Source organism: Homo sapiens, chromosome X (assembly GCF_000001405.40).
Source record: "Homo sapiens chromosome X, GRCh38.p14 Primary Assembly".
NCBI lineage: Eukaryota > Metazoa > Chordata > Mammalia > Primates > Hominidae > Homo > Homo sapiens.
The window spans coordinates 89035649-89107737 of record NC_000023.11 but is presented as its reverse complement, the minus strand read 5'-3'; positions in this window follow the sequence as shown (position 1 = coordinate 89107737).

Sequence of the window (72089 nt, the reverse complement as noted above, 5' to 3'; positions counted from 1 at the left end):
TTAATGACAGACATAAATAAAAATCTATTTAGATTAAGTAAATTTTCTTTTGTACCAAGTGAAGAAAACCAACCACTACATACTTTTTTCTTTTATCTATATTAAAAATATAATTTATGTGTAAATGTAAAATATTGTAGACTAGAGTAATGAGAGAATTCCCCCTCTGCTTCTACAATATAGAAATTCTGGAAACAATATAAATGAAATGTTAAAATACATAAACAAACACCAAATTAATAGAAGAGAATTCCCAGGTTTCAGAGGGTAAAAAGGAAGTGAATGTCAGAATAATGTGTAGGACAGTGAACAGAAACTTGCAAGAAAATAGAGTCTAAAATTAAAAAAAATAAATTAAAGCACTTATTTAAAATTACACCTTAGCAAACATGGAGAATTTTACAATTTCATTGACAGGATTATTTGGTTTTAATGCCCTTACAAGAAAAAAAGTAAGGTCTTGGACTGTGCTATGATAGAAACGGAGCAGTGATTTTTTTAAAACTCAAATCATATATAAAAGATTTATCCACAGTAAAATAGTACAGTAAAAAGTAAACATACCAACACACAGAAACTTGCTTTGTACTGGCTTGTGTTATAATTATAATAAAATTCTCCCCTTAAAATGTTTACATATAGGCACACCTGTATAAAAGTTTGTGTTTTAAATGTTTAATTTCTATGTAGGCAAGGAAATCTCGAGCGGATAATGGCAACTTGGGCCCAGATTGGCAAATCAATGTTGGTGATAAATTGAGGTACATCCCAGGAGCAATAAAAACTCTCTTATGCAGTCAGAACAAAATTATTGCATATGAAATATTAGTTAAGAGTGTTTAAAATCCAACATTTACAGCAAAAATGAGAAAATCTATTATAAAAATAAACTGTCATAATTTTCTATGATAGAACAAGTTGCAGAGATTAAAAATACCTATTTAAGGCCAGGCACAGTAGCTAATGCCTGTAATCCCAATACTTTGGAAGGCTGAGGCGTGTGGAACACGAGGTCAGGAGATCGAGGCCATCCTGGCCAACATGATGAAACCCCGTCTCTACTAAAACACAAAAAAGTAGTCGGGTGTGGTGGTGCACACTTGTAGTCCAAGCTACTTGGGAAGCTGAGGCAAGGGAATCAATTGAACCCGGGAGGTGGAGGTTGCAGTGAGCTGAGATTGTGCCACTGCATTCCAGCCTGGTGACAGAGCAAGACTCCATCAAAACAAACAAACAAAAAAATTTAAAATAATTAAATTCAACGTAATGAATCAAGAACAACCATCTTCAAAAAAAGAGGGAATTAATTTTTAAAACACTTTTTAAGATACAATATAATCTTGTGAAATGAATAATAAAGTAACTAAAAGTAAAAACTCAACAGATGGAGTAAACATCATATCACATTCAATGAAATAACTAGTAAACTGAAAGTTGGATCTGAAAAAAATTACTCAGAAGACATTAAAAGAGATATGAAAGACAACTGAGAGACAAGGGTGGCAGAATGAAAACGTCCAACATATGTTTAATAGTATTTTAATGACAAGAGGAAATACTGGAAAATATTATTTATTTAAAAATGCCAGAATGATAAAAGACATCGATTGTAAGACTCAGAAACATAGTAAAATCTAAACAAGATAAATAGCAAAAAAAAAAAAAAAAATCCACATCTTTGTAGCAAAATTTCAGAACATTATTAATATAGTGAACTTAAAAACAACCAAAGAGAAAAGACAGATATTTACAAGAGATGTTAGATTTACTGTAGACTTCCCAGAGTATCAAAAAAAAAAAAAAAAAGCCAGAAAAGAATGGCATAGTATTTTCTCTATATATAGAAATACAACTGCCAAACTAAAGTTATTTACATGTTTAGTTAAAAGCATGTCAGTTACCTACACAGTATACTTTATACCTTAAATAAGTAACTGGGTCACATTTTTCTTTGTGTTGGCAAAAGATCCAGTGAAAGGGCAATATTTTCCAGCTCTGCATAAAGTGAGATGCAAGCCTGCACACATTTGCACAAACAAAGGGACTATCTAAAATAGGAACTTATACTTCTTAAAAGGGAAGCAGAGTGTAAAAGTTTGGAAAATTTGCAGTCTGACAATGTTGTAGAAAAAAACGAAAAACAACAACAACAACAAAACATTTTTCAGGGAGAAATTCAAGCCAGCTGCAGAAATTCACATAAGTAAAGGAGAGACAAATATTAATAGCCAAGACAATAGGAAAATGCCTCCAAGGTATTTCAGAGACTTTTATGGCAGCCCCTCCCATCACAGGCCCAGAGGACTAGGAGGAAAAAATAGTTTTGTGGGCCAGGCCCAGCGTCTCACTGCTCTGTGCAGCCTCAAGAAATGGCATCCTTCCTCCCAGCCACTGCAGCTCTAGCTGTGGCTAAAATGGACCAAGGTACAGCTTGGGTTGTTGCTTCAGAAAGTGCAAGCTCCAACTTGGCAGCTTCCACATGGTGTTGGGCCTGGAGGTGCATAGAAGGCAGGAGTTGAGGTTTTGGAGCCCTTACCTAGATTTGGAGCCCTTACCTAGAGGGTGTATGAAAATGCTTGGATGTTCAGGCAGATGTGTGTTACAGGGGTGAAGCCCTCATGGAGAACCTCTACTAGGACAGTGCAGAGGGGGAAATGTGGGATTGGAGCTCCCACACAGTGTCCCCACTGAGGCACTTCCTAGTGGAGCCATGAGAAGAGGACCACTATTCTCCAGACCCCAGAATGGTAGATCAACCAACACTTGCACTGTGCACCTGTAAATGCTGCAGGCACTCAACACCAGACCATGAAAGAACCTGTGAGGGCTGCACTGTTCAGAGCCACAGGGGTAGAGCTGCCCAAGGTGATAGGAGCCCACCCCTTGAATCAACATGGCCTGGATGTGGGACATGGAGTTGAAGGATATTATTTTGGAACTTTATGGTTTAATGATGGCTGTGCTGGGTATGGACTTGCATGGGGCTTGTAGCCCCTTTGTTTTGGCCAATTTCTCCCATGTAGAATGGGATCATTTAACGAATTCATTTACCCCCATTGTATCTTGCAAGTAACTAACTTGTTTTTGATTTTACAGGCTCACAGGCAGAAGGGACTTGCCATGTCTCTGATAAGACTTTGGACTTGGGCTTTTGGTTTAATGCTGGAATGAGGCAAGACTTTGGGGGACTGTTGTGAAGGTATGATTGTATATTGAAATATGAGAAGGACATGCGCTTTGGGAAGGGCCAGAGGCAGAACGATATGGTTTGGCTCTGTGTCTCCACACAAATCTCATGTTTAATTGTGATCTCGAGTGTTGGAGGTGGGGCCTGGTGGGAGGTTATTAGATCATGTGGGTGGTTTATAATGGTTTAGCACCATCCCACTAGTGCTGTCTCATAATAGAGTTCTCACAAGACTGGTTGTTTAAAGCTTGTATCACTTCTCCCTTTGTTCTCTTCCTCCTGCTCTGACTATGTAAGACATGCTGGCTTCCTCTTTGCCTTCTGCCATGATTGTAAGTTTTCTGAGGCTTCCCCAGCCATGCCTCCTGTACAGCCTGCAAAACTGTCAATCAATTATACATTTTTTCTTTATAAATTACCCAGTCTCAGATAGTTTTTTTATAGCAATGTGTGAATGGACTAATACAGTCTTTTTTTCATTAGGCTCACAGAATTATTTAAAAAAAATTAACCCACAAAAAGCTCCCAAATCCTAGCTAACTATTCATTGCTTGCCATACATAGGCCATCTCCTATAGTGCCAGCTCTGTAACTCTTTCCCTGAGTGTAACTCAGTTTGTGGCCCTGCATGGCAGCCTTCTCTTTTTTGGAACTTTAAGTAAGAAGGAATTCTGCCTTTCTTCTCTCCAGATGGTCATTGTGTTGTATCCCACCATCATCAGCATGTAACAAATATTTTTAAAAAACCTAAAGCAAGTGCATAATTATGTGTTGTCTTTTCATTCTATATGAATATTATTCTTCTGCTTTTGATCTTTCTTCTTTTGTGGAAGGAAAAGGACATTTGTTTATGCCAGATTAAAAGCTAAATGTCATGTGTCCGTAGCTCTGAGGATCTTCCCTAGTAAATATACATATAACATAGCAGCTGCAAAGGGAATGAATTTCTATTTGAGTTTGTGCTAATTCACTATGATCTGCCAAATTTCATCTAATTTCCATAAGAGCCAAACTGGTAAACTAAATGGGTATATAACAATGAATACAATTTCTATGTTCATAATGTGTTTAAACATGGCACTAACCTATTAACCTCTTTTATGTGATATTGTTTACTATTTATTATTTTGGCTGAGGTAAAGGTTGTTAGAAATTTTCACTTAATCTTTTTATTATAATAGTTCTTACATATATTTCAAAAACCCAAAATAAGGTTTCTGTTAACTACCAAGTATATTCATTCTAATTATGTATTTGAAGACTAAGGAAAATAAACACTAGATTGGACCATGGATCCAGTGAACACAGTATAAACTGGAACTGGTTTAAAACTACACTGCCCAGTCTCCATATGTCCCACACTAATAAGGGGACAATGATGAGGCCTCAGGTATCTACTTTAGATATTATTCGTTTGTAAGAAGCCTGAGGAGGAGAGGTTGATTAGCTAACTGGAAAGTTGCTTCTACAAAATGAGATAATAATTAAAATTTTCAACATTATTATTGTTGGGAACGTGGCACACAGAACAAGTCTTCAATTGACACTTAATGGGATTTTTCTTGTGTTAATGGCAGACTAGAAGTAAAGAAGAATGCACAGTGATTGAGATCCAGAGTAAAATTACCTGAATTCCTGATTGAATAAAGAGACTTTTCTTTAATTATCTTAATCATGCCTGCAAAAATAAAAGTCTAATTTTTTTCTAGAGCTAGATAGTAATATACCAGATCCTCAATTTTTTCAAAATATTATACAATATTCAAATAAAAATGTATGTATATTTCAAGAAACAAGATGGATGATGACAATATAATTGATCCAAAAGTGCCTCAGGTATTAAATTTATTAGATAGAAACTCTAAAATAACTATAATTATTATTTTCAAGAAAATTAATAGCATTAATAATAGAGGAACTGAATGTAAAAACAAGAAGTGAAAAGCATAAAAGAGAAACAAAAACACAACAACTGAAATTCAGATCTCAATGTATGTATTTAGGAGTAGATTTAGTTTATTACCTTGATTGTGTTAGTGGTATCATGGGTGTTTGCATATGTCTAAATCTATCCACATGTATGCATTAAATATGTGCAGTTGTTTATATATTGATTATACTTCAATAAAACTGTTTAAAAGAAGAGTAAAGTGGGTAAAGTTGAAGTGAAGACTATTGAGTTGAAGAAATAGTGGAAACTATAGAGACTAAAGCAGGGAGAGAAAAAAAGAGAACACAGACAAAAGTGTACACGAATATCATGATAGAAAAGACTAACACAAGTATTATTACAAAAATAGTATTTGATGAGATAATATTCCAAAAGTGGCATGAAACATCACACCACATATTTATGAAACCCAAGAAGCTCCAAGCAAAATAACTTCAATAACAATACCCAGTCACAATCAAAGTTATTGTGTTGAAAAACAGTGAGAAAAAGAAACATATATAAAGCATCCTGGAAAAAGATACTTTATATTCACAGAGGTAACAGTGAGACAGACGGTTAATGCTTTAACTGAAATTTGGAACCTGGAAGATAAAGGCATGTAAAATGTTGGAAAATACTGCTAAGTATTAACTATACAGTCAGTATAAATATTCTTAAAAGGTGAAGGGCTATAAAATGGTTTTAGATTCATAAATTGAAAGGAAAAAGAGTTGTAGATTATAGAATCATATTAAAAAGGATATTAATGAGTTTATACAGAAGCAAAATGATGCTAGAGAAAAGGCACACCAATTTAGAAAAAAAAAATTAGGGAAAATTCATGGATAAATTATAACAAATATTAGCATACAGGACAACATTTATCATTTCTTGTAGTATTTTTAATTTACATAGAATTAAAATACATGCAGAGGTGGGGGAAGACGGCAGACAGAAGACAGGGCTAACATGCAGCTCCCATTTGGACTGACAGAACAGTGCGTGAAGACTCACACTGCAAATTTTTGCTGCAAGAACCATTGCAGGACTGTACCAGGAAAACAGAAAGAATTCACAGATCCTTTGAAAGAAGTGGCATGAGATAGGCAAAAAACTGTGAGTTCTCAAAGTGTGAGAGAGGAAAAACCTGCTTCCAAACACACCTTCCCACTGGGGAATCTAAAAATACAGATCACAGGAGAAGGATTTAACCTTACCTAGAGCTGGAATGGATTTAGGGAGCCATGGAAAATATAAAAGTAAAAGCAACAGTGGGAAGAGCCTTATGGGTACTCCCATTCTCCAGCTGGAGCACAGGGAAGCCATCTTTGACTACATCTCACAGAGGCCCTCAGGAAAGGCATCCAGCAAAATTACGGAGGGGTCACAAGGTGTCAGAAGCTTCCAACTGAATTTTGCAATGATTTTGACTGGGAACTAACCTTTTTGAGCAGAATATGGGGGGAAAACAAGAACTGCGACACATACGAGGACAAGAGCCACAGCCAATACTGTGGCCAGGCAGTTAGGGGCAAGACTGGAAAGCTGAGCTTGCTTGATCAGTTCAGTAGCTTAGGCCTGGGAAAAGGTCTGAGTTCTGCATCAGCAAGCTGTCTGGATTTAAACCCAGCAGTTTTAGTGGAGACCAGGGCACTGTGGAAGCCAGACTGGCCCTGCCAACTGCATGGGAGGTGGGTGAAGTCTTTGCTACTGACTAGCTCCCACTTCCCTGACAAACAATATTGCTAAGCAGAGGCAGCCATACTCCCCTCTAGGACATAACTTCATTGGCCTGAGAACCACCCCCATCCCCCACGGTGGGCACAGCAAGCCCCGGCAAAGGAGAGTTTGAGACCAGACCCACTTAATCTTGCCCCAACCTGATGGTATTTTTCTACCAGCCCTGGTAGCCAAACACAAAAGACATACAGTCTTGGTTGCTTTATGACCCTACCCATTGCCTAAGTAACCAGAATACCTCCCCTGGCCAACTTAGGGGAAGCTTATATCCCACCACAGCTGGTGCTCTGTTACAACTGCCACTGTTTGGCTGGAGGCAACCAACTCAGGCCTTTACAGCAACTCATGACAAAACAACCCTGCTCCAAGGAAGGAGAAAATGACCATTAATACCACGCCTGAAACATACTGGCTAACAAGCAGCCCTGAGTCTGTCCATGTGACAACTTCACTGACTGCTAACATAACCAGCATTTGAGAAAGCCAGCACACTAAATGTATCTACAATAAAAAATTCTCATGGAATCTATTTCACTCCCCTGCTACTACCACCAGATCAGGTCCTGGTATTCACAGCTGAGAAACCTGAAGACACACCACATCACAGGACTCTTTGCAGCCATTACCCAACACCTGCTGGAGCCTGGTGGCACTGCTGGGTAGCTAGACTCAGAAGAGCAATAACAACCAATCACAGTAGTCTCGCTCTCAGGAAGCCCCCATAACTAGGGGAAACAGGGGAGTACCATATCAAGGGATTACCCCATGGGACAAAAGAATCTTCATGTCTACAAGCACTAAGAATCAAATTAAGCTAAAATAGACATTAAAACCTGATTCTTAAGAGGGAAAAACAGGGCCGGGCGCGGTGGCTCACGCCTGTAATCCCAGCACTTTGGGAGGCCGAGGTGGGCGGATCATGAGGTCAGGAGATCGAGACCATCCTGGTTAACACTGTGAAACTCTGTCTGTACTAAAAATACAAAAAAATTAGCCGGGCGTGCTGGTGGACGCCTGTAGTCCCAGCTACTGGGAGGCTGAGGCAGGAGAATGGCATGAACCCAGGAGGCAGAGCTTGCAGTGAGCCTAGATGGCGCCATTGCACTCCAGCCTGGGTGACAGAGCCAGACTCCCTCTCAAAATAAAAAAAAAAAAAAAAGAGGAAAAAACAACAACATCACAAAAACCATAGTCTGATCAAAAATAAATTCAAGAACAATTATAAGAAATAGTCTACCCAAATGAGAAGAAACAGAAAAGTAATTCTGGTAATATCACAAAACAGTGTTCTATAACACCTCCAACATATCACACTAGCTCCCCTGCAATTGTTCCAAACCAAGAAGAAATCTGAATTGCCAGATAAAGAATTCAGAAGGTTGGTTATTAAGCTACTCAAGGAGATACCAGAGAAAGGTGAAAACTTAAACAAACAAACAAACAAAAAACAGAATATGGATGAGAACTTCTCCATGGAAATAGATGTTATAAAAAAATCACAATTCTTGGAAATAAAAGATATACTTACAGAAATACAAAATGCAGTAGAAAGTTTAAATCATTGAGTGGAACAAGTAGAAAAAGGAGCTTGAAGACAGGCTTTTGAATTCTCCTAATTCGACAAAGACAAAGAAAAAAGAACAAGAACAATGTCTCCAAGAGGTTTGGGATTATGTTAAATGTCCGAAACTAAGAATAATTGGTGTTCCTGAGGAAAAAGAGGAGAAATCTCAAAGTTTGAAAAACTTATTTGAGGAAATACTTGAGGAAAACTCCCCTGGCCTTCAAGAGGTCTAGACAGCCAAACACAGGAAGCTCAAATAATTCCTGGGAAATTTATCACAAAAATATCATCTCCTAGGCACATAGTCAACAGGTTATCTAAAGTCAAGATGAAGGAAAGAATCTTAAGTGCTGAGAGACAAAAGCAATAATATAAATTAGACTATGTTTGCTACTGAATGACATGAAGAGTTGTAAGATCCATCTAAGACCAGTTTAGAGGAAAATCTTGCAGCTTTAAATACATATAATAAAAAAGAGGGAAATGTGAGAAATTAGTGACCCAGTATCCACTTCAAAAATCAGTTATCTATTATTCTATTTTAGACATTGTAGGAGTGTTGATGTTGTATTTTTTAGATAGAACTTAATTTGCAATGTCCTGAAGATTTGATACTGAGGGCCTATTCTTATGCTCACTGTCCACTTGGACATCTTTGTGAAATATCTGTTCAAGTTTTTGCCATTTATTGAGTTGTCTATGTTTTCCTAATCAATATGCCTATTGTATATTAAAAATGTGAATTCTTTAGTAGATATACGCATTACAATTCCTTCTCCCACCCTATGGCTTCATTATTTATTCTCTTAGTATTTTTTGATGAGCATAAATTCTTAATAAAGTTTAATTGATCAATTAAAAAAATTTACCAAAAGAAGTATTAAACTATATCTAAAGAAATTAAATAAAAAATATGAGAACAAGATATAATAAAATAAAATAAATATACAATGTAATCAATAAATATATATTTACATTATATTTAAGTAAAATTAATACATATATAATCAACATGGTCAGATGAGCAGAAAATTAAAGGAAAAGGATAATCCAATATTCAATAAACTTATGAAAATACAATTATTCTCATCTATTAGAGAATTGCAAATTTAAAGTACCATGAAACATCATTTCAGATACAAATAACCCAATTATTTTTTCTCTTTGGTTTTCTTAGCTAATATTGTGATTTTTCTTTTGAAATATATTTTAGAATTGACTTTTTATGTTTTTTAAAAAACATGGCAGAATTTAAATTTGAATTATACTGAATTATTTCTTTTCATTTTGGGAGAATTGATACATTGACTACATTTAATCTTTCAATCTAGATATATGGTCTTTCCATTTATTTAGGTGTTCTTTTATATACTTAGAACAGTTCTACAGTTCACTATCTACAGACTTTTCATGTGTATTATATTTATTCCAAGATAAGTTGAATTATTCTGTTAGAAAATCTAAGGCAGGTATTGTGAGAATTGGCTTTCATGTGTTCTTTTATATATTTAGAAAAGTTCTACAGTTCACCATATAGAGACTTTTCATGTGTATTATATTTATTCCAAGATAAATTGAATCATTCTGTTAGAAAATCTAAGACAGGTATTGTGAGAATTGGCTTTTCATGAAAAAAAGTAGATATTCTGGCATTCATAAATTTTCCAGTTCCAAATTCATGCAATCCAATCTCCATAAGAGAGAAGAACAAGTTGCTTTAAAGAGAAACAATCAGAGAATTCAAAGAGGACTCTCAGATATTTTAAAAAATGTTTTTGTTTTATAAAAGTTTTAAAATAGTTAGATAGAGTGGATGATGAAATAAGTCTCCCAGAAAGCAGGGAATGGTAATACTTTGCAAATATCCTTTTTGGTCACCCATATTCTCAACTTCTTTGGAGTATGCAGAAACTATATAGGTTCTGGTTCAGAGAATGTAAGTAGAAATGAACTGTCAGTTACAAACTGAAGCATGAAGGAGCCAATTTGTGCTCTCTGTGCCTGCTATAAAGATTATAGGAGACTGCAAATTTAGAAGATAGTGCTATAAGATCACAGCTGCCCCAAATTTTCTGTGACTTCATTGAGGGCAACTGCCCTGGAGAGTATCTAAGAAACTACAGTGGACTTTGCTTGAGAGAAATATGAACAGTAGTTTTGTTAAGCTACTGAGACTTGGACATAGTTTATTACCACAGTGTAAAATAGATTGCTCCACTGTAAGGTAAGTCTTTTAAATGTATGTTCATACACACATACTCTTCCTCAGTAAATCTTGGAAGTTTTAGAACTGTCTTTTTATGCCTTAGTCTTAGACAATTTTATAATTTTACAATTTTATAATTTTACAATTTTATAATTTGTATATGCATTAGTATTTTTGTTTTTCTTTTACCCAACCTGCTTATTTCTCTCCAGTGGTCTTTTTCACTCGGAGCCACCAGGACATCCTTCAAATTAGAGGGCCCACATCTGTTACTGTTTTCATAACTACTTCCATTGTGTTTCCCACTTTCTTTTTCTAAAGCTCAGTTGTCAAATATTGTAATTACTGAAAATATTTTTTAGGCTCTTATCTTCCCTATCATATTTTCTACTTTTTTGTCAAAATGACAGAATTCCGTTTTGGAACTTCATTTTCAAGAACTTCTAATCCATCTGAAAGTTTTAATTTTTTATTATGAATCATTTGTTTTTAAGTTTTCCATAATACCTTATTGTTCTTTTATACAGTATGGAAATATAAAACAAAGCAAAACATTACACGTAAAGTACACTGCCAGTGGATATTTTGTGATCAATGGATGAACTAATCAAGCTCTTTTTCTCTAAAACTATTTAAAATTATTATTCAAAAATACATTGCCCTTTAGTGAAAAAGTTCAAAAAGCACTAGCTAAAATATTTGTATATTTAAAAATGTAAACCTGTCTGCATATAGCACATATAGTCCTAAATGGAACAACCTCAATTGTAGAATGCTGAACAATATTTTTACTTGTTTATTTTATTTTATTTTATTTTTTATTCAGCACAGTGTCTCTCTGTCACCCAGGCTGGAGTGTACTGGTGCAATCATGGCTCACCACAGCCTCAAGTTCCTGGGCTCAAAAGATCCTCCCATTTCAGCCTCCTGAGTGGCAAAACGGCCTCTCCACATACACACAAAAAATTAGTGGCCAGGCGCAGTGACTCTTGCCTGTAGTCCCAGCACTTTGAGAGGTAGAGGCAGGCATATCACTTGAGGTCAGCAGTTTGAGACCAGCCTGGCCAACATGGCGAAACCCTGTCTTTACTAAAAATACAAAAAAAATTAGCTAGGTGTGGTGTCACACACCTATAATCCCAGCTACTCTGGAGGCTGAGGCAGTAAAATCGCTTGAACTTGGGAGGTGGAGGCTGCAGTGAGCCAAGATTGTTCCATTGCACTCCAGCCTGGGTGAGAGAGTGAGACTCCATTTCAAAAAAATTAAAAAAATTAAAAAAATTAAAATTAGGCTTGGTGGTGTGCACCTGAGTAGCTAGGACTACAGGTGCAAATGACCATACCTGCCTAATTTTTACTTATTTATTTACTTTTTGTAGAGAGGCAGTTTTGCCGTATGTTGGCCTGGATGGTCTAGAACTCCTAGGTTCAAGTGATCCTCCCATCTCAGCCTCTCAAAGTGCTGGAATTACAGATATGAGCCACCACACTTCACCTGGTTAATATATTTTAATTGGAATTTACAATATCCTATTCTTATTAGCTATAGATTAGAAAATACAATACAATATTAAGTGACAGACCAAAGATCGAAATATGACCATTAAAGGGTTACATATCTAAATTATTTTTAAAGTAGTAAGAACCAAGTTCAGAAAATTTGATTATTTTCTTGTCACACAGGCAATTTTAAAAATACATACGTTGACAAAAAAGACGTAGATTGACACAGCTATTGAAAGTTTCAATGAGATTTTTTGTCCAAATAACTTCAATATTTGTATTTAATTCTGTTCTCTCAATAAAAAAATCCTCTCTCTTTAATCAAAATCAATAATGTGTACAACATTAATTCAAACCACGACTTGCCCTCTCTTAGAAGCTGCATAAATTTCCAATTTCCTTATGATCTCTTCTGAGCTTTTCCTCTCCCTGTTGTATAACCCTGCCATGAAGCATGCCAGGAAACCGTATTAGTTTTTGTGTACCTTTTCATAACACTAACATGTGCTAAAAGGAATTTTTTAAATACAGGATTATTGTTTCACAAATCTTCAAAGGTTATACCATGGTTTCTTAATGCTACATAACATGCATTAGTCAGTATAAAACGTTTTCAAATACACAATAGAAAAATAAAAAGTTTCCTTACAAATTGAGATGACAATTACGGAAGCCAAAAAATATCCTGGTGATTGAGGAAAACTAATTTATGACAAATACACACTCAAGCACACACATTAACAACAAGAATGCAAAAGATTACCATCCTAGCTGGAAGTAAACTTTCATGAGCAGTGCATTCTTAAAAGGAAGCCACCTACATGCATACATTTATGAATATTCAGTTACTATAGAACAAATTTGGAGAAAAAATTTAGGAATCTTCTTTAATGTGATATCAAACTAAAGAACTGTAAGCAGAATAGGCTATTGTTTTTAAGAGAGGTTGTATATTTTAAATTAGAAGAAATTTTCTCAAATTAAAAAGAGGATAGTTTATGTATGTAATATATTTTCAGCTGGTATTTTGATACCACTCTGCCTGTAATCCAGTTTAAAGCCATTTCCACATTGTTAGGTATTTGTTACACAAGCATCACACTTCCCATTACTAGAATCTATATCAGTTTGCTGGGGCTACCATTGCAAAGTCCTACAGACTGGGTAGCATAAACAATATAAATTTTTTGTCTTACAGATATTAAGGCCGGAAGTCCAAAATCAACTTGTCATTAGGGTTGCTTCCTTACAAGAGCTGAGAGGGAAGTGTCTGCTTCTGGCCTTTCTCATTGGCTTGTGATGGCATCTCCTTATGTCTCTTAACATCGTGTTTTCTCTATGAACAACTGTATACAAATTTCCCCATTTAATAAGGACATCAGTCTCATTGGATTAGGAACTCCCCATGACCTCCCTTTTCCTTGATTAGCCCATTTCCAAATAAGGTCATATTTTAGGTACTAGGAATTAAGACTTCAACATATGAATCTGGGTATCACACAGTTCAACTCATAACAGGATCCATTCTCAAATCATTATCCTCTTCCTATCATCCTACCTCTTTCTCAAACCTCCTTGTCACCAATTCTCCAATCTGTTTTTTACAAGCCTCTTGAAACGCAGACAAACCATAAGACAATGCCAATGAAGTAGTAATATTTCTGAATGTATCTCTCCAGCTCCAAAAATTGAGCAATCAAATGTAATGATCAAAGTTCTGCTTACTATGAAAATTTCTCATCCTCTTTGGCTTTCTGAGTCACCCTCACAAGGCCCATAATACTGCAGCAATCAACTCAGCTGATGCTGGTTTTGCCTGCAGAACTATCTTTAAATCAAGCTTGTATATTTTTATTCTTTCTTAACTGGCTTTAAGGAACTTCCCATGAAGCCATAGGTGTGTGTTAAGGAATATATGACAATGTAGCAAAGATAGGTATTATAATGAGAGTTTGAGCAACTTGTTCATGTAGCTTTCTTGTGCCTTCAGGAGCTTCATTATGAGTAACTTTATGGTTTGGTGTAACAAATGGCATCCAGTTTATTATAGATAGTTCGGTTCTTAGGGTCATATTAAATTCATGGTCAAGAATTTCGTTTCTGTAAGGGTCCAGTAGCAATTGTACACAACACTTGATCAGGTTTGTTATACTATTATAAGATTCAGAGGTCTTGCATACATGTGAAATAATTGAGTTAAAACGGGAATCACTATACCTGCATCTTCCAAGTTTCTTATGAAGATACTAACCTCTGCGATTCACTCAGCAATGTGACATTGTTTTGGTCAACTCTGTTAGTAGGGAGGGTTGGATGCAAGGTCTTGCACTTAGACTTTTCTACCACAATAATGCTCACTAGATTGACCAGGTACCCAATGTAGATTTATTTATTTTTTGACAAGTATTTTTATTTTAACTATGCATTCAGTAGGTGTAGAAATAAATACAGGATCGATCTCTGGAGCCTCTGGTCCCACTCTGAGACAGACATAGACTAACAGTCTATCTTCCAAAACATACAAGTACTGACACTATCCACTACACCAGGGGCTTGTTCTGGATTCTATAGGTTAGCCTGAGTTCAGAGGCAATGCCAAATAAGACCAGTCCCATCAAACCCACTGAAATACTATGGCAGGAGGGAAGAGAAGCAGTAGTAATAAAATTTGTAATAACATAAGTTGCTCAGTACATTATAATTATTAGCAATGTATAATAACCATTAGTCTAAATAAGAGATTATAAGAAATAAGTGCTACATAACAAACCTTAAACAAACCAACAAACAAAAAAAAGAAATCAGTGCTGTCAGGTGTAAACAATGTCAAGGAACATGTACGTAGTTCTCAGCTCCTTCGATTAATGCTAAAGGATATTGAAAAAAATGAATTAAAGAATAGGCTTCATCACTGGGCATGGAAGCCTATACCTGTAATGCCAGCTGCTCAGGAGGCTGAGGTGGGAGGTTCACTTGAGCCCAGGAGGCAGAGACTGCAGTGAGTGAGCTGACATCACTCCACTGCAGTCCAGCCTGGGTGACAAAGTGAGAACCTGTCTCAAATAAATAAATAAATAAAAATAAAAAAAGACCAGGCTTCATCAGGGAAATGAAGATGAATCATTTTTTCATTTTCACAAGGGTTCTCTATAATATATTTTTCCAAAACTTACTAATTTAGTAAGTAGCAGTGACTCATAAAAGCAGTAACTCTAAAGGAATGGGCTAAGGAGAAGTTAGAGGGTATACATTTATTTGTGACCTTATAAATATCACCTGTGAGGAATGATTCTAATAGTTTTTTAAATTTAAATGTATCAGCTAATAAAAAAATCAGCAAATACATGAAAAGCTGCAATGATTGAGATGCAACAGAAAAAATACGACAGAATTAACTACACAATGATATCAGAAATTGAAATCATAAAATATAGGATATAAAAAACTATAACTAAAATACTTATATAAAATTATATTGAAGTGAAGCATTTCTGGGATGGCACTGTAAATGCTTTGAAAGTGTGTTTCTTAATAAAAGTAATTAGAACACTATAAAATTGCCAAAATCAACTTTTTCAGAAATTCGGAAATGGGGAACATTTATTCAAGGAATTAGCTGAACCTTGGTAAGAGTAGTGAGCTTTGTGGCATTTTAACTTACTCTATTTACATTTCTCTCTCCTGAGCTCTCCAGCAGTTTCTAAAATGAACAGCTTTGGTAATTGTGAAAAACAAGAGCATAGCAGCCACAAGAGGAGGCAGAAAGTGTTTGGCACTCCCCAAAAACCCCATCCCTAGAGAACTGTCACTGTTTGACATATCTGGCCGCTCAATGAAAAGCTACATTCTGAAGCATTTTCTTTAGTTTACCTTACTCAGAGAACACTTTGTGAGAACCACCCTGTCACCACAGAATTTTTTGTTTTTAAACCAAACTGTTCAATGTCACAGCTGAATGAAGTGATGTTAAGAACTGGGGCTACTGTGAATGGGAGTTCACTCATGCTTTGGCTCTCTGTCTATTAGTGGTGTATAGGAATACTTGTGATTTTTGCACATTGATTTTGTATCCTGAGACTTTGCTGAAGTTGCTTATCAGCTTAAGGAGATTTGGGGCTGAGACAATGGAGTTTTCTAAATATACAATCATGTCATCTGCAAACAGAGAAAATTTGAATACCCTTTATTTCTTTCTTTTGTCTGATTGCCCTGGCCAGAACTTCCAACACTATGTTGAATAGGAGTGTTGAGAGAGGGCATCCTTGTCTTGTGCCAGTTTTCAAAAGGAATGCTTCCAGCTTTTGCTCATTCAGTATGATATTGTCTGTGGGTTTGTCATGAATAGCTCTTATTATTTTGAGATATGTTCCATCAATACCTAGTTTATTGAGAGTTTTAGTGATCATTAAAAAGTCAGGAAACAACAGATGCTGGAGAGGATGTGGAGAAGTAGGAATGCTTTTACACTGTTGGTGAGAGTATAAATTAGTTCAACCATTGTGGAAGACAGTGTGGCAATTCCTCAAGGATCTAGAAATACCATTTGACCCAGCAATCCCATTACTGGGTATATACCCAAGGAATTATAATCCATTCTACTATAAAGACACATGCACATGTATATTTATTGCAGCTCTGGCAAAGACTTGGAACCAACTCAAATGCCCATTAATGATGGAGTGGATAAAGAAAATGTGGCACATATACACCATGGAATACTATGCAGCCATAAAAAAAGGATGAGTTCATGTCCTTTGCAGGGACATGGATGAAGCTGGAAACCATAATTCTCAGCAAACTAACACAGGAACAGAAAACCAAACACCACATGTTTTCACTCATAAGTGGGAGTTGAACAATGAGAACACATGGACACAGGGAGGGGAACATCACACACCAGGGCCTGTCAGGGGGTGGGGGGCTGGGGGAGAGATAGCATTAAGAGAAAAACCTAATGTAGATTATGGGTTGGTGGATGCAGCAAACCACCATGGCACATGTATACCTATGTAACAAACCTGCACGTTCTGCACATGTATCCCAGAACTTAAACTATGCTAAAATATATAAAAAGAGAGAAAAATTAAATAAATACATAAATAAATAAATAAATAAACTGGGGCTATCTCAAGGCTGACTAAAAATCTAACAGGAAAAAGTTGGGATATAAGTTGCCCATAGAGAACTTTTGAAAGCTCCAACATATTCCTGGGGATGTATAATTCTATGCACATTGAAGAGCTGTGCACATGTCCAGAAAAATACTGAGAAAGTTAACATATTTAACCTATACTTGACCTTGAGGTTTTAGGCAAACCAGAAATGCAGACTAAGGCAGAGTTGTAAACTGCCTGCCAAAGTATTAAAGGCATGTCCTGCCACATGGAGAGAAACTCTCAGCAGTTTGGATGATATATTGGTTCAAGTCATTTAAGGAAACCTCTGTTCAACCATTAGCTGATCAGAAAGCTAAACAGAGAAAAACTTTGGTGGAAACACATAACAAGGAATACAAACTTAACAGAATTGGTACAGGAATGCCACAAAATTAACCGCAACTATATAAAAAATAAAGAAAACAAAAACAACTTCAAAGGAGGTAGGGGAACATAATTTTAATATTTGTCAATTTATATTATTTGAAATATCCAGTTTTCAACAAAAAATATGAGATATACAAATAAATAGGAAAATAAGATATCTATGCAGGAAATATAAAAGTTAATAGAAACTGGTACTGAAAAAGTCCAGATATTGGACTTATTAAATTTAGTTGACCTAATATAAGTATAAAAAATGTAAAAAGAAAATGATGGCAAAAGAGAGTAGATCAATGGTATTATATTAAATAAAGAATATCAATAAGGAAATAATAATTGTATAAAAGCACAAAATAAATATGCTGGTGTTGAATAGTACAAACATTGAAATGAAAAATAAATCACTGAAGTGGCTCAACAATGGATTTCAACTGAAAAAGACAGAATCATCAAACTTGAAAACTAGTCAATTGAGATTATCCAGTCTAAGAAACAGAAAGACAACAAACAAACAAAAAAGAAACAGAACCCTAGAGACATGTGGGCCACAAATAAGTATATCAAAGTATGCAACATGGAAATCTGATGGACAGGATAGAGAAAACACTAAGAAAAATATTTGAAGAAATAATGACCAAAAATTTTTGCCAAAAATGAAATATTAATGTTCACATCCAAAAAGCTCAAAAAAACTGCAATTAGATAAACAGAAAACCATTCACATCTGGATACATTACAGTAAATTATCATAAGCCAAAGACAAATATAGAATCTTAAAAGCAGCAAGATAAAACTCACTTATCATAGACAAAAGAACCTCATAAGATTAACATTTGACTTCTCATCAAAAATCATGGAGGGCAAAAGACAGAGAGGAATGAAATATTCAATGTGCTGTAAGAAAAAGACTATCAACCAGATTTTTTTTTTGTAAAGCAAACTATACTTCAAAATTGAGGGAGAACTGAAGATATTTCTAGATTTAAAATAAACAACAGAGAATTTATGTTTTGCAAACCTGTCTAAAATAAATATTAAATGGAAGCTTTCAGATTGAAATGAAAGGACAATAGACAAAAACTAAAATCCCCAGGAGTAAATAGACTGGTGTTGGTAAGTACACAGGTATTAGTTTGGTGCAAAAGTAATTGCGGTTGTTGCCATTAAAAGTTGCACCAACTTAATAAATTTAACGTAGCATAAATGTATTTTTATTGTATATTTTTTTCTTGTAACTGATGTAAAGTGCATAGAGCAACAATTATAAAACTGTTTTGATGAGCTAATAAGCTATGAAGTTGTAATTTACAAGGCAAAGATAGTACAAAAGGAGAAAGACAGAAAAAGGAGCTATAGTGTAAAAATATTTTGTATATTATGAAATTCAATTAGTATTGTGATAAGAGCCATATTGTTTTGTATTGCTTTTATTTGGATTAAAGACTTTTATTTTTGAGACAGAGTCTCGCTCTATCACCCAGGCTGGAGTACAATGGTGCCATCTTGGCTCACTGCAACCTTTGCCTCCCAGGTTCAAGCAATTTTCCTGCCTCAGCTTCCCGAGTAGCTTGGATCACAGGTGTGTGCGCCACCATGCCCACCTAATGTTTTTGTATTTTTAGTAGAACAGGGTTTTGCCATGTTGGCCAGGCTGGTCTGAACTACTGACCTCAAGTGATCTGCCCGCCTCCACCTCCCAAAGTGCTGGGATTACAGGTGTCATATGCTTTTATTTTGCATAACTCTCTAAACAGTTCAGGCCAAAGACTATCAGTGTTCTCCATATTATCAGAAATAGAGTCCTTAGCATTCCTGGGTCTAATCATATTAAACAGCCAACTCCAGAAGCCCCAAAACCAAGAAAATAACTCCATCCTTAATATTCTGTTTTTCTAGAACCACTTCCTGGTACCAAAATCTGTATTAGTCAGGGTTCTCTAGAGGGACAGAAAGAATGGAATGTATTGGTATATAGATATATATAGTTTTGTTATTATTGCTTATGGACTTTACATCAGTTACAAGATAACTATAAATATATATGATATATACATATGAATATATATGTATATATATGTGTGTATGTATATATATATATATATAAAGGGGAGTTTATTAAGTATTAACTCACACAATCACAAAGTCCCATAATAGGTCATGTGCAGGCTGAAGAGCAAGGAGAGCCAGTCCGAGTTCCATAACTGAAGAACTTGGAGTCCCATGTTTGAGGGCAGGAAGTATCCATCACAGGAGGAAGATGTAGGCTGGGAAGCCAGGCTAGTCTCTCTTTTCACATTTTTCTGTCTGCTTATATTCTAGCTGTGCTGGCAGCTGATTAGATTGTGCCCACCCAGATTAAGGGTGGGTCTGCCTTTCCCAGGTTACTGACTCAATGTTAATCTCCTTTGACAACACCCTCACAGACACACCCAGGATCAATACTTTGTATACTTCAATCCAATCAAGTTGACACTCAGTATTAACCATCACAAAAGGGAATCATACAAGTGTCCTTTTGTGTCTGGTTTCTATAACTTAGTCCAATGTTTTCAAGGTTCACCTATATTACAGCATGTATCATTTCTTTTTGTGGCTGAATAATATTCCATTGTATGAATATACCATATTTATTTCTTCATTCACCATTTGATTGGAATTTGCAATGTTCTCACCTTTTAGCTATCATGAATAATGCTGCTATAAACATCAATTTATAAGTTTTTTGTGACATATGTTTTTAATTATTTTGGGCATATACCTAAGAGTGAAATTTCTGGGTTGTGTGGTAACCCTAAGTTTAACTTTGTAAGAAACTGTAAACTGTTTTCGAAAGCAGCTGTACCATTTTACATTACCAGCAATATATGAGGGCTCCACTTTTGTCATATTAAGGACAATTCTTGTCATTGTCTATCTTTTTTATTACAACCATCTTATTGGGGAGTGAAGTAATATTTCATTGTGGTTTTAATTTTAATTGCCCTGATGACTAATAATGTTGAACACTTTCTCATGAGCTTAATTACTATTTAATACCTTTATCAGATAAATGTTTATTCAAATATTTTGCCTATTTTTAATTGTGTTTATTCATCTCTTTGTTTTTTGGTTTCAAGAGTACATTCTAGATACATGTACTTAATCAGAAGTAAATTTTTCCTTCTGTGGGTTGTTTTTCACTGCCCTGATGGTGTCTTTGCAGGACAAATTTAAAAAAAAATTAAATAAAGTCAATATGTTATTTGTTTTTGTTGTTGTTGTTGTTGTTGCTGCTTGTTCTATGGGTGTCATATTTCAGAAGTTATTGCCTCATCTAAGGTAAAAAAGATATGCTTATATGTCAATGTAATATTTTTGTTATTTCAGCTCTTGTATTTAAGAACATGGTATATTTTGAGCCAACTTTTTTTTTTCTTATGAGATAGGATTGCAACTTTATTCTTTTTCTAGATATAGAATTTACCCAGTATCATTTGATAAAAGAATATTTTCTCTACATAGAATTATTTTGTCACCCTTGCCAACAATCAAGTCACAATAAATGTCACAGTTTTTTCTTATTATTTTTATTTTATTAATCTATATATAATCAATATATAATCGATCTTTGCCAGTACCACACTGCTTTGATTGCTGTAGCTTTGTAGTAGACATGAAATCAAGAAATGTGAGTCCTCCAACTTTGTTCTTCTTTATCAAAATTGTTTTGAATAGCCTGAATTGTTTGCATTTATATAAGAAGTTTAGGACAAGTTTAGCAATTTTTGCGAAGTCAGAAGAAATTTTGATGGGGTTTGCATTGAATACATTGATCATTTTAGTAACTATTGTTATTTTAAGAATATTAAATCTTCCAATTTATAATATGACATGTATTTTCAAATATTTTGACCTTTAAATTATTTCTACAGTGTTATGTAACTTTCAGAGTTCAAGTTTTACACTTATTTTGTTAAATTAATGCTAAAGCATTGTATTCTTTTTGATGCTACTGTAAATAAATATATTTTCTTAATATTTTTTGAATTGCTCATTGCTAGTATATAAAAATATAATTGATTTCTATATATTTATATTTTATACTAAATTTGCTGACCTCATTTATTAGTTCTAATAATTTCTTTTGTGTGTCTGTGTTTGTGTAAATTCCTTAGGATTTTCTATAGGCAAGATGATGACTGCCTTTTATTTTATATTCTTTACTGATTGCCCTGTCTAGACCTTCCAGTATAATGCTGAATAGAAGTGAAGACAGTGTACATCACTCTTTTTCCTGATTATAGAAAAAATAAGATAATTCACTTGCACTAGTAAATGTGATGTTTGCTGTATGTTTTTTGTAGATAAACTTTATTAATTCAAAGAAGTTTTCTTCTATTATAGTTTGTTGATTGCTTTTATTCTGAAGAAGTGTTGTATTGTGCCAAACGCTTTTTCTGCATCTATTGATATGATCATGTGAGTTTTGGTCTTTATTTTGTGATATGGAGAAATATGTTTATTATTTTTTTCATATATTGGCACAGTTTTGCATTCCTGGGAAAAATATCACTTTTTATAGGTGTATATAATCTTTTCTTTATGTTGCCGTATTTTGTTTTACTGCTTTTTTTTTCTTTTTTTTACAGATTTTTGTGTTTATAGTAATAAGGCATATGGTCTGTAGTTTGGGTTTCGTTTTGGTTTTCTCTTGTGAAATTTTCATCTGGCTATGGTATCAGGCTAATAATACTGGCCTCTCACAATAAGTTAGAAAATATTTTTCTTCTATTATTTGGAAAACTTTGAGAAAGATTGATGTTAATTATTGTTTAAACATTTGGTTTAATCACATCTGTCTATTTTTGTTTTAATTGCCTGAGCTTTTGGAATCAAACCTAAAAATATTATTGCCCAAACTAATATTATGTCATTTTTCTTTATGTTTTCTTCTAGTAATTTTCTATATTCATGTCTAACTTTAAGTCTTTAATTCATTTTGAGTTGATTTTTGCATATAGTGTGTGATAAGGATCCAATCTCCTTGTTCTACTTGTAGATACCCAGATTTCTCCTTTTTCCATTTTGTATTTTTGGCACCTTTACTGAAAAGCAGTTTACCATAAATGTGTGAGTTTTTTCTGAACTCTCTATTTTGTCACATTGGTTAATATATTTATTTTGATGCCACTACCGTTCTGTTTTAAGTAAAATGACTTTGTAATATAGTTTTAAATCAGGTAGTGTGATAGCTCTGTCTTTGTCCTTTTTGCTCAAAATTTCCTTGGCTATTTAGGGTTTTTCCTGTGTTCATATAAATTTTAAAACTGGTTTTTCTATTTCTTTAAAAAGTTACATTAAAAATTCTATAGAGGTTACATTGAATCTGTAGATCACTGTGGGTATTATGGACATTTTAGCAATATTAATTTTTCTTATTCATGAACTTAGAATATTTTTCTATCTATTTCAGGAAACCTGTCGAGGAAATGTGTAGACAAGGTACAAGGCCAACCCTTCTAAAGGACTTTTATCAGCTCTGTAAAGTCAATCTCAATTTCTCAAGACAGTCAGAACTGAAACTATGCCATTCTGGTCAAAGTCTTGGTAAAATAACCAGGGTTTCCAATGGTTTCCTGCACACACACACACACACACAAACAGATTCTTGTTAAACTTATGTAAATAACTATATTGACATAAATTAAAAAATACTCATAAATAGTTTTAAAATTCTGGAGAAATCAGGTAAAAAATAGGATTCAGATTTGGCTCACAGTAGCATACTTTACTCAATTGTTAAAATCTCCAAATATTTCAAAGAAAAAAGTTTTCTTATATCTGAAACAGAAAAAGAATCAACAATGTTTCAAACAAAAATGTTATAAAAATGATTTAATCAGAAGTCCGGACTGGAGAATTAAAAAATATTATTTCCATTTTCTATTAGTTCAGTCCATGCAATTAACTCCTGTGTTACTCAACATTGGGCCAAGAGTCATGCACACATCAGCATTGCAATGAGATTATTGCAAGTTTTCTCTCTAATCTAGTGGCACAATATCCAAAGTTATCAGAAACCTGCCTTCAAGAGCACCTATCAGAGTCTTTTTCATGAATTCCCCTAAAGAAGCAAGTTTTGGGCTGTAGCTAATCATAAACCACTTTTCTGGGGGGGAAAAATAAGAGTAAAACAATAATTGTTGGTTGATGATAAAAGTCTTAGAACAGTTATAGTTAAAGACACAATCGAAAAGGAAATTTGGCTATTTCTATGGCACAAAGCAATTTAACATAATAATCGTAATTATTACTTATAACGTATACTAAGGCATAAGAATTTTAGGGATTTTGTACAATTTTGTAACAGACATTACTTACACATTTATGTAAATATAATTCACAGAAAGTTAAACTCCATTTCATGTTTGACAATGCTTCCTGAATGATTTAACATATTAAATAAGCAGATATGTCTCTCCTGGACTTCAGGAACACTAATATCCAAAAGCAAATAATTTGAGGTCAAAAGACAGTATAAAAGTTGAAATTTTGATTTAAAAATTATAATATCAGAGGTTTAAAACACTTGATATCAAAAAATTGGGTTACATGTTACTGTAAAATAAGTCACTCACTGAGCCAAAATGGTAATTCAAAGATTTAAAAAGAAAAAAAAACTTTATTTATTGATAGAGAGAAGAAAATTTCCCAAAAAATAAGAGCTGATCAAGATGGTGTGAAGCCAACTGAATCTGTTTCTCCCTGCTCCACTTTATTTTGTTTTTGCAGTTTACTGAAAAGGTACACAAAACTTTTTATTATCTCTTATTTATATTACACAAAGATTTTGTTCAAACGGGAAAAACCATATTCTACCTTTTCATTAGTGTGTTAATGCTAATCCTAGTTTTAATAAAATCTTATAAACAAATCCTTCCAATATCAGTTTGAACACAAGGTAAGATTCTCATAAACCTTTATAAGCTTTTACAATTTTTCCAATTCTTTCTTTACTAACTTTCTATATCCATTCAGTTTTAACCATCATTCTTTTATTTCTTCAATTAAAAAATAATCCTTTAAAAAGCCTCTTTTCTTTCCTTTAAAAAAAAAACATATTCCCATGCATTTTCATAAACTTTTTACCGAAAACACATCTTACTTTTTTTATTTGCTTTGGATACATAATTGTTTCTCTTATGTTTGGTAGTTTTAATTGCATTTATTTGTTATAATGTTAACTGTTAGTAATTCTTATTTTTAGTGAAAAACCTAAGAGGTAAGAAATTGTATTTATATATCACATGCAGAGCACAGGACAAAAGACAGAACTGCAGGTAATACTGACCCTTCACAGCATAGACAGGAGTCACAAATAGGCCAGGGACAACTCCATATGTCCCCAGGCATTTCTATGACAATTTGTGTAGATCCTAGAATGTAATGGCTCTTAGATGGACAAGTTAAAGAATTTTCAAAAATGTCACAAAAGCAGTTTATGACCTTAAAATAGCAAAACAGTATCTGACCTGCCTGACCAATTCAGGCCAAATGTCTACATTAAATTTTGAAGACATTTATTTTTATTTTACCAATAATTTTAAAACAATCTTTATTCACCAAAGTTTACTAAAGTCGCATGAACTAAAAGGCATTTGAGTTAAAGTTTCTATTTTTTGGTAAAATATTTGATTTAAGTACCTACTTTTTTCTTTGAGCCAATAAATTAGAGCTCTTTCGTGTATTCTGATAGTGAAGCATCACATATACATGACATGTATAAACACATAGACATGAAAACACACAGACAGAAGCAGGTGTTACAGATTTATAATATTCTTTATTTGTCAATTTTAAATAGTTTTTTTATTTGCTCTTTTCATTACTTGTTTTACTGCCCTACGATTATTAGCTAGGCAATCCTAATTTTTGTGTTTTTAAAGCACAACTCTTAGATGAAACAAGGTAGAAAATGTACACCTCAAAGCATGTAAAGAGACAGAATTTAAGCCTTTGTAAAAAGTTTGGATGGGTTATAGGATGATTTCAAAGTGGACTCCAAGGTAACACAAAATTGTAGAAATTTACCATAAGATTTATAAAAAGACCAATTTAATTCACATAGGTTGTTTTCAATTTAGTCTCTATCTTATAACTGGATCACTGCTTATAATGCCATTATACATACCAAGTTCAAGTTTTTTAATAATACAAAGTAATTTCTGGTACCCCCCCGAAAAGCTAAAAAGACAAGATAATGCAATGCAAAAGAGACTAAAGAATGGTAAAAAAGGAAACATAAATAGGTGAAGTAAGAATAAATATTAATAAGAGAACAATTTTCAAGAAAGAAAGTGAACAAAGTGACCACGCACATAATTTTTAAAAAGTTTCAGTCAATTAAAAAAAAAAATCCCCAAAACAGGATCTAAAAAGATAAAATATATAAAGGCCTTTTACATTGTTAAATAATGTTTAGCTTAAAGTTACCTCCTTACATATTTTAAGTCCAGCCTAAATTATTTTCTGTGCACTGTGAACTATAGCAAATGGAGGTGTAAGCACACCATAGACCACACCTGTGCCAATCACTGAGTTTTGGCCAATCATAAGTAGCCAGCTGTTTGAACCATGTTCAAATAAGGCAAACACCAAGCTATAACCAATCCAGTTGTTTCTGTACCTCACTTCCATTTTCTGTTTGCACCTCACTATTTTTTTTCTGTTTGTAAATCTTCTTCCACCGCATGGCTGCACTGGAGTCTCTGAGCCTCCGCTGGCTCATAAGGCTGCTGGACTCATGAACTGTTCATTACAAAATTAATGTTTTAAAAATTTAATTCAGGTGAAGTTTTTCTTTTATCAGATGGTGTCAGAAGCAGGGTCCCAAGTAGAGCTTCTAACAAACCCTAGGAGTCCTGGGCGACCAAAGCGAGGTAGCTGCAGAACCCATTTGTGTCCATTGATCTCTTGGAGCAGCTGGGGATCATGGTAAGTTCTCGCTCAGATTTCAGAGCTCTACAGATTTGTGTTTTGAGCTGTTCAAGTTTCTTTGAGCAAATTTCTGATCCAAACTGGGTTTAGAAGTTGTGACAGAAACTGGCCTGGGTCCAGGGCTGGATTAGATCCAGTAATTAACTGGCTTGGTTCCAGTTAGAGGACTCTTACATCTGACTGGGTCAGAAAGAAACTGGTAGTTAAGTGGTAATATTTCAGGATGTGTAATATTTGGCTTTTGAAAATTCACAGGGATTTTTATGTTCTACCCCCCTGTTTCATTATTATTACAGGCTTAGGTAGGAAAAAAGTCATTGGCTATGTTAATCAAGGGAACCTGAGAGTAAAGCCAATATCTTAGGTAAAAATGGGATCCTTAATTTCTGAAGAGATCAGTTTTTTTCTGGCTCATACGTGCATAAGTGTTAGGCCCCAAAAGCTCCAAAGTCTCACAGAAATGGCAAAATCTTACTAAAGTTAACTTAGCCTGGAACGTTCCAAATGAACAAAACTGCAATGAAGTGCATTTGGAAATGAGGTCTCCCAAATTAGTCCTATCTAGAGATGACTCTTGATATTCAGAAGCTTCTAAAAAGATTTCAGTATTTTTATTTAAACACTTTATGAAAGGCAAATAATAAGCTTAAGTGACTAATTGATTAAATAAATAAAATCTACTAACCTTTTAGCTTAGTTACTATCCTCATCCAAAGGAAATAGACTGCAGCACCAATTGGCTGACTTAGGTTAAGTAATGGGGTATATTTTACATGGGTAAAGGATGGAATTGGGTTAGAGAACCTCCCTTCAATAAAGTCTCTCTTTGTAAAAATAGATTTGGCACTACGGGATGTTAACTGCTATTCTCTTTGGATTAATCTGCCTTGTACTTTTTTTCTGACAGCTATGAGCGACAGGATTAGGCATGAATAGGACCATGGAACATGGAGAACTTTTTCTCTTAAAAAAAGAAAACTTGAGAGCAGATGTGACTGCTGGAAAAGATCCCTTCATGACCGACAAGCAGCTGCCTGAATTTTTAATTCAGTATTGCATTGGGTGGGTCTTTCTCTGGCCTCCCTGAGCTCCTTGACTTCCCCACTCTACCACAGGCAATGTTTTTCTTTTTTTCTCTCCTTTCCCTTTCCTATCTTTTCTGTTACTCAGGGCAGCCATCTTGCCCAGAGACCACATGTTAAATCTCCTGGTGGGTGGTTGGATTAAACGTGACAGGGCCAAACTGGGGGCAAGTTTGGGCATTGCCAATTTGATATTGGGTGCTAAGCAAAGTGGCTAATGTTTATAATTTGTCGCATGTATTTTACTCTGGCCGAAATTGAACATGTTAATTTGGTTACTCCATGCCACCCTTTGGACAGCGTCTTACAAAATTGACAGGCTTTTGCCTGTGGTTCAATGAAACAGAAAGAAAAAAAAAAAAGATTTTCTTTTGTGTTGCATCTTGGCCCCCAGAGCTATAGTGTGGCTGCTCAGGGAGGGGGAGGCGAGAAGCTTGGCAAGCTGGCAAAAGGGTAAGAATTTATTACTAGTCAGACTTCTGGCCTCTCTCTCTCTGTGCAAACTGGCTGAGTGAATGATAAAAACAAATCACTGTTTATCTCCTCTGTAAAGTTTTGATTAATGTGATAAAGGATTCTGAGGCTATTCTTAAGCTGTAGCATATCTGGTGTGCTTTGTGTGTCTTTCTGTATGGTCCTGTCATAAAGATAAGTACCTTAGGATAGAATATGGGCTTAGGACCCCGCAAGCTTGCTATTCAAGACAACCCAGAAAACTGTTCAGTAACAAACTTTACTGCAGGTCCCTGAAACAAAAAAGAAACTGGATGGGGTCTCCATCTTGTTTTATGACCTTGGGAGCTTGACCTTGTAACTAAGTGGCAGCACTTTCTCTTGGTTTCTGCCATCTAGGAAACAAGGATTTTGGGGTTCATGTCATAGTTAGCTCTAAAAATTACCTTGAGTAGATAAAAGCCTTTGCAAACTCAAAATTGACTGCTTTAGACTCCTTCTGGGAAGAGCAATGGAAACTGCCCAGTGCTGTAATTCAGCAGCTAATGCTTTGCCATTTTACAATGGCAGTCCAGGTTCAATTCTAGCGTAGGGAATGAGCACTTACTGGGTGATATCTATTCGACCTTTACCATTCGTTGATTCTCTTTTCCTCCAAGAACAACTTCTAGCTTTCCTTCTTATTTTTTTTTTTCTGAGCTACCCTTGAAGATTCTAAATTGTGTAAAAATGATTTACCACCCTTTTGAAAATATTTCATACACTCGTGATTGAGTCAGAACCTTAGTTGAAGTTTGTTTCACTTGTGAGGTTACTTTTGGTGAACTTAAAAGGCCAGAAATATGGACCATTTGGCCCAGGTAAAGTAGTATAATAAATAATTTAAAGGGACAGTTTCTTACAGAGCACTGTGGTTAAAAGTCAGCTTAGTTAACAGTGGATGTCCAAGCTGTATGTGTATTTAAAAGGCCTTTATGTTTTTTTTTCCTCCTTCTTGGATTTTATTTTTCTGAAGAAAAAAGGGTTTATTTTCTTCTCAGTCAACTGAGTTTTTTTCTCCACTTTGTCTTCTTGCTACTCAATGTACACAAGACAGGAACTAAGATAACTTCTAATAGCCTGGGACTCCTTGGGGAAAAGAGAGAAGGCTCCATAGATCCCATTTTGAGAAAAATCTCTGTTTTCTTCATGAAACCCCAGGAATTGGAAGTGGATAGATCCCTCTCAAAATCTAAGGCTCTGTTTTGTTTTGCATTGTATTATTTCATGGTTTTGAGTTTTGGGGATATCAGAAAATACTTTGCATTCTAACTAGGTGGAAAATACACTTTTAGAAATGGCTATTGGCTGCTAGGGAGGATACTCAGCTCTTTACACATCCGGATTAGAGAAACATGCTCTTGGCCACCTAGAAGGTATGAAGATATCGCCACTCCCCACTGAGAGATGCCACTCCCCACTGACAGATAAGACTCCCGTGGGAGGATGGATTGATTGCAAAATGGGCTAAGTGGCTTTGGGTTGTCATGCAATGAAATGCATGGTAAAAGCGTTGCACTTTCTTCTCCCATAGCATTTCCTTCTTTTTGAGAATCCAGGATGTGATATAAAAATGGGGCCATTAATTTTGGAAAACTTTGTCTTCCAAAGAAGCCTGCTTATTAGGCCCTAAGAACTGCATGACTTTCCTGGCCCTGTTCCCTGAAGAACTCCACCGTGACACCAGTAATCCAATTAAGAAACTTAAAAACTGGCAAATAAAAAAATCTTACAACTTCTGGATCTTCATCTGTCTGTCTGTGTAGTTATATATGTGTTGTATATGTGACGTTCATATAAAAAAGCTCTAATTAATTGGCTTGAAGAAAAATAAGCACTTAAATCAAATATTTTGAAAGAAAAATGAAAACTGTAAAGCCTTTTAGTTCATGTGACTTTAGTAGCCTTTGGAAAATAAAAGCAGTTTTAAAAAGATTATCGGTAAAATAAAAACACTTGGTCTAAGTTAGGCAAGTCAGATATTATGTTTGCTAGATGCTTTAAGGTTATAAACTGCTTCTTTCACTTTTGAAAATTGTTCAACTTACCTGCTTTATAGCTAGGTAAGGCCTGGGGACATGTGGAGTTAGCCATGCCCCTAACTATGCTGAAAAGAGTCAGACCTTATCTGCATTTTTGTATGTCACTTTAGGCTCCAAAACTAGTAAATAATTAAAGTCACTTACCAGGTTTTTCACCAAAAATTAAAATTGGTAAGAGGTAACATTGCAATATGTAATTGAGACTACTGAAAAACAGTTTTTTTTGTTTTTTTTTTCTATACTTTAAGTTTTAGGGTACATGTGCACAACGTGCAGGTTTGTCACAGATGTATACATGTGCCATGTTGGTGTGCTGCACCCATTAACTCATCATTTACATTAGGTATATCTCCTAATGCTATCCCTCCCCGCTCCCCCCACCCCACAACAGGCCCCGGGGTGTGATGTTCCCCTTCCTGTGTCCAAGTATTCTCATTGTGAAAAACAGTTTTACATGCAAGATGTGTAAGGAAAGCAAAATGTGCTTTTAGTAAAACATTATAAGAAGGCATGAGAATGTACATTTTTGCCCACTTAGAGGATTAAAGGATTGTTTTAAATTCGATAGGATAAAGCTAAAGGTTTGAGCAAGTTATGAAAGGTTTCTGAAATATTAATTGTAAAAGGGATTCTGCGTATGAACATATGGGCTGAATTTAAAGAGCTATAATTCAGTTTTTTCTGTAAACTGAACATTGGAATAAAAGCACAACAGGGCTTACTTAGAGCACTGATCTGCTCTTTACAAAAACTTGTAAAGGGTTATAAAAAGTTTATTAAAATTTCACCTCATGGTCAAACTGATTAAGATTGATGGATTTGCCTATAAGGTTTTATTAAAGATTGGGGTTGACATTAATAGTACAATAATGCAAGGATGAAATTTGGCTTTCTCTCTTGAACAAGATTTTCATGTAATATTAAAGGATAATGAAAGATTTTTGTCTGACTTTTGAATAAACTACTGAAAAAAGGCGAAAGACAAGAGACAGATTGTTTGGAAAGCTAAGTCTTTCCTCTATCAATCAATAAAGTTAACAATAATGTCTAACCTCCTTCAGGTTATATTTCAGTGAACGACATTCATATATGTTCCAAAATCGTATGAGATTTCTAAAATTCTGATATGTCTGAGAACATGCTATCAATCGTAATTATGGTTATGTTAATTTATTGTAAACTACAGAAATAACCAAATTTCCTTGTCAATTTTGTCTAACTTTGACAATTTAAAGTCATTTCCACGGGTAATTGCTTAATGCTGATGCAGTTTCTAAAAATATCACAAGCATGCAAAATTCTAAAATATGGTGTCTTTTAGGAGGTTTGTGAAAGGATGAAAAGGACACCAAAAAGCACTCTTGAATACAGGTTTCTGATCACTTTAAAATTGTATCATTTTGGGCTTCTTGCTAAATCAGACAATACTGAAATTGTGTATATATACAATTTGAAGGAACTCCATGGTCCAAGTCAGATGACCTATGATAATCCATCAGTTATCAGTGCTATACACCTAAATTGGAGAAACAACTGGTATTCAAGTGGACATAAGTCCAATGTTAAGCATGAACTCATGGAGAACCATGATGGCTGCCTTGTCTTTCCTGAGCCTTTAAAATTTTATTAAAAGTTCTGCATTCAATGACTTATACTGGAAAAGATAAAATGATAAAATAGTTTATGACCAATGTTTGTTTTGTCAAACCCATATTCCCGGGAAGACAATCAAAGCTTTAGGTACATTCAGCTACCTGATGGGCCATTTAAATATTTATGGAGTGATTTTATTAAATTGTCATTTTCAATGCATGTTTTCTGGTTGTATAAAAGCTTTCCCATGCAAGAAGGCTGATGTTATAATAGTAAATTATTATGTCACAGTGTATTTTTACCAGGTAAAGGAAGCTTTTTATGGTTCACTGAGGAAAATCAGCTTTTTCACAATCTAGAACCCAAAGATTGGATTTTCTGAGAACATCAGAGAAAGAGTGCCCTTGCCACTCACACTGCAACAAAACTCCAGGACCTTGAACCTTGGGTTCATAATCTCACAACTGAGAAGGATCCCTCCATATTCTTGGAACTGTACACTCATTGGAACCCTTAAGGTAAAGCTAACAAGGAATGTTTCTCTTCAGAAGAAGATGCATCCTTTATGTGAATAGCTTTTTCCAAGATCATGAATCAAGGCTTCTCTACTATCATGAGACTCTTATCTTCAAATATTTTTCCCTTGCTTATGCCTCTATGAACAATAGAAGTGAAAAAGGGGGCTGTTGTATGCACTTATGAGGTATACTTTTATTTGTGAAGGATTTTGCAGCCAGCCTTATATGTGGATAACGTTATACCTTGATACATGAAAGATGAAGGCCCAATGGAGGTGAGAAACTTTAATGGTACATAAATTGCCTCATAATTAGTCAGAAACAAACATTGTTTCACTCCTCTTAACCCACATCATGAGTTAAAAGAACATTGCCAGAAGGCTTTCAGTCTTCTAGAAGGGCTTCATTTGTTAGGTCATTTTTCCATGGTTTGGAGTAAAAGAAACAATGATTAGCAATGTATCCCTCATGATAGGCTCCATAGCAGGTGCTACTGTAAAGGCTATAGTTACACGAAAGACTTTAAATACTCTTGTGAAAGTTGTGCTAAATAATAGAATTACTCTAGATTACTTACTGGCTAAACAGAAGTACTTATGCAGCTGCTGGCACTTATGGCCTATGGAGAAAATATTAGGTATTATACAGATTTATGTGTAGGGGATTAACAAAGAGACTGCTTAGTTAAGTGAGTAGACTCTTTATCTAGCTCATTCTTTGATCTATTTGATTTTAGGTGGTTTGGATTATGGGGACACTGGATAAAAATAATACTCCAAATTCTTGGTATTATTCTCCTAATAGTCATAAAAGTAGTCTTCTTGGTGTGCTGTTCTCTCAAAGGTTTTAAATGTTTAGATGCAGCCATCTCTACAATGTCAAATGGTCTCTTTTCAACTGGAATGGCAAGAGCTGAAAGAAATGTGTGACCATGAGGACACTATAATCTATGAATGACATGCTGGCACCAGAAACTCAAAATGATGATAACTGAGAGTGGCACTAAGACCCTAAGTTTTGGTCACACTCTCAGAAAAGTGAGAACCCGACCAAAAAGGGGGGTTTTTTAAAACAAAATTATGGGAGGCTGTTGTTTTGGACTGAGCTCATGCACTAGGCCCCAACAGACCAAACCAAACTAAAATGGAATCGCTCTCGCTCAATATGACATAATCAAACTAAGACTTAAAGGGAACACATAGGTCCTAGAACAGACCGGCTTTTGTTTTTCTCCTGTAAACAGAATGTTCTGGCATAAGGAGGTACCCTCTACTCAGTCCTTGTTCCCACCTTGCAAAACCCACTGTTTTACTGTTTCCCAGTGGGTTGCAAGACCAAATAAGTACATTTAAGATGATGATAGTAATATCATTGTCTAAAGTTTTAGTCAATTTCTCAAAATTCAGAAAATTTCCTAAAGGGGGAATTGTTAAATCAAGCTTAGCCTAAAGCTGTGTCCTTACATATTTTGAGTTTTGCATATAGGTTTTTCTGTACATTGTGAACTATAACAAGTAGAGGTGTAAACAGACTGTAGCCCACACCTGTGCCAATCACTGAGTTTTGGCCAACCATATGTAGCCAACTGTTTGAACCATGTTCAAATAAGGCAAATGCTGAGTTGTAACCAATCCAGTTGTTTCTGTGCCTCACTTCTGTTTTCTGTATGTCACTTTCCCTTTTCTGTCCATAAATCTTCTTCCACCATGTGTCTGCGCTACAGTCTCTGAGCCTACCATGGCTCAGAATGCTGCCCGATTCGCAAATAGCTTATTGCTCAATGAAACTCCTTTAAGTCTTTAAATTTAATTTGTCTGTAGTTTTTCGTGTGTGTGTATACTTGGATATCAACTTTTAATTAAATTGACTTCTAACTGTAGATCTCTGTGAAAATGAATAAACAAATAAATTAATCTCTTATTACCTGATTTTACCTGGGGCAAACAGCTGGCATTTGTGGCTTTTAAACTTCTTTACCAAAGTTATTCTACAAATGAAACTAATAAGCTTTAACCAGAGTTATGACTTAAACAAGGACATGTGAAGTCTCCAAAGAGAGGCAAAGCAGTCCTCATAAAATTCAGAATCACCCCAAAACAAAACGCAGTTCATAATTCTGTTGTGCCATATTCTTGAGGGTATCAGCTTCTCAGCTTATCATCTACATACACAGGTCAAAAAGCCCCATATGCCCCCACAGACAGAAGATAGGAAATCAAAATCTGTCCATGGAAATGAAAAGCATCAATAAATGGCAAAAGGCACACAAATATCAAACCAGAAAAGACTCATTCCCTGGCCAGAAATCAAACCAAAGCCAGCACTGTAAAAGGGCAGCACCTTAGCTACTGGCAGATAGCATAGGGAGGTCTCCATTGCTGTTCCCAGAAAGAAACTGATGAAGGAAGTTTTAAGCTTACAAAGAATTTTAACTTTTTTTAGGTCATACTTTTGTTCCTTAACTTAGACAAGAGAATTCTAAAGGCTAAGCATGACACTATTATGTGTCCTTTTAAAAAAAAGATTTTTTTCATCAATTGTTTATGTAAACCAAAAATAAAATTTGAAGCACCTCAAGTGACTGAATGGAATCCTCTCATGGCCAAGGGAACCCTAAGAAATCTGAAAAAACTAGTTCATTCCACGATGGCAAGGGAGAATCACACATGACTTCTTATACTCTTCTTCCTTTGAAGCTCAGGTACAAGTGACCAGCATTAATACTAAAAAATAGACCTTAAGACTGACAAAACAGGCTCTTTGTAACAATAAGATACCAAATTCCCAATTGACTCTAGTATAACATCACATGACAGACAAATAAAGAAAGAAAAATATTTTACTCAAAAATATGTGTCTTTGTCACATTTTAAAATGGCCCTGAAAAACCTTTTGTGGGCAAAAATGTGCATCTATAAATGACATATATTAACATAGCTAGATCTTTCCCCATTCAGGCCTTCCCAACCCTGAAGAGATTAACTCAGAGTCTAGCATCATTTAAAGGTAAAAACAGAAAATATTTGTCATCTATTGTTTCTAAAGACAGCCATCTATGAGGCATCATATACATAATAAGAACCATAGTTTCCACAACTCTTTATCTTATTAACCCAGACATTCTTTGTTATTTATTCCAGGTCTTTAGATAATAACTTAACTCTTTCAACCAATTGCCAATCAGAATATTTTTGAACCCACCTATGACCTATAAACCCTCACTTGGAGTTGTCCAGCCTTTCTGGACTGAACAAATGTGTACCTCATATGTATTGACTAATATCTTATATATCTGAAACAACTTTTGAAAAAAAATTATAACAGAATATTTTTACACTTTAAGTGATTTGATCTAACCAACTCCATCTTGCTTTTAACCTCCAACCTGCTCTTGGTCATTCCTGGGTGTGGGCCAAGTTAATTTTGGGAGAAATTTTGTTTATAGTTTAAATGATAATAGCCCTCACAAAACTGAATCATCTTTATAAAAACAATAAAGTCCACAAGGTTAGAATTATAAGAGTGACCTGAATTCTGTTAAGATATAGGCATTGTTAAATGATTAGCAGCGACTGTCCCAGAAGTCACAAGATTTGGAACTTCCTCAATTATTCCTGTAAATAACATCATGGTTGTAGAACCTAAGATTGACCTTTTGAAATGTGTTTCCAGACTTCTGCATTTCCAATGATCAGATGACTCCACAGGGACCTGAAACTGCCTTTGTAAAATTATGACAGTAAGAGAAACCTGACGTAGTTGGCCCCATCTTGCTTCTTATCTCCAAGATGTAATTCATCACTTCTGGGTATAGGTCAAGCTAACACTGGGAGGAATTTAGTTTTTAGTTTAACTTAAAAGCAAGTCTGTCTCTAACACTAACCCCAAAGCTTGCTCAGGAATTGAAACCCACATTTATAAGACTAATGAAAGTCCACAAGAACAGGATTATGAGAGGAGCCTGAACTCTGCTAAAATGTAAGTGTACTTTCTACAATCCCTTACTGCTCAGGAGTCATGTGGCCAGAAGTCACAAGATTCGCGACTTCTCCAATTGCTCCTATAGATAACATCACTCTTGTAGAACGTAAAATTGTTTTCTTTTGTTTTGTTTTTGAGGTATCTTTCAGAATGATTCTACCTGGACTTCTGACTCATTACTCAACTGATCCTGTGGCCCCACCCAGATTCCAACTCGGGGCATGAGGACTGTTTTGGACACCCCTATGAGTTCATCCCCAATTAATCAGCAACACCAATTCTCTAGCTCCCTGCTGACCAAACTGTCCATAAAAACCCTAACATTCATGCCTTCAGAAAGACTGATTTGAGTGATAACTCCAGTTCTCTCAAGGAGGCAGTCCTTGTGTCCATTCAACTTTCTCTATTGTAATTCCCCTAACTTGATAAAGCAACTCGATCTGGGCAGTGGGCAAGATGAACCTGTTGGGTGGTTACATCTCCCTAAAACATATAAAGCCAAGTTATAACCCAACCACCTTAGGCACATGGTCTCAGGACCTCTTAAGATTGTGCCTCAGGCCATTGTCACTCATATTTGGCTGAGAATAAGCCTCTGCCTCTTTAAATATCTTACAGACTGTGGCTTTTTATAACCAATATTTAGAATAAGACATCGCTAACATCCTTTCTAATTTAGCATTTTAGTCTAATTTAAGGGACCTTGTGGCCACTGTAAATTAGAATTTATAATTGCACACTTAATTTCAATAGCAACTCAATCCAAAAGTCTGTCATGTAAAGCCCAAGTGAATTTCCAGGGTTTTTACCATATTTCCTGGAATGGCATACATAAGACAGTCCACAAGATCCCCCAAAACTTACTCTCAGAAATAGACTTAAGAGAGTAAAGATGATAAAATTTTCGTAGGGATGGTGCCTTTTAAGACAAAATTTCCCTAAGAACTTAACGTTCAGAATGAAAGTGTGTGGCTTAAAATCTTACTTATCCTGCATGCCCAATCTTTTCAGGATGGCTGCTTGAGTTGACCCTGAAAACTGATACCCTCTGGCTGGCATACACTAAGACAGTATCCCCACTTAGTCACAAATCAAGTTTTCAAGGACAAAAGGCAAGATGAGAGGAAAACCTCATCAGCTTTTATTTCAGGGACCCACAGAAATGCTTGTCTTAACAGACTCTGGTCTAGTCATAATTGCAAAGCTGATTAGTCTGCAGGACTGGCTCATCCAGCAGGCTTCTAGGGGTTCCAGGCCTGTGTTCTACCCTATGGTACTCCTCTTTATGGCAGAATGGCACAGAAAGACAAAGACAAAGGAAAATGACCACAAAAAGAATTTAATTCTGATAAGTAAAGCATCGAACAATGTGAGCATTCATACTACAAAGTACCAAAAGTACAGCAGAGTCACTACAACCCAAGACTAATCACATAAATGCTTTTTTCCCAGTAATGAAAACCTTGAGACAAAACTGATTTTTACCTTCTGCTCAACTAGATTGCACAGCGAGAGAGAGAGACTGGGAGCCTGATTGGTAAGAAGTCCTTACCCTTTTGCTGGCTTGTCAGGTTCCTGAGTTCTCTTCACTGTAGCTTTAATAAGAGCAGAGCAACTTTATCTTGCTCATAGTACCATACTGTGAGTGCCATAGGCTCTTGGCTCCCTAAAGGTTTGCTAAAACATCCCTGACATGAGACAGATTAATTAATAAGAGAAAAGGCATACAAATTTACTTAATATGTATACGTGGGAGCCTTCAGAATGAAGACTCAACTTTTTAATGAGTAACAGAAGCTTATACACCGTCTTGAGGTTACAGAAAAAATGGGGGCTTGGAGCCTGGTAAAACAGGTTATGAAAAGGGGAAGAAGAGGTATTGAGGGGAAAGGTCAGAGAGACCCTGAGGCTTCTTCTTCTGTTCAGCATTTCAAAATGTCATATTTTGGGATGGTGGTTTCTGAGCCCCAACAGGAGTAAGTCTCAGCAATCTTTTAAGACTTAGGGAAGGGGCAGTAAGAATAAGACCTTTTAAATTTTGATTAAGAGATACCATGAAAAATTGTGAAAGCCCACCTTTGTTTCATTCTCAAACATGAAAAGGACTGCATGAAACACACCCAGTTGTTTCTTCCTATGTTTGTATCTGAACAGTAACAAGCTCAGTATAACCCTGAAAAAGTGTTTCATCTACTGTATTATAAGTAAAATCAGACACTTTTGAATTGTGAACTTTTTTGCAACAAAAGAAATAGCAACATATTCAGATAATGGAAAACAATCACCAGTATCATTCTTGCCTTAAAACAATGTTACCAGCATACAAAGATCCAAAAAAGTGTAGAAAACAGCTCAGAAAAAAAAAATTTCAATCAACCAGTTTCAATTATTGTGCTTTTATTACATCTGAAAAAGTGTGGAAGCCTCCACTAACCCATATGTAATTGTAACTCAAAGGGTGGTTTTGCAAGGCATGGTGGCTCATACTTGTAATCCCAATGATGTTAGATATTTTTGTAGTACTGTAGTACAGTACACAGTCTCACTTTCCTCAGTTTCAGTTACTCATGGTCAACTGTGGTCCAAAAATATTAAATAAAAAATTCCTGAAATAAACATTTCATAAGTTTAAAATTGTACACCATTCTGAGTAACATAATGAAATATTTTCTGGGACATAGATCATCCTTTTGTCCAGTATATCCACACTGTAGACGATACTTGCCTCTTAGTCACTTAGTAGCTGTCTTGGTTATCAGACAAAAAAATATACTGTATAAAGGGTTCAGTACTATCCACAGTTTCAGGCATCCACTGGGGATCTTGGAATGTATCTCTGCAAATTAGGGAGAACTATTTTCACTAATATTGTCAAAACAATCAAGCATGTGATTAGTAAACTTGCCTCCTTCAACAGGATGTAGATCTTTTGGGATATTGTCTTATGTATGTCTAAAGTGCATATAGCATGAGTTGCTTACTAGGCAGGAGCAGCTGCGACACAAAAGATAATTATATTTTAAGGTTAATTTCCCAAATGAACCCAACAGTATATAAGAATCTGAAAAAATATTTATTTATATTTATAAACTTCATTTTAGTAATCCATTAACATTTAATAAAGACTGAATATTTTTATGGTTTCAACATTACTAGCTAGATTAGAAAATTAAAATTTATATTCTTTTTCTTTTTTTGAGACGGGGTCTCACTCTGTCACCAGGCTGGAGTGCAGTGGCACGATCTCGGCTCACTGCAACCTCTGCCTCCTGGGTTCAAGCGATTCTCCTGCTTCAGCTTCCCGAGTAGCTGGGACTACAGGCGTGTGCCACCACGCCCAGCTACTTTTTGTATTTTTTAGTAGAGACGGGGTTTCACTATATTGGCCAGGATGGTCTCAATCTCTTGACCTCGTGATCTGCCCGCCTTGACCTCCCAAAGTGCTGGAATTACAGGCATGAGCCACCGCACCTGGCCTAAAATTTATATTCTTTACATTTGACTTCAATACACTGATGATAAAACAAACTTTACTAATCTTTTTTGTTAAGAAAAAGTACGTTTTTTTTTCTGGATGTGGTTGCTGTTATAAACTAAATGTTGATGATGGATGTGATCTTAGAAAAATAAATAAATAACCAGTATAGTCTGTAGTAGTTTTGCTTCAAAGTGTGCTCCTTCATATATCGAGTTCAGTGTTTTAGCCATAATTTATTGCGAAGTACTAAAACTATAATATATAGCTTGTAGAGATATACTGGCTTACTAAGCAATAAAACCATCAAAATTTAGGTAGCATTTATATAAAAACCAAAAGAGATAATATCAAAATCAACATCTTTTAAAGAAAGAGTATTGTGTAAAAAATTGATAGATGCAGATAGTCAATATTTTACACATAAATACTAGTATTTATTTTAATATAGAACTTAAGACTACTAAGACTGGAAATATATGCATCTGCTGAAATATTGTTAAAATACTGCATCAAAGATGGTTGCTTAAAATGTTTGGCAGATATGTGACCAAAAAAGGCATCATTTTTCTATAACACTATAGCTCAACATACTCAGGAAATGAAAAATGACATAGAAGGCTAACTTAGAAAATACATACAGCTAGCTAAGTATTTGAAGTACAACTTGACAAAGGCACAAATTGATAGCATGGGAATTTTTTTCAAGAATGTAAAATTTGACCATAATAACAATATGAAAGAAGATTGTTTTTTCCCATTTCCTTGCTGATGAACACATCTACTTTGAACTACATAAGTCTACGAAAAAAAGCACATTATCAGTAAATGTGACTTAGAGTTCAAATTTTATCTAAGAGTATATTCTGTTGGAATAGCTAAAATGGCAGGAATGTATCCAGATTAAAGTGCTGGCTTCTGAATTTAAACGAATTTCCATCACTGAGAAAGTTTTGCTACAAAAACTGGTCAGCTGAACCAAATAGTTTGCTCAGTGAAGTAGTAAAAAAAGTGAATTACATAAAATTAATGTTATACATTCAAGATTATTATCTTTATTGTGTGAAAATTTATTAGCTAATCATACACAATCGTGTTGCATACTAAGGTATAGTTATTACTAAACACAATCTCAGTGTTTCTGCAAGGTTAAAAAAGTGGTTTGGTTCAAAATATTCAAAGAAACAAATTGGACAGTCAGGCTTTCTCATTTATTTTATTTATCTGATAAATTTAATCATTAAACAATTTCCATAGAAAGAAAGGAGAGAACATGTATTTCAGTGGCAGTTAAAATCAAAGGGCAAAAGAGAAAGAACCCTGAAAGAGTAGATTGTCCAATAAGAACGTTCCAGACTTAGGTAAGGAGAAACTTTATTCAAAAAGACTACTACAGGCGGGGCACAGTGGCTCATGCCTGGAATCCCAGCACTTTGGGAGGCCGAGGCGGGTGGATTACCTGAGGTCAGGAGTTCGAGACCAGCCTGACTAACATCATGAAAACCCGTCTTTAATACAATTACAAAAAAATTACCCGGCGTGGTGGCAGGCACCTGTAAGTAATCCCAGCGGCTTGGGAGGCTGAGGCAGGAGAATCACTTGAACCTGGGAGGCAGAGGTTGCAGTGAGTGCAGATTGTGCCACTGCATTCCAGCCTGGGCAACACAGTGAGACTCCATCTCAAAAATAAAAATTAAAAAAATAAATAAAATAAATAAATAAAAAAGACTACTACAATAGGAAGAACTCTCCAGATCTCAGGTATCTGCTGCAAAGGTCTCAAAATCAAACAGAAAACACTTTTTCTTTCTTTTATAGGGAGAGGTAAGCAGTACAGTACATAAGGAGACATTGGACAAATGAGGGAGACCGGGTTGACTACAGGATATTTGAGGTTTAACAGGAAATGCATTGCACTGTGGTTAACTGATTCTCCATAAACTGCTAAAGGAAGCAGGCTCTGCACTTGAGTGCTTGCTCAGGTTTAGAGGCAAACCAAAGTTAAAGGGCTTTTGGAGAGGAGAGAAACTGACTGATTGGTCAGGAAAAAAAACAACAGAAAAAAGAGGATTATAAATCGGATATAATGAGCGCTTGGCCAAAAGTTTTATAGATTATTATGCTGTGCTACGCAATTGGACAATTATCAATAAGGAGATGATGATCTCCATATTGCACATTTATAAAAAGGTACCACCAAACACATCACAAATTAGGTAGAATGTGCTGAATTTCATATTCCTTCAGAAGAAAATCCATACAGAGAAAATTCGTAAATTTGAAAAATTTTAAATTCTTTTCTTTCCTTGAGAAATAATTTCAACCTATCAAAAGCTTTATAATATAAATTGGTGGATCTGGCTACCGATGAAGGTTTTAAGAAAATTTTCAAAATATGCTCTTTTTGGCCTTGTTATGTATAAAACTTAAATGTTAGTATCTGAAGTTTGCTGAAATTTTTAAAAATTTCTCTTCTATTCCCTTCAACATACATCTATGAGACTTATTCTTTACTATGAATGTTATTAAAATAAAGTGTACAAACAGTTTAGATATGCATTATCCCATGACTAGTGTTGTCAAACCAAATTAGATTAAACAATATGCACACTACTGCTTCACATTAAAATATTTAAAATTGATAACCAAGGTATTAATTCAAACTGTGTGTATAGGCATTTAATATTCAGAACTGCTATTATAATCATTTTTTAAAACTTTAGACATAATTGTGAACTAATAAGTTTTAAGTTTAATAGGGAGACTTTATATTAATTGATCATATGCACATTTTCAATGGACAATGTACTTTCTTGATTCTCTATTTTATATATGTTCTAATTATATTATAGAAATGTAATTTTATTTTTGCTTAATATAAAGTTTTGAGCTTGTACTTTGTACAGTATGTATTTTATATTTTCTATTTTATTTTACAAAGACTAAAAATAAAAATAAAAAATTTAAAACTTACAAAAATATTTGTCATCAATAGGTTACATTGGTTAAATAACAACTACAGAAACAACAAAAACCCTGGTGCTTCAGTGCCTTCAGGCTCAGGAGCACTGATAGAAGACGTCTTTACATGAGTTAGAAACAGTCACCTTGTCTGGTCAGATGCAGTCTATCACCAGAATAACAGGTTTAGCAGGTGGAATGAGAATTGGATTTCACCTCCACTCCTCCAACTCCCAATATCCTGTTAAAAGGAAGAGCCTGTGCAGTTTTACCCAGCCCTGCATAATGTATATGTTCTATGAGAAATTTGACAATCGTGATCATTTCGGAGGACATATTTTTTGTTCTTGTTCAAGTTGTCTTACTTATATTTCCTCTGACCACAGAGTTTAACTTTGCCACAAGTGTGGCTAAACCACTAGAAAAGCACCTTGTAGAATTGTCATTGTGCAGCTGCCTCTGTGCTGATGGTTAGTTGAAAGATAGTAATAAGTGTTGACGTCAGACTCTTTCACTGCATTGCACCAGAAACAAGGAGTCTGAAATGAACTTGGATCAAACTTAGATAGCAGATTCTGGAAATAAATTATTAGATACATGGTCTAAGCACATAAAAGATTTACAATCAAACCATGTTTAGTGTTTGTACCTGAAAGTGTCTACCTGAAAATGAATTACTTAAAGAATAATAAAGGATTATTATTTTTTTAAAGATGAGGTCTTGCTATGTTGCCCAGTCTGGTCTCAAACTCCTGGGCTCAAGTGATCCTCCCACTTTGGCTTCCCAAAGTCCTGGAATTACAATTGTGAGCCACCTTTCCCAGCCAAAGAAGAAGGGTTATTTTATAACCTTCACAATCAGCAACATGTATTGTAACTTAGTGAAAGAAATCCATGGTTTATATATATTACATATATAAGACACACACACACATCTAGTCAGAAAGCACAAAAACCAATGAGTGACAACTGTAGGCTTCAGCTTTAAATTATTCAAAACAATAAAGATGATACTTCCAATTTCAACTGAGACAATATGGTCAAGATATGGATTTGACAAAATCCTGAAAACTTTTAGAAAAAGTGAGAAAGAGAAAGATACTTTGTAAGCACAAAGCATGGGAAAGACAAAAAAAGATGTGAAGATTTTTTATTTGTTCTTTGAAAATGTGCTCATTTATATTTTGTAAGCAATTGACTATTTTCTAGTCTTCCAAATTTAGAAACTGCATTTAAAGATTATCATCTAAGTCAATTCTCATAAGCACTCAGATCTCTGTTCCAACAACATATAACAAAATAAAAACTTACACAAGTCAAAACAAGAAGATTTGTTTCAACATCTCAAGAAAATAAAAACGTTTAATTTATAAGAACCAATCAAATTGTAACTATTTTCTAGATCAATGTTTCTAAAAAGAAAAAAAAAAGGAAAAGTTTTTTTTTTATTTTTAAGAAAAAATACAGGAAAAAAGATTAGCTACTGAAGTGGGGAATGGGGCCAGAAAGTATGGGCAGGTACTGTTGGTGAGTGTCCAAAACCTTTAGGTAGTAAATACAGAATATCGGGAGAATGTGTACATGTTTTAAAGTACCCCTCAAATAATTTTGTTATCCCCGCCCTAGAAGTAACAGTATACTCCCCTCACATGATATTAGAATAATATTTTCTGATTCCTTATACATTTTGAAATTCCTAAAGAGTATTTGATTAAAATTAGTGATCCTTGGGGCAGTAGCTCAACATACTTTTTAAAATACAGGCTTTAAATTTGGGAGACAGTTGCTAAAATATTAACTAAATAATAAGGAGATGGAGGAGTTAGCCAACTCAATAAGGATTTATTATTCAATAATAGGTTATATGTCCAGCATCAGTACTTCTCACATATGGGGATAGAAACAAAAAGTATGTTTAAGATAGGAATCCTGTTTAAAAAAGAATGAATAATTAAGCGGGAAAGGAAAATGAGTGTATGGAGCCACTGAGAGTTGGAGAACAACTAAATGTTAAAATGTGTCAGACATCTTGATGGAGAAGAGAATGAAAATGTAATAAAGATCGATTTTGTGGAATGCTTTTGATTCTAATTTGATATTTTTTTCACACAACAACCTTAAAAGGATGTGTTATTCTTTTTTTTTCTTTTTATTATTATTATTATTATACTTTAAGTTTTAGGGTACATGTGCACAATGTGCAGGTTAGTTACATATGTATACATGTACCATGCTGGTGTGCTGCACCCATTAACTCATCATTTAGCATTAGGTATATCTCCTAATGCTATCCCTCCCCCCTTCCCCCACCCCACAACAGTCCCCAGAGTGTGATATTCCCCTTCCTGTGTCCATGTGTTCTCATTGTTCAATTCCCATCTATGAGTGAGAACATGTGGTGTTTGGTTTTTTATCCTTGTGATAGTTTACTGAGAATGATGATTTCCAATTTCATCCATGTCCCTACAAAGGACATGAACTCATCATTTTTATGGCTGCATAGTATTCCATGGTGTATATGTGCCACATTTTCTTAATCTGGTCTATCATTGTTGGATATTTGGGTTGGTTCTAAGTCTTTGCTATTGTGAATAGTGTCACAATAAACATACCTGTGCATATGTCTTTATAGCAGCATGATTTATAGTCCTTTGGGTATATACCCAGCAATGGGATGGCTGGGTCAAATGGTATTTTTAGTTCTAGATCCCTGAGGAATCGCCACACTGACATCCACAATGGTTGAACTAGTTTACAGTCCCACCAACAGTGTAAAAGTGTTCCTTTTTTTCTCCACATCCTCTCCAGCACCTGTTGTTTCCTGACTTTTTAATGATTGCCATTCTAACTGGTGTGAGATGGTATCTCATTTTGTTTTGATTTGCATTTCTCTGATGGCCAGTGATGATGAGCATTTTTTTCGTATGTCTTTTGGCTGCATAAATGTCTTCTTTTGAGAAGTGTCTCTTCATATCCTTTGCCCACTTTTTGATGGGGTTGTTTGTTTTGTTCTTGTAAATGTGTTTGAGTTCATTGTGGATTCTGGATATTAGCCCTTTGTCAGATGAGTAGGTTGTGAAAATTTTCTCCCATTTTGTAGGTTGCCTGTTCACTCTGATGGTAGTTTCTGTCCCTAACCCATTTTATGAGGCCAGCATCATCCTGATACCAAAGCTGGGCAGAGACACAACCAAAAAAGAGAATTTTAGACCAATGTCCTTGATGAACATTGATGCAAAAATCCTCAATAAAATACTGGCAAACTGAATCCAGCAGCACATCAAAAAGCTTATCCACCATGATCAAGTGGGCTTCATCCCTGGGATGCGAGGCTGGTTCAATATATGCAAATCAATAAATGTAATCCAGCATATAAGCAGAACCAAAGACAAAAACCACATGATTATCTCAATAGATGCAGAAAAGGCCTTTGACAAAATCCAACAACCCTTCATGCTAAAAACTCTCAATCAATTAGGTATTGATGGGACGTATCTCAAAATAATAAGAGCTATCTATGACAAACCCACAGCCAATATCATACTGAATGGGCAAAAACTGGAAGCATTCCCTTTGAAAACTGGCACAAGACAGGGATGCCCTCTCTCACCACTCCTATTCAACATAGTGTTGGAAGTTCTGGCCAGGGCAATTAGGAAGGAGAAGGAAATAAAGGGTATTCAATTAGGAATAGAGGAAGTCAAATTGTCCCTGTTTGCAGATGACATGAATTGTATATCTAGAAAACCCCATTGTCTCAGCCCAAAATCTCCTTAAGCTGATAAGCAACTTCAGCAAAGTCTCAGGATACAAAATCAATGTACAAAAATCACAAGCATTCTTATACACCAATAACAGACAAACAGAGAGCCAAATCATGAGTGAACTCCCATTCACAATTGCTTCAAAGAGAATAAAATACCTAGGAATCCACCTTACAAGGGACGTGAAGGACCTCTTCAAGGAGAACTACAAACCACTGCTCAAGGAAATAAAAGAGGATACAAACAAATGGAAGAACATTCCATGCTCATGGGTAGGAAGAATCAATATCATGAAAATGGCCATACTGCCCAAGGTAATTTATAGATTCAATGCCATCCCCATCAAGCTACCAATGACTTTCTTCACAGAATTGGAAAAAACTACTTTAAAGTTCATATGGAACCGAAAAAGAGCCCGCATTGCCAAGTCAATCCTAAGCCAAAAGAACAAAGCTGGAGGCATCACCCTACCTGACTTCAAACTGTACTACAAGGCTACAGTAACCAAAACAGCATGGTACTGGTACCAAAACAGAGATATAGATCAATGGAACAGAACAGAGCCCTCAGAAATAACGCCGCATATCTACAACTATCTGATCTTTGACAAACCTGAGAAAAACAAGCAATGGGGAAAGGATTCCCTATTTAATAAATGGTGCTGGGAAAACTGGCTAGCCATATGTAGAAAGCTGAAACTGGATCTCTTCCTTACACCTTATACAAAAATTAATTCAAGATGGATTAAAGACTTAAACGTTAGACCTAAAACCATAAAAACCCTAGAAGAAAACCTAGGCATTGCCATTCAGGACATAGGCATGGGCAAGGACTTCATGTCTAAAACATCAAAAGCAATGGCAACAAAAGCCAAAATTGACAAATGGGATCTAATTAAACTAAAGAGCTTCTGCACAGCAAAAGAAACTACCATCAGTGTTATTCTTTTTTTATTGAATGATTCTAGGTGCCAAAATACTGTGTAGGGGTGTTTGTGTGTGCGCACGTTGTGTGTAATTAATATTCAGCTGACAGTTTCAGTCAGTAAATAGCCTAGGTCTCAGTCTGACCCTCCAATGCCACCCAGCACCTAGGGTTCCAACACCCCTCCCTGAAAACCCTTCTGACATAATCACAGGCCAATGATAGCAAGAATCCCTAGTACTATGTTCAAGTGCTAGATCCTGCATCTGTTATACTTAGACCATTTTATTGTGTGATAGCCAGCTCCCAAGATGCGCCCAAAGATTCTCAAATTCTGGCATTTATGGCCTTGTTGTGACCCATAAAATATTCAGAGGTGACACTGTGCAACTTCTGAGGCTAGGCCGTAAGGGGCATTTCATCTTCTTGATTGCTTGCTCTAGGGAAAGACAGCTATGATGTCATTGGGAAAACTCAAGCATTCTTGTGCAGAAGCATACATGGACATGTATTGATGGAGTTCAGGACGTGCTACCACAAAATATGGCATCGTGGCATTTGAGAAAACACTAGAAGCAGGAAGATCACTCTCTCCTTCCCCTCACCTTTCTCCTCTGAAGCAGGTTATAAGATTCTCATTTGAGATGTCTCCACCCTATACTGGAGGAAAGAAACATCCTTATTACTAAAGACACAGATATGCCAAGAAGAATCTGAACAAGTTGGTCTTGCTAAGTTCCTCCCAGTTTACTACCATTATATCACACCCTTTTGTCCTCTGATCACACTTTTTTGTTTTCAATCGTATTTACCCATGGCCATCTACTCTTCATCATACCTAAGCATAAAAATACATATGCCCACCTGTTTCTTTCAGTCATTTCTGAAGGCTTTGATGCCACATAAAACTTACATTTAAAAAATGTGTAGGCTTTTCTTTTGATAATCTGCCTTTTGTTACCAATGCCTCAGCTGTGAACCTTGTTATAGGGATAAAAAATACTTCTTTTTCCCTGTAGTACTAAGACTTCCCACCAACAGCCAGCATTAACTTGCCAGCAATGTAAACAAGCCATAATGGAGCAGATCCTCTATCTCCAGTCATGTTTCCTGTTGACAACTGCCCTAGTTGACATCTAACTGCAATCTTATTAGAAACATCAAACAGTAACTGCCTTGCCAAAACACTCCCAATTTTCTTACCTACAGATACTGTGAGAAATAAGTTTTGAGTAATCTGTTATACAGAATTCCATAACAAGTACAAATTTTCCTACCTAGAAGTAGGATGATGTCATAAAAAAAGCTTAAAATATTGAGGTGGCATTGGTATAGGGCTATAGGAATAAGCCAGAAGGACCTTGAGAAGAATGCCACTGAAAGCCTTGTACAAAATAAAAAGTAAAAAAAGTTTTCTCTGTCTTCTTAGGTTTAGTAAATGGGGACCTGACAATAGACAGATAAACAGGCAAAAAAAAAAAAAAATTCAACTCGATTAATTTTTATTTGTATGTGCACAGAGACATCACAGAAAAAGAGTAAATACCCAATAGCGGTGAGATTTGAGAACTTAAATACCATCTTAATAGAGGAAAGGGAGAAGAAGAAAGGCCACTTAATGGGAGAGCAAATAAATTTTAGTTAGGAAATATAAATGGGCCCTTAGGACAATATATGGGAGATATATACATGAAATATACATGGGAGATAATACATTGTCTGTGACAATGTCTGTCTGGGTGTGGTGTCAACTTATTATCCTTTCTGCTGTGATAAAAGTCAATCTTTCCAGGGTGATGAAACTCCCAGGGAGGAGATTCATGACAATTGAGTTATTTTCTTTCTGAGGATCTACTTTTAGGAAGATAAGGGGAGTTCAGGGAAAGCCTCTTTCTGCATTTGCTGATTCTCAAATGTCTTGAGCTCAAAATAATTCTTATGCTACTGTAGCACATTCTGGACTTTGTCAGCCTAAATAGCCTTAAAGAAACTGTTAGCAGAACCCTGATCACCCTTGAAATGGCTGTTTTGGTAAAGAGTTAAAGGAAAATTAAAAAATGTTATTGGAAAATAGAAGATAGAAAACTCTTGTTTTGTAATGGCAAGCATTTAACCCACATCAGAACATGTATTAGCATGAAAGACAGGGTATGTACCTAATGAAGTGGGTGATCTAGCCAAGGAGATTTCTAGGCACAGTGTTAAAGATGCCACCTGGCTTCTCCTATGCTACACTGTTGGGTTTTTTATACTTATCTGTATTCATTTTATCGCCAATGTGTGGACAAAGTGTTTTGGATAATACACAGATGATTTATTAATGTCTGCATAATAACTGTGTTGGTTTCCCAATGACCTTGTCCTTACCAGTGGGGCAATATAATAAAAGCTAGATGGAGGAATCTATACAAGTGGGCAAAGTGTATACAAATCTATACAAAGTGTCCACAGGCAAGAGATAGTGAAAAAAATATTTTCCCTGCTTACAAGTTGGAGAAAGAAAGACTTACATCTGCTTTCCTCCCAAAAGGAGGTAGATAATAACCTTTGCTCTTGGAAACAGAATGGAAAGAATCCTAGGTTATCATTCTAACTTTTAAAAGTGTAAATACATCTTACCAAGGGCCTTGGTGTCAATGGCTTTTATGACTTAGAGTTTTTCCAAGGTTCCAGGCCTCATTTTCCCTTTAAATTAAAACACATACCTTTAGAATTAGGCAAATATTTTTGGAGTTCTCTCATTATCTATACAATTGTAAATTATCTTCTTAAGTTTGGCTCTTAGTCCAGGATCCTGAGTTTTTAGCATAATTTATTTCAGAATGCCCCACATCTGCATGTACTCATAAATATTCTCTCCATACCTCAAAATTTTTCCTTTGTTGTCTTCTGGTAAATTTGTTCATAATATGCCACATTATTCGTTATTTTGTTTTAATCTGACCAACAAGAACTAGGACCAAATATGTTCAGTCTGTTGAAACAAGTTATTCAACTATTGACAGGACTCCAAGGGTAAGATGAGATCAAATCTGCATTATTATTCTTAGCCACACCTTCCAAGGGTCTTGGGTTTCATCGGTTGAACAAATCTCATTAACGATAAAGGTTTATCTTCGAAAGCCCCGTGGCTTCCCACTTAAGTGTCTGTATTAACTTTGTCCAACTAGCCAGAAGCATACACACAAGGTACAACAGAAATATCAATAATTTTCTCAGACTTCACTTTGATCTGCAAGGAAGCAATCTATAGTAAATTTTGTTTATACAACTCTGGTCAGTGAGATGAAGCTGCCTGTTAAATGCCTTCCAGACTAAGATGGGGTCATGATACACTTGCAATAAAATCTGGGACACATTTCACACCACCTTTCTAATGGAGTAAGTCCTATTGTAGAAAAAATTCTACAGAATATATCTCTGAACACTTTAATGTGTTGCTATCTATCCCTAGGTACCAATCAGAGCTAGAGAGAGGTAAGTTAATATATGCTTTTTACACAGAGGACACAAGAAGCACAATTCCAGAGGTCATATATGTTACTCCTGGAGATAAAGAATTTACAACTGTTGGGGGCTCCTATGCAAGACATACATCAGCCAGGCAGCACAAATAGAGCCTCCAATCTAGTCTCACAACTCCCATCGATCGGTAAATTTTGGAAACCCCCACCCCGCGGCAGTTGAGTCAGAATATTTTAGTTCAATTCAGTCTGTGATTCAGAGGGACCCCTTGAAGGCAGTCAGTTTCCGGCAATTCTGCTAACCCACCACACCAATTTATCTGTTCCACGAGATGTTGATGACATCTGTAGGTACCTTGTGTTGAAAAGTGGAAGCTGAGGCCATCCCCAGCTCTCTTGCAAGGGATGGTTGGCTCAGCAGGTAACCTGAATTCAAAGCCCTCACAATGGCATGAAAGCAGTTTAAAAGAACTCCTTCCAACCAGAGCAGTCAGTTGGCAGAACAGCGTGGACCAGTACTCCAGGGACACTTTCTAAAAGACAGAGCTCCTTAATGTCCCTTTTCCTCTACACTTCTTAGAGGTTTAACTTTACCCTTTCCCAATGGCATGGTTTTTGCTTTCCCTCCATTGTTATAAAATCTGGGTGTCCCATTTCATTAACTCTAACTTTATAGTTTTTCTAGTCATCTTCTACTTTTAGATCTTTTGTTCAGAACATTCTGGTAGAAGAGAAACAAAAGCCTTTTTACAGAAGTACATTTTCATAAAACTTAAAGTCTGAATATGCCAGTTCCCTTTCCAGCCAACCTGACCTGGGTTTACAAAAAAAAAAAAACAAGAACACATCAAGCCCAGGGAAATGACTGGTTCAAAATCCTGAATTGTTTTTTTTAGAATAGGAAGCAGAGGGCATAGCTGCCCCCTTTTCAGGCAAAGCTAGGACTCTGCTGGGTTAATCTGGGCTTTCTTGCAAGGCTTTTCTTTCTTAAGCCCCTTTTTTACCAGTCATTGAGTCTGAGTTGATCCACCCCCCAAAAGTGTGCTTCTCTTTTCCATAAGAGCTCATTTGCATGCTTCAAAGCTACTTTTCAAAACGATATGTATCTAGTAGCCTGCCTAAAATTCCAAGTGTACCTTTGTCAGCAGATAGGCGTTCCAGCTGTCTTCCTTTGCTTAGTTCCTTTCCAGAGGCAGAAATCACAGCAAAAAAAAAAAAAAAAATCCATCAAGAAGACCTGTTGTGTCTCCTATACCTAGAGTTTAACAAGATTTTAGGTCTCCTTTTTGATGGTAAAAAGCCAGCAGTTTTTTTTCCTCTGTCTCACCCAGAGGAAGCAAGAAGCAGTTTGCCCTACCAACATTTGTCTTTGCAGCTTTCCCTGATCAGGGATGATCTATCTCTTAACATTTACGACAAGCATATAATATCCAACATTGATTGCCACCATACACACAGATGCAATAGCACAGAAAACAATACAATACAAAGCAGTTAAAAAATTATTAATTCTTCCTTCTATTTTGTCCGAAAGTTTTGCTCACTTCTAGCAGTTACATTTACCACTTACAGGGTTAAAATCACAACTGCCAAGAGAAAGTATTATCCCTAGCCCTAGCTCTGGGTAATGAAAATGTGAAGTGGAATGCAGCTGCAGTGAATTCTTTTAAACTGCCCCCCGTTTTTTTTCCACTGGCATGAGCCCATGTGTACTAGAAGGATTCAGGGTCTTTTCTTTTGCCCTTTCACATGTTCTTTTGCTTTCATTCTACATTCCTCAGCATCTCATCCACCCCCACCTCCTACATCCCATCCCCACATGAACATGTGTGATCCAAAGTGAAACAGAGCTATCCATATTCAAATCCATTACCTCCCTCACTTTTCCTCAGCATAAATAGACAAGCCTCAACCCATTGTAGAATCAAATCAACTGCAGAATCTGGTCATCTAAGCATCAAAGCTAAGCTACTGTGTGCATTACAGCTAAAACTGCAGATAAGGGTATATGACTTGTTGTCTCAGAGTACATTATCTGCTCCCCTATGATCCCCAAATCCTTTTGAATGCTGGTCTCAGCCTCTTCAAGGGCTTAAATATGATGATGTATGATGTTCATGACTAGGTCATAAAGAACATTGACAATTCTGCTTCACTCTCTTAGATAGCTCACTCTGATGGAATCCAGCCTACATGCCTAAGAACATTCAAACAATATTGTTGTGATGCCTACATGGAGAGACTGAGGCCTTCTACCAAAGTCAGCACCAACCTGCCAGCCAGGCAATTGAGTAACCTTGGAAGCATGTCCTTTAAGATATAGTTTGGATCTCTGTCCCCACCCAAATCTCATCTTGAATTGTAATCCCATAATCCCCATGTGTCATAGGAGGAACCTGGTTGGAGGTAATCAAATCATGAAGGTGATTTCCTCAATGATGTTCTCATGATAGTTAGTGAGTTTTCATGAGATCTATGGTTTTATTAGGGGCTTTTCCACCCTTTCGTGGCAACTCTCCTTCCTACCGCCATGTGAACAAGAATGCGTTTGCTTCCCCTTCCACCATGATTGTAAGTTTCCTAAGGCCTCCCCAATCCTGCAGAACTATAAGTCAATTAAACCTCTTTCCTTTATAAATTACCCAGTTTCAGACAGTTCTTTATAGTAGCATGAGACAGGCTGATAAAGTAAATTGGTACCTCAGAGAGTGGGCTACTGCTATTAAGACACCCAAAAATGAGGAAGCAACTTTGGAACTGGTTAACAGGCAGAGTTTGGAACAGTTTGGAGGGCACAGAAGAAGACAGGAAAATGTGGGAAAGTTTGCAACTTCCTAGAGACTTGGAAGGCTCAGAAGACAGGAAGAAGTGGGATGGTTTGGAACTTCCTATAGACTTCTTGAATGGCTTTGACCAAAATGCAGATAGTGATATGGACAACGAAGTCCTGGCTGAGGTGGTCTCAGATGGAGATTAGGAACTTATCGGAACTGGAGTAAATGTCACTCTTGAGATGCTTTAGCAAAGAGACTGATGACATTTTGCCCCTGCCCTAGAAATCTGTGAAGCTTTGAACTTGAAAGAGGATTTAGAGTATCTGGCAGAAGAAATTTCTAAGCAGAAAAGCTTTCAAGAGGTAACAGAGAATAAAAGTTTGGAAAATTTGCAGCCTGATGATGCAGTAACAAAGAAAAATCCATTTTCTGGGGAGAAATGCAAGCCTGATGCAAAAATTTGCATAAGTAACAAGGAGCCAAATGCTAATAACCAAGACAATGTGAAAAACTTTTCCAGGGCATGTAAGAGACTTCATGGCAGCCCCTCTCATAAAAGGCCCAGAGGCCTAGGAGGGAAAAATGGTTTCCTGGGCCAGGTCCAGGGTTCCCCTGCTGTGTGTAGCCTCAGGACTTGGTGCACTGTGTCCCAGCTGCTCCAGCAGTGGCTAAAAGGAGCCAAGCTACAGCTCAGGCCATTGCTTCAGAGGGTGCAAGCCCCAAGCATTGGTGGCTTCTATGTGGTGTTGAGTCTGAGTGTGCACAGAAGACACATATTGAGGCTGGGGAACCTCCAACAAGATTTCAGAGGATGTATGGAAATGCCTGGATGTCCAGGGAGAAGCCAGCTGCAGGGGCAGAGCCTTCATGGAGAACCTCTGCTAGGGAAGTGCAAAAGGCAAATGTAAGTTTGGAGCCCCCACACAGAGTCCCCACTGGGGCACTCTCTAGTGGAGCTGTGAGAAGAAGACCACTGTCCTCCAGGCCCCAGAATTGTAGATACACCAACAGCTTGCACTGTTACCTGGAAAAGACACACGCACTCAATGCAAGCCCATGAAAGCAGCTGAGATGGGGGCTGTACCTTGCAAAGCCAAAGGGGAGGAGATGCCCAAGGCTGTGGGAACCCACTTCTTGCATCAAAAGGACCTGGATGTGAGGCACAGAGTCAAAGGAGATCTTTTTGGAACTTTAAGGTTTAATAACTGCCCTGTTGGATTTCAGATTTGCATGAATCCTGTTGCCCCTTTGTTTTGGCCAATGTCTCTCATTTGGAACAAGTGTATTTACATGATGTCTGTACCTTCATTGTATCTAGGAAGTAACTAACTTGCTTTTAGTTTTACAGGCTCATAAGTGAAAGGGACTTGCCTTGTCTCAGATGAGACTTAGGACTTGGACTTTGAGGTTAACACTAAAATCAGTTAAGAATTTGGGGAACTGTTGGGTAGGCATAATTGTGTCTTGAAATGTGAGAAAGACAATATTTGGGAAGGGCCAGGGCAGAATGATATGGTTTGGTTTTGTCTCTCCACCCAAGTCTCACCTTGAATTGTAATCTCATAATCCCCATGTGTTGTGGGAGGACCCAGTGGGAAGTAACTGAATCATGGGGGCAGTTTTGCCCATGCTGTTCTCACAATAGTGAGTTATCACAAGATCTGAGTGTTTTACAAGGGGCTTTTCCCCCTTTGCTCAGCACTTCTCCTCCCTGCTGCCATGTGAATAAGGAAGTGTTTGATTGCCCTTTTGCCATAATTGTAAGTTTCCTGAGGCCTCCCCAGCCTTGTGGAACTGTGAGTCAATTAAGCCTCTTTCCTTTATAAATTACACAGTCTCAGGTATGTCTTTATTAGCAGAGTGAGAATGGACTAATACACTTTTGCTTCAGCCATGCATTTAGATGACAGCAGCTGTGGCCAACAGGACCTTGCAAATTTATGAGAGACCTCATGCTAGAATCCCCCTGCCAAGCCACTCCAGAATTCTTGATCCACAGAAATGATAGGAGATATAGATAACTTTTTGCTCTTTTTAATTAATGTTTTATAATAGTTTATTGTGCAGCAATAGATAAATAATGCACCATGCAGTGCAGTTTTTAAGGAAATATTATTTCTTCTGTATATTTATTTATAGCTAGTGAGCATGGAGTATGAGTGAGAAGTTAAGGAAATATGAAGAGCAGCATGTTCTACTAGAAAGAAGACATTGTGTTGTACTAGAAAGAAAATTTGCTTTAGAGTGAAGGAAACCTGGATTCCATTTTCATCTCTGCTGGAGACTATATGGCTTTGATCAAATGATTTATCTTTTTTAGGCCTCAGTTTCTTCATCATTATAACTAAAGTCTAGTTTCTACATCATCCAATAGAGTTGTCAGAGAAGATGTCAGTTGCTATGACTGCATAAAAACCATGCTAAAGCTTAGTGGTTTAAAACAATATTCACTATTCCTGAGTTTCTGTGAATCAGATATTCAGAAGCAGCTTGGTTGGACATTCTCTCTTAAGTTTGCAGTAAAGTGGTAGCTGGGACTGGGGTCATCTCAAATGTTAATTCACTTACATGTCACACCTAAGGGCTGACAATAGCTGGAGGATGAAACAGCTGATGCTCCTCCAGCACCTTTTTATTTTTTTTAATCTCTGTGGTCTTTCTTCATGGGCACTTCAGCATAATGGGTTCACAGAAGCCAAGCATCTTACAATTGTTTCTGCATGATAGCTACCCTAACAAAACAGTTAACATCTTTTATGGCTTTTCCCGATAACTCAGAATAAGCTTTATGTGGTCATTTTATTGCAAAAGTAATCAACATACTAAAGTTTGAGAATACTTCTATAGTTCATACTAAATAGCTGCCAGGTTAATTAGGATTGACCTATCTGGCTCTCACTTCATATGGTTTTCATCAATTCTAATCCACTTATATTAATTATTAATAAACATGGGTCAAATTATTGGTTACAATAAGTAAATAAAAATGACTATTTTTCCATATCCCATGTAGATATAAAGTTTATCTAACCTGAACTAAGTGCACAACTTTTTTCCAATTTTACCTTTTCTTCACTCTTGACTTTAAACACATTTTTATTTTCAGTAGCCTAACTGCATGTCTATTTTTACCTCATTTCAACTGAACATTTGATGGAGCTTCAACTATTTGAAATACTGTGATTAATGCTTGTTTATTTAGGAACTGATTAGGCAACTCTCAGACTCTTCGGTCCCCTGGTCTCATTCTTCTTCTAGTTTTCCTGTACAGTTTCCCTGCTCAGTCTTCATTATTATCTTTTCAACAGAGTAAGCAAGTTGCAAAGGGTGATCGCATGGAAGTAAAACCTAATTAAGTAATCTATGGGTTGGCATCTTTCTTGACAATGTGGTAGATATGGAGATTATGTTTCTTGCTTTACTTAAAGAACCAAGATTTTTTGGGGAAAAAAATTATCATGACGACAAGATCATCTGCCAAAATGTGTAAAGTGACAGCTCCCAAAGGCAACAAAATATAACTCAAATAATTCTAAACTACTTCAGATTTTTTCTTGATATAAATGCTTGCCATATGATGGATCCTTAATTATTTCCAAATACCTATTGCACATTTGTCGTTGAAATGTTCTTATCTGAGAGCATGATTACTGCAGGCTATGGTGTAAAATACAGCTGCGATTAGATAGATATATTGGAGAGCATTGGTATAAGCAAACAGACTCTTTAGAATCATTATTCTAAGGCTTGTTATCTTATTTACTTTAAAAAATTTGCTGCGGGATAGATTCTCATATTAAATGCAACGATATTTTTTAAATTCAGATTTAAGGGGTAATATGCACTGTCTTCCTTGTGCTCTCTAAAAGGCCTAAAGACAGTTGTTCCCAAAAGGAATAATTAATGTTGAACGTAAATTTTGAATGCTAATTAAAAATCTGTTAATCTTTACTGTTCTATGGTAAACAAAAACAGTTTTAATGTTTGTGCCAAACTAATTTTATTGACAAAGCCTTGGCATCATCAAATGTCAAAACTTCAGATTTAGTGAAAAGTTTACAGTGTTTCATGAATTTCAAAATGTGTCCAAACACTTAATTTTGTAAAGCATCTGTTACAGACCAACTCATGGAATGCTAAACATTTCTGTATGTATTCCATTTGGTTAGCTAAAAGTTTATTTAATTCCATTCAACATTTTTCTCAACATGACCCTCTGGCAAGCAAGATTTCCAACAAGACACTGTGGCAATAAAAGCGTGCCACCTTGTGTTATTTTTTATTTTCTCTAAATCTAAAATGGATCATTGCTAGTTTAACTAAATATTACTGAGAACTGAATTATGATGTAACAAATCTCTATCTATTTAGTAAAACAATATCTACTTGTAAATTTACAATACTTTTTTTAACCTTTCTGTAAGAACAAGCAGACAAAGGAGAAAGTCGTCATTACTATTAGCAAATCAAATGGACCTTTAGGCTTATAGATATTTATTTACTATTTTTATATCATCTGTTTCTAAAGGTAAATAAAATGAAAATGTACATTGTTTTTTCTTTTAAACAGCTTCTACGAATACATGGGACAATAACTATGCCGTGAATTCATTCCTTTTTGTTGCAATGAAATGTTCTCTACGAACACTTTTCTTTTTAGAAACCAAAAATTAGGGACAATTTGAAGTATTTCCTTAATCTCAGTCAAATTCCAGAATGATGAAATATTCAAAGCTGATTAAGAGATCAGGTAATCATTTGACAAAACATAGTAGAGGGCCAGTGCTTGATTTTTATATATAAACAAAAAATGACTAGGCTCAGTGGCTCATGCCTATAATCCCAACATTTTAGGAGGCCAAAGTGGAAGCATTGCTTGAGCCCTGGAGTTCAAGATTAGCCTGGGCAACATATTGTGACCATCTCTACAGAAAATAAAAATAAAAATTAGTTGGGCATGTGGTGTGTGCCTGTAGTCCCCAGTTACTTTGGAGACTGAGGTGAGAGGACTGTTTGAGCCTGGGAGGCCAAGGCTGCAGTGGCCTGTGATTGTGCCATGGCACTCCAGCCTAGGTGACAGAGTGAGAACCTGGCTCAAAAAAAAAAATACATACACATATATATATATATATATATATATATATTTACCCTAAGTAGTAAACTCCTTGTGTACTTCAGTTATCAGTTATAGAGCTTTACGTATTGAATGTTATGATACCCTCTGCTTTCAGTTCTGTTCACTATTCTCCTTTTTTAAATCTTTGAAAACACTAGCGTCGTAATCATTCTCATCAAAATAAATTCTGACTTTTGAAAGCAATTTCACTTAAACGTCAACATCTACTGGCACAAAAAGAGTTTTGCCTTATTTGCTATTTTATGTTTAAATAAATATCATCTTACTGATGGTACATTATCCTACAAATAGCCACTTAGTTTCCAAGTAGACCCACATATAAACTTAAAACAAACACATAGATATCTCAAAATGCATTACAGCTCTTAATTATTCTAATTTATGATCACTTTTAAAACAAATAAACCTGCCTCATACTAACATTCCAGAAACTATTTATTAATTAGAAACTTTGCATTTAATAGCTTTCAGACATTCTGAAGAAGAGAAAGGAGATACCAATTACATATGAGGGGACTTTTACAGCATTACTTTCTATGCATATCATCAACAGATTAGTACAAATGCATTTCAAATTGATTTTGAATAACCAGATGTGATCAATTGTGAATAGTATATTGATATTGATGATATACTAATTAGAGATAAATTCCTAGATGTAGATGCGGATACAGATCTACATATATAAGCACTTTAAATGGCCAATAAAATACCAGTGCTGGGACTTTTTTAATGGTTATCTTGGTATCAACTGTCCCTCTATTTTACTCTGTTTTGAGGAGTTTACTATTACTTTGGGCCATTTATAAGGGAATTTAAATATGAGTTAATTTGGATGAAATTCGGAGAGGACCCCAGGTCTGGAGAGTTTCCAGGGCCCTCACATTTGGTTGTATAGATTGTGTACTACACAGCTTTAGGGTACTGTATTTCACATTGTAATCAACATGAATAAAATAAACTGTGAAACTTGTAAACGGACCTCACTAAGACCATAGGTGGCAGCCACACTGGATCTTAAAGTCACTGTTAATAAAATAATACCTAAATTATAGAAATATGTAACAGAAAACCAGGAACTAACAGAATGTTTCCTCACACAGTATGTCTGTATTTTCAGAAGTGGGTTAAGGATTTTGTTTGCCAGGTTCCCTTCTATTTTCTCCAGGCACTAGCATGGCATCCAGGCATTGATTAGGCTTTTTCACAACTCTAAAGTACAGGAACTAAACTTACTAGAAATTTCTCCCAAAAGTAATCCCTGTGTGTTTGCTCTCAGTTTTCAGTTCTAGTTTATATTCACGCAATCCTATAAATTCTCTCAAATCAAATCGTCTTTGCTCCTTCCCATCTTCCAATCCATTTGACTCCCTGCTAATCTCTCAGCGATCTTGAATGGTATCCAATTTCTGTATTTTTCCTTAAAAGTTTATTGCTGTATTATAGACACAGTGCCCTGGTTTTCAGGTCTTTTCTTTTGAATTTCAAAGCCCTATTTTGTAAAACAAAATAAAAAATAAATAAATAAATAAATTTTATTTCAATAAAAATCTGACTTCAATCTTAATTTATATGGATGCTTCTGATTAACAAAGTTTGAAAAAGTCACCAACAATGAAAACAGAGATGAAGAGAAGGAAGAAAAACAACTAGATATATTTTATTTATCAGAATATGTTTTGGGGAGAAAAGGGTCTCACTGGGTCACTCAGGCTGGAGTGCAGTGGTGCAGTCATGGTTCACTGCAGCCTCAAACTCCTGGGCTCAAATGATCATCCTGTCTCAACCTCCCAAATAGCTAAGATTACAGGTGCATGCCACCAGGCCCAGATAATTTTTCATTTTTACCTTTTTGTAGAGATGAGGTCTTGCTATGTTGCCCAGGCTGGTCTTGAACTCTTGGCTTCAAGCAATTCCCTTGACTCAGCCTTGCCAAGTGCTGGGATTACAGACATGTGTCACCATGCTCAGACTTTCAGAACAGTTTTTCCCTGAAATTTAAGGAAAAGTTGGGACAAAAGTCAATGATGGAGCAAACTTGCTTTGTGCTCATCATATACCTATAGTTATGTAAGATAATTTAAAAATAATTTCATCCCTGGGAAAATATATAATCATGTGTTTTGTTTGACTTCACAAAGATGGCTTCAATTCTTGTCATTCAGTGATCTGAACGAAGAATTATACCATTTTGCATAGGAAGGTCCAAGCACTCTAGGGCTAATATTCCGAATTCTTCTCCTCAATATTTAGAATGGAGATCTGCTGGCAAGGGCCAAGAATGATCAGATCAAGGCCAAGTTAAAGGCAATTTTATGAAGGAAACATAGCATATAATTTAATTTTACATTTTGTTTCTTACTATTGAATTTGAACATTTTTTATTTACTTTGGGCCACTTGCATTTCTTTACTTTTCTTGTTTTAGCTACTTCTTGAAGCTTTTCTTTTTTTGATTGATATTTATTTTGTTCTTATTTGAAAAGCAGTATGCATATGTATGATAGATGTATACACACATGTTCATACATACATGCACATATATAGAAGGTAATTGTATAGATGATAAGTCTAAAATGCAAGCAAGTAGAAAGAGAGTATACAGTGGAATATTTCTAACATTAAATTAGATGAGCAAGAAAGTAGATCATTCTGGGTTTGTGAATCTTTAGATATTAAAAATTGCACTTACACAGTTTTCCTTGAGTAGATTTGGATTTGGAAAAATGATTGTGTGCCTGTAGCAAAGTCAAATATGACACGTGCTCTCCTACATTTCTCAGCCTCCTTGTAGTTACACCTCCTTGCAGGACCATGTGAATAATTCTTGTCAATGATTTGTGAAGAGAAATTATGCATGTGTCTTTCAGGTTGATTTTACCAATGGGTAAAAGTGAAATCATGAAACTCCCTTGAGGAGCATGAAAGTGAAAACACAACATACCAAAACATATGCAATCCAGCAAAAGAAGTGCTTAATTAAAAGTTATAGTCATGAGTGTAGTGGCTAAGGCCCGTAACCCCAGCTACATGGGAGGCTAAAGCAGGAGGATCACTTGAGGCCGGGAGTTTGAGACTAGTGTGGGAAATATAGTGTGATCTAATTTTAAAAAATTAAAAAATTAGCCAGGCATAACGACATGCACCTGTAGTCCCAGCTACTCAGTAGGCTGAGGAGGAATGGTGGGAGGATCACTGGATCCCAGAGGGTTGAGGCTACCATAAGCTATGATCACATCACTGCACTCCAGCCTAGGTGACAGAGTGAGACCTTGTCTCCAAAAAAAAAAAAAAAAAAGATAATAACAGTTATAGTTGTAAACATATATATTAAAAAGAAGGAAGATCTTCTCAAATCAATAACCTAAGCTTTCACCTTAAGAAGCCAGAAGAACCACTAAATCCAAAGCAAGCACAAAAATGGAATAATAAAAATGAGAGCTAAAATAAATGTAATAGAGAAGAGAAAAACAGAAGATTAACAAAACCAAAAGTTTGGTTGGTTCTATGAAGAAGAAGACAGAAGAAAAAGGAGGAGGAGGAGGAGGAGGAGAAGGAGAAGGAGAAGGAGGAAGAAGAAGGGCTAGAAGAAGAACAAGAATTAAAATACATCAGTAATGAAACAGGGGATATTGGTACTGACCTTACAAAAATAAAAAGGATTATTAGGGCATACTGTAAATAGCTGCATACTAACAAATTAGATAACTTAGATGAAATGAACAAATTCTTAAAAACACACAATCAAAATTAACTCAATGAGAAGAAGAAAACATGAATTGACCTATAACAAGTGAAGAGATTGCACTAGTAATTTAAAAACTTCCTACAGAGAAAACTCCAAGGCCAGATAGTTTCACAGGTGAATTCTACCAAAGCAAAGAATTATTATTGCTTCTCAAACTGTTCCAAATACTAGTAGAGAAGGTAAAACATAGAAACTAATTCTATGAAGTCAGTATTACCCTGATAACAGTGCTAGACAAAGACATCAAAATAAAACTACAAATCAATTTAACTTATCAATGTAGATGCAAAAATCTTCAAGAAAATATGGCTATCAATATACAGCAGTTTATGAAAAGGATCATACATCATGACCAACTGGGATTTATTTCAGGAATGCAAACCCGGTTCAAAATATAAAAACTGAATCAATGCAATACATCCTATTAATAAAATTATATAAACAAATTATTATCTCAATAGATGTAGAAAAAATTTGATTAAATCCAACACCCTTTCCTGATAAAAACTACAATAAACTAGAAATAAAAGAGACATATCTGATCAGGCTCAGTGGCTCACGCCTGTAATCCCAGCATATGTTAGGTTAAAAAACAAGTTTTTTGTTTTTGTTTTTTTTTGAAACAGGATCTCACTTTGTCACCCAGGACAGAGTGCAGTGGCATGATCTCACCTTACTGCAGCCTCAAACTCCCAGGTTCAAACGATCCTCCTGCCTCAGCACCACCAAGTAGCTGGGACTAAAGGCATGTGCCACCATGCCTGGCTAATTTTTGTATTTTTCTTTTCCTTTTGTAGAGATGGAGTTTCGCTATGTTACCTAGGCTGTTCTCGAACTCCTGAGCTCAAGAGATGCACCTGCTTGGTTTCCCAATGTGTTAGGATTACAAGTGTGAGCCACTGTGTCTAGCCAAACACGTCTTAAAACAGTAATAATAATAATTATTATAATAATAGTGTCAAACATTTTATAAGACCGCAGTAGAATACAACTATAAATCAATAATAAGAGGAATTTTGGAAATTATAGAAATACATTAAAATTAAACAATATGCTACTGAATAATCAGTGAGTCAATGAGGAAATTAGAAGGAAACTAAAAATTGTTTTTTGAACACATGATAATGAAAACACAACATACCAAAGCCTATGAGATACAGCAAACTGGTACTAAGAAGGAATTTTATAGCTATAAATGCCTATATAAAAAATTAAATAAATAACCTAACGATGTACCTTAAAGACTAAAAATGCAAGAGCAAGTCAAACCCAAAATTAGTAGAAGAAAAATAAAGATAAGAGCAGTGATAATTGAATTTGAAGTGAAGAAAACAATACAAAAAAATCTATGAAATAAGAAGTTGGTTTTTTGAAAAGTTAAGCAAAATTGACAAACCTTTAGCCAGACCAAAACAAAAAAAAAAGAGAGAGAGAGAGAGACAAGATTCAAGTAAATAAAATTAGAGATGAAAGAAGACATTGCAACTGATGGTACATAAATTAAAAAGATTATTAGTGGCTGTCATTAGCAAATATGTGCAAATAAATTGAAAAATCTAGAAGAAATGGACAAATTCCTAGGCACATACTACCAATGATGATTGAAACATGAATAAATCCAAATTACCAACAGACCAGTAGCAAGTAATGAGATGGAAGTTGTTTGTTCTAAAACAGTCTCCCATTGAAGAAAACTCTAGGACCCAATGGCTATATGCTGAATTCTACAAAACATTTGAAGAAGAACTAATACCAATCCTACTTAAAACATTTTGAAAATTAGAGAAGAAAATACTTCCAAGCTCATTCTACAAGTGCAGTACTACCCTGATACCAAAACCGAAGACACATCCAAAAAAAAAATTATACTTACAGGGCAATATTCATAATGAATGTACATGCATAAATTCTCAAAAGTATAAAATATTTGCAAACTAAAATCAACAATATGCTAAAAATATTATTAATCATGACCAAGTCAGATTTATCTCTGGGATGCAAGGATGCTTCAACATATGCAAATCAATCAATGTGATACATTATATAAGCAGAAAGGACAAAAAACATATGACCATTTCAGTTGATACTGAAAAAGCACTAGATAAAATTCAATATCCTTTCATATAAAAACCCTCAAAAGACTGGGGGTGGAAGGAAGACACATTAATGTAATAAAAGCCATATATGTCAAACTCACAGCTAGTATCATATTGAATGGGGAAAACTGAAAGCCTTTCATCTAAGATCTAGAACAAGACAAGGATGTTAACTTTCATCACTGTGTTTCAATATAGTACTGGAAGTCTAAGCTAGAGCTATCAGACAAGAGAAAGGAAAGGAAGAAGTCAAATTACACTTATTTGCAAATGATATGATCTTGTATTTGAAAAAAAACTAAAGATTCCATCAAAAAAATTTTTCAGAACTGATATACAAATTTCTTAAAGTTGTAGGATACAAAATCAACACAAAAAAATCAGTAACATTTTTATATACCAGCAGTGAACAAACTGAAAAAGCATTAAAGAATTGCTTCCACTTAAAATAGCCACAAATAATATTAAATACATAGGAATTAACTTAATGAAGTGAAAGATCTCCGTAATGAAAACTGTAAAACACTAATGAAAGAAATTAATGAAGATACCAAAAAAATAAAAAGATAGTTTATGTTCATGGATGGAAGGAATTAATATAGTTAAAGTGTCCATACTACTCAAAGCAATCTATGAATTTACTGCAATCGCTATCAGAATACCAATGACATTCTTCAGAGAATTTTTTAACTATAAATTTATATGGAACCACAAAAGACCTAGAATAGCCAATGCTATTCTTATTTATTTATTTATTTATTTATTTATTTATTTATTTATTTTGAGACAGAGTTTCACTCTCATTGCCCTTGCTGAAATGCATTGGCGCGATCTTGGCTCACTGCAACCTCTGCCTCTGGGGTTCAAGTGATTCTCCTCCCACAGCCTCCGGAGTAGCTGGGATTACAGACACGAGCCACCATGCCCAGCTAATTTTTTGTATGTTTAGTAGAGACAGGGTTTTGCTGTATTGACCAGGCAGGTCTCGAACTCCTGACCTCAAGTGATCCACCTGCCTTGGCCTCCCAAAGTGCTGGGATTACAGGAGTGAGCCACTGCACCTGGTCTAGCCAAAGCTATTCTAAGAAAAAGAAACAAAGCTGAAGGAATAACATTACCTGACTTCAAATTGTACTACTGAGCTATAGTAACCAAAACACCAAGGTACTGGCTTAGACACATAGACCAATGGAACAGAATAGAGAACCCCAAAACAAACCCACACACTCACAGTGAACTCATTTTTCCAAGAATGTGCACTGAGGAAAAGACAATCTCTTCAATAAATTGTACTGTGAAAACTGGATTTTCATATGCAGAAGAATGAAAACTGGCACTTATCTCTAACCACACACAATAATTACCTCAAAGTGGATTAAATATTTAAATCTATGACCCGAACTAATAAACCCACTACAAGCAAACCTCAAGGAAACTTTCCAAGTCATTGGTCTAGGCAACGATATTTTGAGTAACACCCCATAAGCAAAGACAACCAAAGCAAAAATAAATGAATAAGATTATATCTAGTTAAAAAGCTTCTGCGCGGCAAAGGAAACAATCAACAAAGTGAAGAGACAACACAAAAAATGGGAGAAAATATTTGCAAACTACCAATGTGACAAGAGATTTATAACTGGAATATATAAAGAATTCAAACAACTCTATAGAAAAATATCTAGTTACCTAATTAAAAAATAGGCAAATATTTCAATAGATATTTCTCAAAATAAGATAATTAATTGGTAAACAGACATATAAAAAGTTTCTCAACATTACTGATCATCAGAGAAATGCAAATCCAAACTACAGTAAGGTATTATCTCACCTTAATTAGAATGGCTTTTACCCAAAAGACAGGCAATAAAAACTAGCTAACTTCAATATGACAGGATCAAATCCACATGTATCAATACTAACTTTAAATGTAAATTAGTGAAATGCCACAATTAAAAGACATAGAGTGGCAAGCTGGATGAGGAACCAAGATCCATTTTTATACTGTCTTCAAGAGACACATATCATATGCAATGATTCCCATAGGCTTAAAATAGAGGCATGGAGAAAAATCTATAAAGCAAATGGAAAACAGAAGAAAATCAGGGGTTTTAATCTTAGTTTCAGAAAAACAAACAGACTTTAACAAAAGTCAAAAAAGACAATGAGGAGCATTATATAATGGTAACATGTTCAATTCAACAAGAAGACCTAACTATTCTAAATATGTATGCATCCAACACAGGAGGACCCAGATTCATAAAGCAAGTTCTGATGGACATTTTAAAGAGACTAAGCCTCCACACAATAATAGGGAGAGACTTCAACACCCCACTGGCACTATTAGATTATTGAGGCAGAAAATTCACAAAGATATTTAGGACCTGAACTTAGCGCTGAATCAAATGGATCTGATAGACATCTACACAACTCTCCACTCAGAACAACAGAGTCTACATTCTTCTAATCACCACATAGCATGTGCCGTAAAATTGACCACATAATTGGATACAAAACACTCCTCAGAAAATGCAAGACATATGAAATTATAGCAACCACTCTCTTGGACCACAGTGCAATAAATTTAGAGATCAAGACTAAGAAAATCACTCAAAACCATATAATTACATGGAAACTGAATAACTTGCTCCTGAATGACTTTTGGGTAAATAATAAATTTAAAGGAGAAATCAAGAATTGCTTTGAAACTAGTGAGAACAAAGATAAAACACACTAGAATCTTTGGGACACAGCTAAGATGGTTTTAAGAAAATTTGTAGCACTAAATTCCCATATTGCAAAGTTAGAAAGATCTCAATTTTAAAACCTAAAATCATAACTGAAAGAACTACAGAACCAAGAACAATTCAACTTCAAAGCTGGCAGAAGACAAGAAAAAATAAAATCAGAGCTCAACTGAAGGACAGTGAGACACAAAAGCCTTTCAAAAGATCAATGAATCCAAGAATTGGTATTTGAAAAAATTAATAAAATAGATAGATAGATTAGTCTGGTATCATACTTCTATAAAGAACTGCATGAGACTGGGTAATTTATAAAGGAAAACACTTCATTGACTCACAGTTCAGCATGGCTGGGGAGGCCTCAAAAAACTTACAATCATGGTGGAAGGTGAAGAGGAATCATTGCACCTTCTTCATAGGACAGCAGAAAGAAGAATGAATGCAGAAGTGACTACCAAACACTTATAAAATGATCAGATCTTGCAATAACACACTCACTAGCATAAACACAGCATGGAGTAAACCACCCCTATGATCCAATTACCTCTATTTGGTCTCTCCCTTGACATGTGGGGATTATATGTTTGCAAGGTATAGCCCCCATTTCAACTGCTTTCACAGGCTGACATTGAATGTCTGTGGCGTTTCCACTGGCACAACGCAAGCTGTTGGTGGATCTACCATGCTGGGGTCTGAAGGATGCTGGCCCTATTCTCACAGCTCCACTAGGCAGTGCCCCACTGGGGACCTGGTCTCTGATGCCACGTTTCCCTTCTACACTGCACTAGCAGTGGTTCTCCATGAGGAATCACCCCTGGAGCAAACTTCTGCCTGGACATCTAGACATTTCCATACATCCTCTGAAAGGCAGAGGTTCCCAAACTCAATTCTTGACTTCTGTGCATCTGCAGGCTAAACACCACATGTAAGCTGCCAAGCCTTGGGGCCTGCACCTTCTGAATAAATGGCCTCAGCTTTATCTTGGCCCCTTTTAGCCATGGCTGGAATGCAGGGCACCAAGTCTTGAGACTGCACAAAGCAACAAGTCCCTGGGCCCAGCCCATGAAACAATTTTCTCTTTCTGGGCCTCCCAGACTGTGATGTGAGGGGCTGTCGAGAAGACTTCTAACATGCCCTGGAGACATTTTCCCCATTGTTTTGACAATTAACATTTGGCTTCTCATTACTTAATGCAAATTTTTGCAGCCAGCTTAAATTTCTCTTCAGAAAATGGGATTTTCTTTTCTAATTGCATCATCAGGCTAAAAATTTTCCAAAGTTTTATGCTCTGCTTCTCTTTTAAGCATAAATTCCAACTGAATGCTTTTAAGAAAACCTAAGTAGCACTGAATGCTTTGTTGCTTATAAATTTCTTCTGTCACATACCCTAAATAATCTCTCTCAAGTTTAAAGTTACACTAATATTTCAGGCAGTGGCAAAATGCCCCCAGTCTCTTTGCAAAAGCATAGCAAGAATCATGTTTATACCAGTTCTCAACAAGTTTCTCATCTCCATCTGAGACCACCTCAGCCTGGACTTCACTGTCCATATCACTATCAGCATTTTGGTCAAAGCCATTCAACAAGTATCTGGGAAGTTCCAAACTTTCCCACATCAGCCTGTCTTTCTTTTGGAGTAATCTCTCCAGGAAGGCAAGTGCTATAATTTTCTTGTTCATTATTATACTCCAATACAAAGTATCAAAATCACAATACTTGCTCACATATTCATTGATTCAATATGGGAAATAAAATGTCATTTTCATTAGGACATAGTGGTGTGCACTGGTAGTCCCAGTTACTTGAATGGCTGAAGAGGCAAGATATATTAAGCCCTGGAGTTTGAGTCCAGCCTGAGCAACATAGTGAGACACCCATCTTTATTGGAAATAAATTAATTAATTAACTGTTTTTAATATTTTTAATTCATCAAGAAAGAAGCCATTAAAGAGCACTTCTAGTTTTTACAGATAATGTCATTTTCCAAAGAATGAGGAGACACATATATGCATGTATGTGTATTTGCATATACATACAATGTGTGTATATATGCATATACATACAATGTGTGTATATATGCATATACATACAATGTGTGTATATATGCATATACATACAATGTGTGTATATATGCATATACATACAATGTGTGTATATATGCATATGCATACAATGTGTGTATATATGCATATGCATACAATGTGTGTATATATTTGCTTATAGTTTTAAAAAGTTAGGTTAAACTAAATATTAATTAAAAAGTTAACTATAAGGGAAGGATAAAGGGTGAAAGAGATGGTGATAAAAGCAATTATATGGGGAAGCTTTGTCAGTGTGTCTCACCCACTTGAAAAGAGAAAACTAGTATGTAGAGACTCATGCTATAAACTTTTATCAAAGGAACACAGGAACTCAACAGAAAAACTGGAAGAAACATAACACATTTTGAAAGAAGCAGTGGGCAGCAACCTTCAATTTGAGTCAGGTGGAAAACTGTGCATCTCCAGAGTGAAATGGGAAGAGACTTTCTATGATACACATGCCCACTGGGAAGCTGAGCATTCCAAGCCATGGGGCAGTGCCTTAACCCTGCTCAGCACTTGAGATGATTTGGTGAGTGATGAAAAGGCTAAGAGGTTAGACATTGGTAAGTTCCTTGTGTGCACTGCCAGACCCCAACAAAGATAAAAGGAAGCCATTCTTGATCCTAACTCATAGGAGACCTGTGGAAGTCTCCCAACTAACTCAGGCAGTGGTCACAGGTTGTTAAAAGCCCCCAGCTGAGATTTGCAATCTAATCTTGAGTAGGGATGAACTCCTTTGGCGAGAGCTAAGAGATGAGCAGAAAGCATGCTTTTGTCAAAGTGTGGGAGCCAGGTGCCCCAAGTTCACCTTCAGAGGAGACCTGGAGAGTGGACTGAAAACCTGTTTCTCTCTGGAGAAAGAAACCCTGTGGCCTTGCATACTTTTGTGTTCAGAGTGTAGACTGTCTGCGACTCTGCTAGCTGTTTCCAGCAGAAGTCTGTGGGTGTGACGCCTGCCTTGCTTAGGGTATGGGAGCTGGGTGTTGTCTTACTCCTACCTGCTTCCCCTCTCTCCCTGTGTGGATTATTTTGTGCAGCAAAGGCAATTGTGATCCTTCATGAAATATTACTCTAACAGCCAGAGAACTACCCTCTGATTCTCAATGGGACTGCCACTTGCACTAGCATGTGGGGAGCCAGAGTGTGGATTTGCCTTACTCAATCCCCACCTGGCTTTGTCCCTCCACTCACCTTAGTAGCATAATACAATGGACAGAGATTTTTGGGAGTTCCATGACCCCACTCATTGCCTGTGACACCTGAGATCTTTTCCTGGGTAACATAAACCAAGCACAAATCTCACAGCCACCACCACAACTGGCACTCTTCTGCAAGTGCCAACACCTGGTTGAAGGCCAACTGGCACAACCTATTACAACATCTGTTGGCACAATAACAAAGCATTTGAGGCCAGGCACGGAGGCTCACATCTGTAATCCCAGCACTTAGGGAGGTCGAGACAGGCGGATCACTTGAGGTCAGGTGTTCGAGACAAGCCTGGCAACATGACAAAACCCCATCTCTACTAAAAATACAAAAATTAGTCAGATGTGATGGTGCATGTCTGTAATACCAGCTACTCAGGGGACTCAGGTACAAGAATCACTCGAACCTGTGAGGCAGAGGTTGCAGTGAGCCAAGATCACACTACTGTACTCCAGCCTGGGCAACAGAGAGAGACTATCACACACACATACAAAAATAGCACTTGAGAAGGAAAAAACTTGTGTAACTTCAGCTAATACCATTGTCCATGCAACCCCATCTAATCAAATCGTCTTAAACCTGTCCATTTTTCCAGTACATTACTACTGCAGCTGGTATTTGAGAAAGCCACTACACTAAGACTAATCATAATGAAGGAAATCGTACAGGATCTATGTCACTCCCCTGCCACTCTTATTAGAGCTGGTGCTTACACCTGTTACTGGGAGACTAGGGGACAGATCAGTTTGGGTCAGCTCCATTCAACATTGCCCACTATGGAAGCTGAGTTGAGCACAGCTATTGCACATCCCACAGATCTGTCAATATCCTGAGGCATTGGAGAGCTTCTCCAGAGAGCTGACTAGAGAACTCAATGACCAATGTTCCTCAGAATGAAGAACCAAAATTATAGATGAATAATCACAGCCCAAATGGAGTGTTAAGGGGAGAATGCTGGAGCTCATCAGAGAGTTAACTGGAAGAATCTATGACACACACACAAAACAAAGTAACAAGAAGCCAGCAAGGTTAAACCCTAAGATACTTAGTATTTTGAGGAAAATGTAGGTAGGAGTGCTCTCAGCCTCTCCCACCCTTGTTGGTGGTGTCCAAGATCAAGGAGAGTTTATTTGCCCTTGCTAGTCCAGTACTTGAGTTGACTGCAATTTGGGGACTTCTCTAGGGCATTATTTTGCTCACATAAGGTCCCTTCCTTTTCCCTCTAGATATGAACTATAGTAGCAGGTGCCATACTGTGTGTGCACCCATTGTGGTACATTGTTCTGCTCAGAGACCTTCAACCCTTGTGTCTTTTCATCACCGGATCCCTTGCAGACATCCCCCAGCACCACTCTGGGT